This window comes from Gymnoscopelus microlampas (assembly GCF_963454915.1).
Source record: "Gymnoscopelus microlampas genome assembly, chromosome: 10".
NCBI classification, from domain to species: domain Eukaryota; kingdom Metazoa; phylum Chordata; class Actinopteri; order Myctophiformes; family Myctophidae; genus Gymnoscopelus; species Gymnoscopelus microlampas.
In genome coordinates this window covers 11,493,451-11,565,539 of record NC_139947.1, presented here as the reverse complement: position 1 = coordinate 11,565,539, position 72,089 = coordinate 11,493,451, and the positions used below count along the sequence as shown (strand labels likewise).

The 72,089-nt window shown below is 42.7% G+C and overlaps 3 protein-coding genes across 6 annotated transcripts; all 3 read right to left on the bottom strand.

Moving 5' to 3' along the window:
* Positions 1 to 23,569: 23,569 nt before the first annotated feature.
* On the bottom strand, positions 23,570 to 25,074 carry mipb (major intrinsic protein of lens fiber b; the record flags this gene model as incomplete). Its single annotated transcript, XM_084068276.1, has 4 exons — positions 23,570 to 23,755; positions 23,845 to 23,925; positions 24,098 to 24,262; positions 24,715 to 25,074. The coding sequence occupies 4 exons, from the start codon at positions 25,072 to 25,074 to the stop codon at positions 23,570 to 23,572; spliced, it is 792 nt and encodes a 263-aa protein (XP_083924402.1).
* A 7,141-nt stretch (positions 25,075 to 32,215) lies between these two features.
* On the bottom strand, positions 32,216 to 36,292 carry LOC311052997 (aquaporin-4). The gene is made up of 6 exons (XM_084068335.1): positions 36,164 to 36,292; positions 35,395 to 35,586; positions 34,515 to 34,676; positions 33,554 to 33,721; positions 33,089 to 33,169; positions 32,216 to 32,579 (listed from the first exon to the last, which is right to left on the bottom strand). Exons 1-6 carry the CDS (start codon positions 36,176 to 36,178, stop codon positions 32,364 to 32,366), a joined length of 834 nt encoding a protein of 277 aa, XP_083924461.1. The 5' UTR covers positions 36,179 to 36,292; the 3' UTR covers positions 32,216 to 32,363.
* A 5,099-nt stretch (positions 36,293 to 41,391) lies between these two features.
* On the bottom strand, positions 41,392 to 71,430 carry baz2a (bromodomain adjacent to zinc finger domain, 2A). 4 transcript variants are annotated; one of them, XM_084069779.1, is made up of 30 exons: positions 71,272 to 71,430; positions 68,566 to 68,695; positions 66,730 to 67,623; positions 62,856 to 65,252; positions 62,374 to 62,649; positions 61,853 to 62,263; positions 61,668 to 61,728; positions 60,453 to 60,561; positions 60,224 to 60,325; positions 59,468 to 59,690; positions 58,033 to 58,094; positions 57,873 to 57,938; positions 57,328 to 57,747; positions 56,827 to 57,081; positions 56,255 to 56,469; positions 56,066 to 56,140; positions 55,010 to 55,199; positions 54,289 to 54,351; positions 54,054 to 54,198; positions 53,293 to 53,936; positions 52,390 to 52,768; positions 51,116 to 51,271; positions 50,381 to 50,541; positions 49,744 to 49,815; positions 48,628 to 48,914; positions 47,793 to 47,928; positions 46,213 to 46,359; positions 45,728 to 45,987; positions 44,956 to 45,141; positions 41,392 to 43,735 (listed from the first exon to the last, which is right to left on the bottom strand). In XM_084069779.1, the coding sequence occupies exons 2-30, from the start codon at positions 68,693 to 68,695 to the stop codon at positions 43,576 to 43,578; spliced, it is 8,682 nt and encodes a 2,893-aa protein (XP_083925905.1). In that variant the 5' UTR covers positions 71,272 to 71,430; the 3' UTR covers positions 41,392 to 43,575. The 4 variants fall into 4 exon arrangements, with proteins under 4 accessions (XP_083925905.1, XP_083925906.1, XP_083925907.1 ...); XM_084069780.1 differs by having other exon boundaries at positions 44,965 to 45,141; XM_084069781.1 differs by having other exon boundaries at positions 44,998 to 45,141.
* Between the last annotated feature and the right edge of the window lie 659 nt (positions 71,431 to 72,089).

The window sequence follows — 72,089 nt, the reverse complement described above, 5'->3', positions numbered from 1 at the left end:
AGTTCAAAAATTCCACCTTACTGTGGACATGCATGTTTGAGATTTTTTCTTTTGAAATCATTTGTAGTTTTGGAGATATTTAACTTTAAGCGCCCCATTCATTGTCGATGCGGCAATGGACATTTAAAGGCAGGCTTACAACTACATACTTACGCCTAGTAACCTCATTCATACTTTAAAATGTTCGTCTTACTCTGGACATGTTTGCCTGAAAAGGAATCTTTGAAATGTTGCATAGTTTTAGAATTGTACTCCTTTAAAAGTTCAGAGATTTAGAATGGAGGCGGATGGAAGGTTAGGGTTAGGCTATAGGGACCTCAAAAAAACACGTTCACCTAGAAACTCCATTCACAGTTCAAAAATTCCACCTTACTGTGGACATGCATGTTTGAGATTTTTTCTTTTGAAATCATTTGTAGTTTTGGAGATATTTAACTTTAAGCGCCCCATTCATTGTCGATGCGGCAATGGACATTTAAAGGCAGGCTTACAACTACATACTTACGCCTAGTAACCTCATTCATACTTTAAAATGTTCGTCTTACTCTGGACATGTTTGCCTGAAAAGGAATCTTTGAAATGTTGCATAGTTTTAGAATTGTACTCCTTTAAAAGTTCAGAGATTTAGAATGGAGGCGGATGGAAGGTTAGGGTTAGGGTATAGGGACCTCAAAAAAACACGTTCACCTAGAAACTCCATTCACAGTTCAAAAATTCCACCTTACTGTGGACATGCATGCTTGAGATTTTTTCTTTTGAAATCATTTGTAGTTTTGGAGATATTTAACTTTAAGCGCCCCATTCATTGTCGATGCGGCAATGGACATTTAAAGGCAGGCTTACAACTACATACTTACGCCTAGTAACCTCATTCATACTTTAAAATGTTCGTCTTACTCTGGACATGTTTGCCTGAAAAGGAATCTTTGAAATGTTGCATAGTTTTAGAATTGTACTCCTTTAAAAGTTCAGAGATTTAGAATGGAGGCGGATGGAAGGTTAGGGTTAGGCTATAGGGACCTCAAAAAAACACGTTCACCTAGAAACTCCATTCACAGTTCAAAAATTCCACCTTACTGTGGACATGCATGCTTGAGATTTTTTCTTTTGAAATCATTTGTAGTTTTGGAGATATTTAACTTTAAGCGCCCCATTCATTGTCGATGCGGCAATGGACATTTAAAGGCAGGCTTACAACTACATACTTACGCCTAGTAACCTCATTCATACTTTAAAATGTTCATCTTACTCTGGACATGTTTGCCTGAAAAGGAATCTTTGAAATGTTGCATATTTTTAGAATTGTACTCCTTTAAAAGTTCAGAGTTTTTGAATGTTGGCGGATGGAAGGTTTTGGGACCTCAAAAAAACACTTTCACCTAGAAACTCCATTCACAGTTCAAAAATTCCCCCTTCTGTGGACATGCATCCTTGAGATGTTTTACTTTGAAATGATTTGTAGTTTTTGAAATATTTAACTTTAAGCGCCTAATGCATTGTCAATGGCAATGGATATTTAAAGGGAAAAGGGTACAAAGTTTTCAAGGCTAAGTTAACAGAATAAGTCAGAACCTCTGTGGTGCAGTGGTTTAGATACAGGACCTGCAACCAGAAGGTTACCGGTTCAAATCCAACCAGGACAGGTCTCCAACAAATACCTGACTCTTGCACCTTTATCTGATCTTTCACTGAAGAGCGTGTAAGACACCATAGAAAGTATGTACCATGATGGAGCAGTGGTTAAGATTCAGGCATTACACACTGAAGGTCCTGAGTTCAAATCTCGCAAGGACATCTTTCTAACTTTTACCTGGGGCTTTTACCTTTATGTAATCTTTCAGACAAATTCCACGCAAGTCAACAGAACATGTAAGGACCTCTGTGGTGCAGTGGTTTAGATACAGGACTTGCAACCAGAAGATTCCTGGTTCAAATCCAACTGGCACACTTTTTTTTCTTTCCCAAGACTCAAGACGCAAAAGAGTCTTGAGTCGAAACCAATTACTCCCGCGGAGACATCAAATTTCTCTTTTGGGCCATGAGTCCCAAGACTCAAGGCCCAAAAGAGAAATTTGATGTCTCCGCGGGAGTAATTGGTTCGACTCAAGACCCAAAAGAAGGTGAACTGACTGTAATGATTCAAAATGTCATATATAGAATAGAAACCCCATTCAAACTTTAAAATGTTCATCTTACTGTGGACATGTTTGCCTGAAAGGGAATCTTTGAAATGTTTAATAGTTTTAGAATTGTACTCCTTTAAAAGTTCAGAGATTTAGAATGGAGGTCGATGGACGAATTTGGGACCTCAAAAAAACACTTTCACCTAGAAACTCCATTCACAGTTCAAAAATTCCACCTTACTGTGGACATGCATGCTTGAGATTTTTTCTTTTGAAATCATTTGTAGTTTTGGAGATATTTAACTTTAAGCGCCCCATTCATTGTCGATGCGGCAATGGACATTTAAAGGCAGGCTTACAACTACATACTTACGCCTAGTAACCTCATTCATACTTTAAAATGTTCGTCTTACTCTGGACATGTTTGCCTGAAAAGGAATCTTTGAAATGTTGCATAGTTTTAGAATTGTACTCCTTTAAAAGTTCAGAGATTTAGAATGGAGGCGGATGGAAGGTTAGGGTTAGGCTATAGGGACCTCAAAAAAACACGTTCACCTAGAAACTCCATTCACAGTTCAAAAATTCCACCTTACTGTGGACATGCATGCTTGAGATTTTTTCTTTTGAAATCATTTGTAGTTTTGGAGATATTTAACTTTAAGCGCCCCATTCATTGTCGATGCGGCAATGGACATTTAAAGGCAGGCTTACAACTACATACTTACGCCTAGTAACCTCATTCATACTTTAAAATGTTCGTCTTACTCTGGACATGTTTGCCTGAAAAGGAATCTTTGAAATGTTGCATAGTTTTAGAATTGTACTCCTTTAAAAGTTCAGAGATTTAGAATGGAGGCGGATGGAAGGTTAGGGTTAGGCTATAGGGACCTCAAAAAAACACGTTCACCTAGAAACTCCATTCACAGTTCAAAAATTCCACCTTACTGTGGACATGCATGCTTGAGATTTTTTCTTTTGAAATCATTTGTAGTTTTGGAGATATTTAACTTTAAGCGCCCCATTCATTGTCGATGCGGCAATGGACATTTAAAGGCAGGCTTACAACTACATACTTACGCCTAGTAACCTCATTCATACTTTAAAATGTTCGTCTTACTCTGGACATGTTTGCCTGAAAAGGAATCTTTGAAATGTTGCATAGTTTTAGAATTGTACTCTTTTAAAAGTTCAGAGATTTAGAATGGAGGCGGATGGAAGGTTAGGGTTAGGCTATAGGGACCTCAAAAAAACACGTTCACCTAGAAACTCCATTCACAGTTCAAAAATTCCACCTTACTGTGGACATGCATGCTTGAGATTTTTTCTTTTGAAATCATTTGTAGTTTTGGAGATATTTAACTTTAAGCGCCCCATTCATTGTCGATGCGGCAATGGACATTTAAAGGCAGGCTTACAACTACATACTTACGCCTAGTAACCTCATTCATACTTTAAAATGTTCGTCTTACTCTGGACATGTTTGCCTGAAAAGGAATCTTTGAAATGTTGCATAGTTTTAGAATTGTACTCCTTTAAAAGTTCCACCAGGAAACCTGTAACTCTCAGCCAACAGCATAGCTAAACTGGTAGAGCGGCTGTTATTATTCTACAGATATCAGTCAATTTATCCGTTGCCCCAAGTATATACTTACGCCTAGTAACCTCATTCATACTTTAAAATGTTCATCTTACTCTGGACATGTTTGCCTGAAAAGGAATCTTTGAAATGTTGCATAGTTTTAGAATTGTACTCCTTTAAAAGTTCCACCAGGAAACCTGGTTTCATTCATTGTCGATGCGGCAATGGACATTTAAAGGCAGGCTTACAACTACATACTTACGCCTAGTAACCTCATTCATACTTTAAAATGTTCATCTTACTCTGGACATGTTTGCCTGAAAAGGAATCTTTGAAATGTTGCGTATTTTTAGAATTGTACTCCTTTAAAAGTTCAGAGTTTTTGAATGTTGGCGGATGGAAGGTTTTGGGACCTCAAAAAAACACTTTCACCTAGAAACTCCATTCACAGTTCAAAAATTCACCCTTCTGTGGACATGCATCCTTGAGATGTTTTACTTTGAAATGATTTGTAGTTTTTGAAATATTTAACTTTAAGCGCCTAATGCATTGTCAATGGCAATGGATATTTAAAGGGAAAAGGGTACAAAGTTTTCAAGGCTAAGTTAACAAAATAAGTCAGAACCTCTGTGGTGCAGTGGTTTAGATACAGGACCTGCAACCAGAAGGTTACCGGTTCAAATCCAACCAGGACAGGTCTCCAACAAATACCTGACTCTTGCACCTTTATCTGATCTTTCACTGAAGAGCGTGTAAGACACCATAGAAAGTATGTACCATGATGGAGCAGTGGTTAAGATTCAGGCCTTACACACTGAAGGTCCTGAGTTCAAATCTCGCAAAGACATCTTTCTAACTTTTACCTGGGGCTTTTACCTTTATATAATCTTTCAGACAAAGTCCACGCAAGTCAACAGAACATGTAAGGACCTCTGTGGTGCAGTGGTTTAGATACAGGACTTGCAACCAGAAGATTCCTGGTTCAAATCCAACTGGCACACTTTTTTTTCTTTCCCAAGACTCAAGACCCAAAAGAGTCTTGAGTCGAAACCAATAACTCCCGCGGAGACATCAAATTTCTCTTTTGGGCCATGAGTCCCAAGACTCAAGGCCCAAAAGAGAAATTTGATGTCTCCGCGGGAGTAATTGGTTCGACTCAAGACCCAAAAGAAGGTGAACTGACTGTAATGATTCAAAATGTCATATATAGAATAGAAACCCCATTCAAACTTTAAAATGTTCATCTTACTGTGGACATGTTTGCCTGAAAGGGAATCTTTGAAATGTTTAATAGTTTTAGAATTGTACTCCTTTAAAAGTTCAGAGATTTAGAATGGAGGTCGATGGACGAATTCGGGACCTCAAAAAAACACTTTCACCTAGAAACTCCATTCACAGTTCAAAAATTCCACCTTACTGTGGACATGCATGCTTGAGATTTTTTCTTTTGAAATCATTTGTAGTTTTGGAGATATTTAACTTTAAGCGCCCCATTCATTGTCGATGCGGCAATGGACATTTAAAGGCAGGCTTACAACTACATACTTACGCCTAGTAACCTCATTCATACTTTAAAATGTTCATCTTACTCTGGACATGTTTGCCTGAAAAGGAATCTTTGAAATGTTGCATAGTTTTAGAATTGTACTCCTTTAAAAGTTCAGAGATTTAGAATGGAGGCGGATGGAAGGTTAGGGTTAGGGTATAGGGACCTCAAAAAAACACGTTCACCTAGAAACTCCATTCACAGTTCAAAAATTCCACCTTACTGTGGACATGCATGCTTGAGATTTTTTCTTTTGAAATCATTTGTAGTTTTGGAGATATTTAACTTTAAGCGCCCCATTCATTGTCGATGCGGCAATGGACATTTAAAGGCAGGCTTACAACTACATACTTACGCCTAGTAACCTCATTCATACTTTAAAATGTTCGTCTTACTCTGGACATGTTTGCCTGAAAAGGAATCTTTGAAATGTTGCATAGTTTTAGAATTGTACTCTTTTAAAAGTTCAGAGATTTAGAATGGAGGCGGATGGAAGGTTAGGGTTAGGCTATAGGGACCTCAAAAAAACACGTTCACCTAGAAACTCCATTCACAGTTCAAAAATTCCACCTTACTGTGGACATGCATGCTTGAGATTTTTTCTTTTGAAATCATTTGTAGTTTTGGAGATATTTAACTTTAAGCGCCCCATTCATTGTCGATGCGGCAATGGACATTTAAAGGCAGGCTTACAACTACATACTTACGCCTAGTAACCTCATTCATACTTTAAAATGTTCGTCTTACTCTGGACATGTTTGCCTGAAAAGGAATCTTTGAAATGTTGCATAGTTTTAGAATTGTACTCCTTTAAAAGTTCCACCAGGAAACCTGTAACTCTCAGCCAACAGCATAGCTAAACTGGTAGAGCGTCTGTCCGAAGAGACCGAATTGGCCAGATTCGGTTTCAGTTACTAAGGTGGTGACTGGATTTGAACCAGGACACTCCTACAAGTTATTCTACAGATATCAGTCAATTTATCCGTTGCCCCAAGTATATACTTACGCCTAGTAACCTCATTCATACTTTAAAATGTTCATCTTACTCTGGACATGTTTGCCTGAAAAGGAATCTTTGAAATGTTGCATAGTTTTAGAATTGTACTCCTTTAAAAGTTCCACCAGGAAACCTGGTTTCATTCATTGTCGATGCGGCAATGGACATTTAAAGGCAGGCTTACAACTACATACTTACGCCTAGTAACCTCATTCATACTTTAAAATGTTCATCTTACTCTGGACATGTTTGCCTGAAAAGGAATCTTTGAAATGTTGCGTATTTTTAGAATTGTACTCCTTTAAAAGTTCAGAGTTTTTGAATGTTGGCGGATGGAAGGTTTTGGGACCTCAAAAAAACACTTTCACCTAGAAACTCCATTCACAGTTCAAAAATTCACCCTTCTGTGGACATGCATCCTTGAGATGTTTTACTTTGAAATGATTTGTAGTTTTTGAAATATTTAACTTTAAGCGCCTAATGCATTGTCAATGGCAATGGATATTTAAAGGGAAAAGGGTACAAAGTTTTCAAGGCTAAGTTAACAGAATAAGTCAGAACCTCTGTGGTGCAGTGGTTTAGATACAGGACCTGCAACCAGAAGGTTACCGGTTCAAATCCAACCAGGACAGGTCTCCAACAAATACCTGACTCTTGCACCTTTATCTGATCTTTCACTGAAGAGCGTGTAAGACACCATAGAAAGTATGTACCATGATGGAGCAGTGGTTAAGATTCAGGCCTTACACACTGAAGGTCCTGAGTTCAAATCTCGCAAAGACATCTTTCTAACTTTTACCTGGGGCTTTTACCTTTATATAATCTTTCAGACAAAGTCCACGCAAGTCAACAGAACATGTAAGGACCTCTGTGGTGCAGTGGTTTAGATACAGGACTTGCAACCAGAAGATTCCTGGTTCAAATCCAACTGGCACACTTTTTTTTCTTTCCCAAGACTCAAGACCCAAAAGAGTCTTGAGTCGAAACCAATAACTCCCGCGGAGACATCAAATTTCTCTTTTGGGCCATGAGTCCCAAGACTCAAGGCCCAAAAGAGAAATTTGATGTCTCCGCGGGAGTAATTGGTTCGACTCAAGACCCAAAAGAAGGTGAACTGACTGTAATGATTCAAAATGTCATATATAGAATAGAAACCCCATTCAAACTTTAAAATGTTCATCTTACTGTGGACATGTTTGCCTGAAAGGGAATCTTTGAAATGTTTAATAGTTTTAGAATTGTACTCCTTTAAAAGTTCAGAGATTTAGAATGGAGGTCGATGGACGAATTCGGGACCTCAAAAAAACACTTTCACCTAGAAACTCCATTCACAGTTCAAAAATTCCACCTTACTGTGGACATGCATGCTTGAGATTTTTTCTTTTGAAATCATTTGTAGTTTTGGAGATATTTAACTTTAAGCGCCCCATTCATTGTCGATGCGGCAATGGACATTTAAAGGCAGGCTTACAACTACATACTTACGCCTAGTAACCTCATTCATACTTTAAAATGTTCATCTTACTCTGGACATGTTTGCCTGAAAAGGAATCTTTGAAATGTTGCATAGTTTTAGAATTGTACTCCTTTAAAAGTTCAGAGATTTAGAATGGAGGCGGATGGAAGGTTAGGGTTAGGGTATAGGGACCTCAAAAAAACACGTTCACCTAGAAACTCCATTCACAGTTCAAAAATTCCACCTTACTGTGGACATGCATGCTTGAGATTTTTTCTTTTGAAATCATTTGTAGTTTTGGAGATATTTAACTTTAAGCGCCCCATTCATTGTCGATGCGGCAATGGACATTTAAAGGCAGGCTTACAACTACATACTTACGCCTAGTAACCTCATTCATACTTTAAAATGTTCATCTTACTCTGGACATGTTTGCCTGAAAAGGAATCTTTGAAATGTTGCATAGTTTTAGAATTGTACTCCTTTAAAAGTTCAGAGATTTAGAATGGAGGCGGATGGAAGGTTAGGGTTAGGGTATAGGGACCTCAAAAAAACACGTTCACCTAGAAACTCCATTCACAGTTCAAAAATTCCACCTTACTGTGGACATGCATGCTTGAGATTTTTTCTTTTGAAATCATTTGTAGTTTTGGAGATATTTAACTTTAAGCGCCCCATTCATTGTCGATGCGGCAATGGACATTTAAAGGCAGGCTTACAACTACATACTTACGCCTAGTAACCTCATTCATACTTTAAAATGTTCATCTTACTCTGGACATGTTTGCCTGAAAAGGAATCTTTGAAATGTTGCATTGTTTTAGAATTGTACTCCTTTAAAAGTTCAGAGATTTAGAATGGAGGTCGATGGACGAATTTGGGACCTCAAAAAAACACTTTCACCTAGAAACTCCATTCACAGTTCAAAAATTCCACCTTACTGTGGACATGCATGCTTGAGATTTTTTCTTTTGAAATCATTTGTAGTTTTGGAGATATTTAACTTTAAGCGCCCCATTCATTGTCGATGCGGCAATGGACATTTAAAGGCAGGCTTACAACTACATACTTACGCCTAGTAACCTCATTCATACTTTAAAATGTTCATCTTACTCTGGACATGTTTGCCTGAAAAGGAATCTTTGAAATGTTGCATAGTTTTAGAATTGTACTCCTTTAAAAGTAAAAGAGAAATTTGATGTCTCCGCGGGAGTAATTGGTTCGACTCAAGACCCAAAAGAAGGTGAACTGACTGTAATGATTCAAAATGTCATATATAGAATAGAAACCCCATTCAAACTTTAAAATGTTCATCTTACTGTGGACATGTTTGCCTGAAAGGGAATCTTTGAAATGTTTAATAGTTTTAGAATTGTACTCCTTTAAAAGTTCAGAGATTTAGAATGGAGGTCGATGGACGAATTTGGGACCTCAAAAAAACACTTTCACCTAGAAACTCCATTCACAGTTCAAAAATTCCACCTTTCTGTGGACATGCATGCTTGAGATTTTTTCTTTTGAAATCATTTGTAGTTTTGGAGATATTTAACTTTAAGCGCCCCATTCATTGTCGATGCGGCAATGGACATTTAAAGGCAGGCTTACAACTACATACTTACGCCTAGTAACCTCATTCATACTTTAAAATGTTCATCTTACTCTGGACATGTTTGCCTGAAAAGGAATCTTTGAAATGTTGCATAGTTTTAGAATTGTACTCCTTTAAAAGTTCAGAGATTTAGAATGGAGGCGGATGGAAGGTTAGGGTTAGGGTATAGGGACCTCAAAAAAACACGTTCACCTAGAAACTCCATTCACAGTTCAAAAATTCCACCTTACTGTGGACATGCATGCTTGAGATTTTTTCTTTTGAAATCATTTGTAGTTTTGGAGATATTTAACTTTAAGCGCCCCATTCATTGTCGATGCGGCAATGGACATTTAAAGGCAGGCTTACAACTACATACTTACGCCTAGTAACCTCATTCATACTTTAAAATGTTCATCTTACTCTGGACATGTTTGCCTGAAAAGGAATCTTTGAAATGTTGCATAGTTTTAGAATTGTACTCCTTTAAAAGTTCAGAGATTTAGAATGGAGGTCGATGGACGAATTTGGGACCTCAAAAAAACACTTTCACCTAGAAACTCCATTCACAGTTCAAAAATTCCACCTTACTGTGGACATGCATGCTTGAGATTTTTTCTTTTGAAATCATTTGTAGTTTTGGAGATATTTAACTTTAAGCGCCCCATTCATTGTCGATGCGGCAATGGACATTTAAAGGCAGGCTTACAACTACATACTTACGCCTAGTAACCTCATTCATACTTTAAAATGTTCATCTTACTCTGGACATGTTTGCCTGAAAAGGAATCTTTGAAATGTTGCATAGTTTTAGAATTGTACTCCTTTAAAAGTTCAGAGATTTAAAATGGAGGCGGATGGAAGGTTAGGGTTAGGGTATAGGGACCTCAAAAAAACACGTTCACCTAGAAACTCCATTCACAGTTCAAAAATTCCACCTTACTGTGGACATGCATGCTTGAGATTTTTTCTTTTGAAATCATTTGTAGTTTTGGAGATATTTAACTTTAAGCGCCCCATTCATTGTCGATGCGGCAATGGACATTTAAAGGCAGGCTTACAACTACATACTTACGCCTAGTAACCTCATTCATACTTTAAAATGTTCATCTTACTCTGGACATGTTTGCCTGAAAAGGAATCTTTGAAATGTTGCATAGTTTTAGAATTGTACTCCTTTAAAAGTTCAGAGATTTAGAATGGAGGTCGATGGACGAATTTGGGACCTCAAAAAAACACTTTCACCTAGAAACTCCATTCACAGTTCAAAAATTCCACCTTACTGTGGACATGCATGCTTGAGATTTTTTCTTTTGAAATCATTTGTAGTTTTGGAGATATTTAACTTTAAGCGCCCCATTCATTGTCGATGCGGCAATGGACATTTAAAGGCAGGCTTACAACTACATACTTACGCCTAGTAACCTCATTCATACTTTAAAATGTTCATCTTACTCTGGACATGTTTGCCTGAAAAGGAATCTTTGAAATGTTGCATAGTTTTAGAATTGTACTCCTTTAAAAGTTCAGAGATTTAGAATGGAGGCGGATGGAAGGTTAGGGTTAGGGTATAGGGACCTCAAAAAAACACGTTCACCTAGAAACTCCATTCACAGTTCAAAAATTCCACCTTACTGTGGACATGCATGCTTGAGATTTTTTCTTTTGAAATCATTTGTAGTTTTGGAGATATTTAACTTTAAGCGCCCCATTCATTGTCGATGCGGCAATGGACATTTAAAGGCAGGCTTACAACTACATACTTACGCCTAGTAACCTCATTCATACTTTAAAATGTTCATCTTACTCTGGACATGTTTGCCTGAAAAGGAATCTTTGAAATGTTGCATAGTTTTAGAATTGTACTCCTTTAAAAGTTCAGAGATTTAGAATGGAGGCGGATGGAAGGTTAGGGTTAGGGTATAGGGACCTCAAAAAAACACGTTCACCTAGAAACTCCATTCACAGTTCAAAAATTCCACCTTACTGTGGACATGCATGCTTGAGATTTTTTCTTTTGAAATCATTTGTAGTTTTGGAGATATTTAACTTTAAGCGCCCCATTCATTGTCGATGCGGCAATGGACATTTAAAGGCAGGCTTACAACTACATACTTACGCCTAGTAACCTCATTCATACTTTAAAATGTTCATCTTACTCTGGACATGTTTGCCTGAAAAGGAATCTTTGAAATGTTGCATAGTTTTAGAATTGTACTCCTTTAAAAGTTCAGAGATTTAGAATGGAGGTCGATGGACGAATTTGGGACCTCAAAAAAACACTTTCACCTAGAAACTCCATTCACAGTTCAAAAATTCCACCTTACTGTGGACATGCATGCTTGAGATTTTTTCTTTTGAAATCATTTGTAGTTTTGGAGATATTTAACTTTAAGCGCCCCATTCATTGTCGATGCGGCAATGGACATTTAAAGGCAGGCTTACAACTACATACTTACGCCTAGTAACCTCATTCATACTTTAAAATGTTCATCTTACTCTGGACATGTTTGCCTGAAAAGGAATCTTTGAAATGTTGCATAGTTTTAGAATTGTACTCCTTTAAAAGTTCAGAGATTTAGAATGGAGGCGGATGGAAGGTTAGGGTTAGGGTATAGGGACCTCAAAAAAACACGTTCACCTAGAAACTCCATTCACAGTTCAAAAATTCCACCTTACTGTGGACATGCATGCTTGAGATTTTTTCTTTTGAAATCATTTGTAGTTTTGGAGATATTTAACTTTAAGCGCCCCATTCATTGTCGATGCGGCAATGGACATTTAAAGGCAGGCTTACAACTACATACTTACGCCTAGTAACCTCATTCATACTTTAAAATGTTCATCTTACTCTGGACATGTTTGCCTGAAAAGGAATCTTTGAAATGTTGCATAGTTTTAGAATTGTACTCCTTTAAAAGTTCAGAGATTTAGAATGGAGGTCGATGGACGAATTTGGGACCTCAAAAAAACACTTTCACCTAGAAACTCCATTCACAGTTCAAAAATTCCACCTTACTGTGGACATGCATGCTTGAGATTTTTTCTTTTGAAATCATTTGTAGTTTTGGAGATATTTAACTTTAAGCGCCCCATTCATTGTCGATGCGGCAATGGACATTTAAAGGCAGGCTTACAACTACATACTTACGCCTAGTAACCTCATTCATACTTTAAAATGTTCATCTTACTCTGGACATGTTTGCCTGAAAAGGAATCTTTGAAATGTTGCATAGTTTTAGAATTGTACTCCTTTAAAAGTTCAGAGATTTAGAATGGAGGCGGATGGAAGGTTAGGGTTAGGGTATAGGGACCTCAAAAAAACACGTTCACCTAGAAACTCCATTCACAGTTAAAAAATTCCACCTTACTGTGGACATGCATGCTTGAGATTTTTTCTTTTGAAATCATTTGTAGTTTTGGAGATATTTAACTTTAAGCGCCCCATTCATTGTCGATGCGGCAATGGACATTTAAAGGCAGGCTTACAACTACATACTTACGCCTAGTAACCTCATTCATACTTTAAAATGTTCATCTTACTCTGGACATGTTTGCCTGAAAAGGAATCTTTGAAATGTTGCATAGTTTTAGAATTGTACTCCTTTAAAAGTTCAGAGATTTAGAATGGAGGTCGATGGACGAATTTGGGACCTCAAAAAAACACTTTCACCTAGAAACTCCATTCACAGTTCAAAAATTCCACCTTACTGTGGACATGCATGCTTGAGATTTTTTCTTTTGAAATCATTTGTAGTTTTGGAGATATTTAACTTTAAGCGCCCCATTCATTGTCGATGCGGCAATGGACATTTAAAGGCAGGCTTACAACTACATACTTACGCCTAGTAACCTCATTCATACTTTAAAATGTTCATCTTACTCTGGACATGTTTGCCTGAAAAGGAATCTTTGAAATGTTGCATAGTTTTAGAATTGTACTCCTTTAAAAGTTCAGAGATTTAGAATGGAGGCGGATGGAAGGTTAGGGTTAGGGTATAGGGACCTCAAAAAAACACGTTCACCTAGAAACTCCATTCACAGTTCAAAAATTCCACCTTACTGTGGACATGCATGCTTGAGATTTTTTCTTTTGAAATCATTTGTAGTTTTGGAGATATTTAACTTTAAGCGCCCCATTCATTGTCGATGCGGCAATGGACATTTAAAGGCAGGCTTACAACTACATACTTACGCCTAGTAACCTCATTCATACTTTAAAATGTTCATCTTACTCTGGACATGTTTGCCTGAAAAGGAATCTTTGAAATGTTGCATAGTTTTAGAATTGTACTCCTTTAAAAGTTCAGAGATTTAGAATGGAGGTCGATGGACGAATTTGGGACCTCAAAAAAACACTTTCACCTAGAAACTCCATTCACAGTTCAAAAATTCCACCTTACTGTGGACATGCATGCTTGAGATTTTTTCTTTTGAAATCATTTGTAGTTTTGGAGATATTTAACTTTAAGCGCCCCATTCATTGTCGATGCGGCAATGGACATTTAAAGGCAGGCTTACAACTACATACTTACGCCTAGTAACCTCATTCATACTTTAAAATGTTCATCTTACTCTGGACATGTTTGCCTGAAAAGGAATCTTTGAAATGTTGCATAGTTTTAGAATTGTACTCCTTTAAAAGTTCAGAGATTTAGAATGGAGGCGGATGGAAGGTTAGGGTTAGGGTATAGGGACCTCAAAAAAACACGTTCACCTAGAAACTCCATTCACAGTTCAAAAATTCCACCTTACTGTGGACATGCATGCTTGAGATTTTTTCTTTTGAAATCATTTGTAGTTTTGGAGATATTTAACTTTAAGCGCCCCATTCATTGTCGATGCGGCAATGGACATTTAAAGGCAGGCTTACAACTACATACTTACGCCTAGTAACCTCATTCATACTTTAAAATGTTCATCTTACTCTGGACATGTTTGCCTGAAAAGGAATCTTTGAAATGTTGCATAGTTTTAGAATTGTACTCCTTTAAAAGTTCAGAGATTTAGAATGGAGGCGGATGGAAGGTTAGGGTTAGGGTATAGGGACCTCAAAAAAACACGTTCACCTAGAAACTCCATTCACAGTTCAAAAATTCCACCTTACTGTGGACATGCATGCTTGAGATTTTTTCTTTTGAAATCATTTGTAGTTTTGGAGATATTTAACTTTAAGCGCCCCATTCATTGTCGATGCGGCAATGGACATTTAAAGGCAGGCTTACAACTACATACTTACGCCTAGTAACCTCATTCATACTTTAAAATGTTCATCTTACTCTGGACATGTTTGCCTGAAAAGGAATCTTTGAAATGTTGCATAGTTTTAGAATTGTACTCCTTTAAAAGTTCAGAGATTTAGAATGGAGGTCGATGGACGAATTTGGGACCTCAAAAAAACACTTTCACCTAGAAACTCCATTCACAGTTCAAAAATTCCACCTTACTGTGGACATGCATGCTTGAGATTTTTTCTTTTGAAATCATTTGTAGTTTTGGAGATATTTAACTTTAAGCGCCCCATTCATTGTCGATGCGGCAATGGACATTTAAAGGCAGGCTTACAACTACATACTTACGCCTAGTAACCTCATTCATACTTTAAAATGTTCATCTTACTCTGGACATGTTTGCCTGAAAAGGAATCTTTGAAATGTTGCATAGTTTTAGAATTGTACTCCTTTAAAAGTTCAGAGATTTAGAATGGAGGCGGATGGAAGGCTTTGGGACCTCAAAAAAACACTTTCACCTAGAAACTCCATTCACAGTTCAAAAAATCCACCTTACTGTGGACATGCATGCTTGAGATTTTTTCTTTGAAATCATTTGTAGATTGGGAGATATTTTAAGCGCCCCATGCATTGCGGATGCGGCAAAGGGAAACGAGTACAGGCTACTAATCCTACATACTTACTGCTAGTAACCCCATTCATACTTTAGAATGTTCATCTTACTGTGGACATGTTTGCCTGAAAAGGAATCTTTGAAATGTTTTATAGTTTTAGAATTGTACTCCTTTAAAAGTTCAGAGATTTATAATGGAGGTCGATGGAAGAATTTGGGACCTCAAAAAAACACTTTCACCTAGAAACTCCATTCACAGTTAAAAAATTCCACCTTACTGTGGACACGCATGCTTGAGATTTTTTCTTTGAAATCATTTGTAGTTTGGGAGATATTTAACTTTAAGCGCCCCATGCATTGCGGAAGCGGCAAAGGGAAACGAGTACAGGCTACTAATCCTACATACTTACTGCTAGTAACCCCATTCATACTTTAAAATGTTCATCTTACTGTGGACATGTTTACCTGAAAAGGAATCTTTGAAATGTTTAATAGTTTTAGAATTGTACTCCTTTAAAAGTTCAGAGATTTAGAATGGAGGCGGATGGAAGGTTAGGGTTAGGGTTAAGGGACTTCAAAAAAACACTTTCACCTAGAAACTCCATTCATAGTTCAAAAAATCCACCTTACTGTGGACATGCATGCTTGAGATCTTATCTTTGAAATCATTTGTAGTTTGGGAGATGTTCAACTTTAAGCACCCAATTTATTGTCGATGCGGCAATGGACATTTAAAGGGAAACGAGTACAGGCTACTAATCCTACATACTTACTGCTAGTAACCCCATTCATACTTAAAATGTTCATCTTACTGTGGACATCTTTGCCTGAAAAGGAATCTTTGAAATGTTTAATAGTTTCAGACCCAAAAGGGTCTTGAGTCGAACGCAGTAGATCCAAGTAGACATCAAATTTCTCTTTTGGGCCTTAAGTTCTTGGGACTTAAGGCCCAAAAGAGAAATTTGATGTCTACTTGGATCTAATGCGTTCGACTCAAGACTCTTTTGGGTCTTGAGTCTTGGGACTGAAGGCCCAAAAGAGAAATTTGATGTCCCCGCGGGAGTAATTGGTTCGACTCAAGACTCTTTTGGGTCTTGAGTCTTGGGACTCAAGACTCGAATCCTGGAAATCAAATCCTGGAAATGGCACTAAAATATTAGATAAAGGTGCAAGAGTCAGGTAAAAGTTGGAAAAATGTGCAAGCTGGATTTGAACCAGGATCCTTCTGGTTGTAAGCCCTGTATCTTAACCACTGCACCAGAGTGATTCTTACTGACTTTGTTAACTTGCGTGTTCTTCACTGAAAGATTAGATAAAGGTGCAGCAGTCAGGTAAAAGTTTGAAAAATGTCCTTGTTGGATTTGAACCAGCAACCTTCTGGTTATAAGCCCTGTATCTCAATCACTGCACCACTGAAATTCATCCTAATTCTGTACACTTGCATGTTGTTCATTGAAAGGTTAGATAAAGGTGCAAGAGCCACGTAAAAGTTGGAAAATGTTCCTTTCCAGTTTTGAACTCAAAACCTTCTACGTGCAAAGCCTGTATCTTATCCACTGCTCCACCAAGGTTCATGCTTTCTCTGGTCCTGGTTGCATTTGAACCGGGAACCTTCTTGTTGCAAGTCCTGTATCTAATCCACTGCACCACAGTGGTTCTTACTTGCTCTGTTTACTATTTTGGCTTTGAAAATTTCAAAGGACTACAACTTTGAAGTATGGGACGACTGGGATTTGGACATGGAACCTCTGTGCTAAGAGTCCAACCTTTAGACTACCACCCCATCTCTCAGCCACTCCCTTCACATGTCTCTTTGTGGATTTGGCTTTCTTTTTGGCCTTGAAAATTTCAAAGTACTATGAAGTATGGGACGATTGGGATACACAGTATCTCTATAGCAGTGTTTATCAACCCTGGCAAAGGGCCCAATTTTGGGCCGCGAGTACTGCTGAGGTGTGCCGCGCCGTTTGAAGAAAGTGTGAACCCAGCGCCTCGAGAACAATAGCGGTGATCGTCCGTCAATCGATACGGCCATCATCCGTTTCACACACAGCCACGCCCGAGTCCATTCAGTGTAGCGACCATCACCCATAGGAATGCAAATATGTTGTCCTACCTGGTACTGTATAAAAGGGGCACAGGGTACATGCTTTGGCACTCAGTATTATTACTACAAGATGATGAGAGCTCCACCAGCAAAGAAGAGATGCACCCAGGGCCAGAAGACGCTAAATTCTAGGTGTGCCCTGGGATATTTTGGCTATGCCAGGTGTGCCTTGGCACCAAAAAGGTTGATAAACACTGCTCTATAGTCATGTGATCAACACGGATCTGTCCGATTGACTATATTCCATCCTGATTGGTCAAGATTGGCTTCCAAAGTTTGCAGGATTGGTTAGTTTTGACCAAAATGCCTCAAATCATGAACGCAGCATGCGATTTCCGTGAAATCTTCCACGTAGATTCCCACTTGGCCCATGAAGAAATGCCACTTGAAAACTTTCAAATCAGCCTCATGGTGGCGCTATAACAGGCCGATTCACGTTTTTACCTATAACTGCACCAATCTCCGTGAAACTTTGCACGCACACTCCGTAGAAGCCAAGGAAAAACCTTTGCCCTACATTTTTCACATATGCCTGTTAGAGTGCCACCAGGAGGCTGACTTTTGTAAAACATTTGTTTTGGTCTTACTCCTTCAGATTCTGTCCAAAAAAAGAAAAGAAAATACATTTTGCATGCCTATTCCCACTAGGCCAAGGAAGAAATGCCCCCCTTTTCACATTGGCCTGTTATAGCACCACCAGCAGGTCTAATTTAACAAACCCGATTTTTCGAACAAATTGCCTCAAATCATGAATGCAGTGTCCGATTGCTGTGAAAGGCCTAAGAAGAAATGGGACCCTTTTCACATTGGCCTATCAAAGCGCCACCAGGAGGCCATAATAACCTACAGTACCTGACCTGGCGGAGACTTGTTTTGTTTGAACTCTGAGCCAGGTTCACACTCTTGATTAAAACTGCTAGTTTTGGTCTTCTGAAATTGATAAATGACTTTAAGATATGACAATAACGAATATGTGGTTTGATAACACTAAACATCCCTCCGTTTGCTCTCCAACCAACTGTTGCATGTTTTTTTTTTCAACAGATGTTTTTTTAACAATAACCTAAAACTCAAAAAAGTTGTGTGTCATAATGAACCCTGATCATCAGTGAATCTAGTAGATTCAGTCATTCTGTCAGGGGGAGAGGTGTTTGCTGTAGACTTTCAACTTTTCACCTGCCACCTCTCCCTTAAACTTCAAATATTACCTCGAGTTTCTAATTAGTGTGAAAAGCCTGGTGGCGCAAGAGAAAAGGAGAGGCCTTGCAGGTGGAAGATTGGGGGTTTGAATCTTGGTCCTGGTAAATCTCTATCTTTGCTCTTTTTAAGGCGAGGAGCGTGGAATCAGCCCGCCTCCCTCCTCACGCCCTCTTTTAGCTCCGGTAGGAGGGGGAGGAGCATGGGTAAAGCCCACCTCCAGTTGGAGGAGCTTAATACATTTACATAATAAGCAAAGCTATTTGTATTGTATGTCATTGACATTATTAGTATTATAGCTGACTTATTTGTTATTTTTTTGACCACTGTTTTATGTTTTTTTTTATTGAGGCACTTTGACGTTTTGTATTGATTGTTGTTTTGGTTGTTTGAGATATTTTGGATTAGTTGTTTGAGTGGTCTTTTGTATTAGGTGAGCTTTGAACCCTGAACCTTTGGTTTATAAACCGCTGATTCATCTATTGAGCCACGCTGGCATAGAAGATGCAATTGGGAATGTAATACTTAACTCACCTTTCACAATTTAGATGGAAAGTGAAAAATGCTCTTTGAGAGCTTTGAACCCAGAACCCTCGGATTTGAAAGCCCTGAGTTATCATGTAAGCCATGCTAGCATGGAAGAAGCAATCGGGAATGTAATACTTAACTCACCTTTCACAATTTAGATGGAAAGTGAAAAATGCTCTTTGGGAGCTTTGAACCCTGAACCCTTGGATTATAAACCCCTGAGTTATCATTTGAGCCATGCTAGCATGGAAGAAGGAATCGGGAATGTAATAGTTAACTCACCTTTCACAATTTAGATGGAAAGTGAAAAATGCTCCCTGGGAGCTTTGAACCCAGAACCTTTGGATTATACGCCCCTGATTCACCTATTGAGCCACGCAGACATAGGAGACATAATTGGAAATGTAATATTTAACTCACCTTTCACAATTTAGATGGAAAGAGAAAAATGTTCTTTGGGAGTTTTGAACCTAGAATATTCAGATTATGAACCCCTGATTTATCATTTGAGCCATGGTTTGTACTCTTGACTCATGTGCCATGCTAGCATGGAACATGCAATTGAGAATGTAATGATTAACTGAGAATGTAATACTTCACCCACCTTTGAGAATTTAGACGGAGAGTGATTTTTTTCCTTCTGGAGTTTTGGTCCTTAAACGTTCTGTTCCAGTTTCTGCACTGGAAAGACCATCGAGCCAGGTAAAACCAACAGAACAGCCACTGCTGCCACTACAATTGTATTCTGTAACAAAGTAAGAGAGAATTTAGTGCACATTGTAAAGCGTGTTGGATAAAAGAGCTATATAAATGCACCATTTACCATTTATTACATACACACGCACGCATGCATGCACGTATTTTAGAGACACAGACAGAAAGACAGAGACACAGAGAGAAAGTTAATTGGTATTAATTATGCAACCATAGGTATGACTCATTGTTATGATGATGCGGATGGCAAATGGTATGCAGTAGGCTCCACCTGGAGGAACATGAATGGACTGTTGCTGCAGTGAATGCTGTACCACCAGTTTTAAGACAGTTTAATTGACTAACCAGCTATTTGGATGTTCAATTTACGTAAAGAAAGCCATCACATTTTCTAACTGTGAATTTCAGGTATTCAGAACCCAGGGGATTTCCTGATGACTGTGTGAGAGTTTGATCTGAAAGAATGTGTCTACAAAGTGTACAAGAAGGATGACCCCGCTGTACCATACCCAATTTGGGGAATGGTTGGGAAGTGATATAATTACTGTTCTCAGTGTTCTGCTTGTCAGGCTTACATTGCCTGAAATAATAATTTCTTCACCAACCTCTGTTATGAGAACTTCATGTCCAATAAAATGATCATGAAACATATTTGCCTAATCTTTTGTAGATTTTTGTCTGTGCAAAAACAACAAACAGGATGAGGAAATATTAGAGAACATCTTCATACAGTGAGCCACAGTGCTCGCTGCTCCAGCACAGTTTTCCCATGGTTTTAAGTGTTGTTGTGTATGTTAGCCTTCGTAACATGTTTTGGAGTGAAGAGAAGGATGACTTTGGTGTGGTTTAAACCAATGAACTTGGGAACATCTAGACTAGAGAACATCTTAACACAGTGAGCCACTGAGCTTACCCTTACTCCAAAGTGTTCCTGGTGGTTTAAGTGTTGTTCTGGACGTTAGCCTTCAAAAGATACCTCGAAGTCAAGACTAGAACAACTTTGGTGGAGTTGAATTGGACCAATGATCTTGGGAACATCTAGAGAACGTCTGAACGCAGTGAGCCACAGTGCTCACTGTTAACATCACAGTGTGAAAGACCCTTTCAATCTCTCAACTACTAATAGGCTCTATGCACAGCAGCCATATTGGACAGAAATTGGGCCCCTTCCTTGCTTCCTTCACAGGTGTTACCAATGATACTAATGAAGGATCTGTTCCATTTAGTCGTTCTCAAACCTTTTAATTTCAAAGACCCCCATAACTCTGCGAGTGTACAAATGAACCAAATGGACCCGGGTCCATTTGGTTCCATTTGTACACTCTCAAGAGTTACACCCCCCCAAGGAACCACGAGGGTCCCTGGACCACACGTTGAGACCCACTAGTGTTTCTAGTGAGCCAACATGCACAATATCAGCACCCTGACTCTGTTTGACCAGAATGGAACAGAGCCTTCATTAGTATCATTGGTAACACCTGTGAAGGAAGTAGTCCAAATGGCTGCTGTGCATAGAGCCTATTGAAAGATTCAAGGCCTTCACAAGTATAGGCCGGAAAAGTACAGACACTCATGCTCGTCTCTGGCAGTTTGTTTGTAAATTACCTAAACATTTTAGGTAATAAGGAATAAGCCATGCACTTGCGCAATCTTGATGAATGTACGTCTACAATGGCTAAAAAACTTTATCAATATTCGGTATTTCCGTAATCCATACAGTAGTCGAATTCAGTCCATCTCTAGTAGTGTTGAGTGTGTACCTCACAGAAACTATGCCTAAACGTAACCTCAAAACCATGCCCATCCGAGGCGAACGGTAAAGGGCGCTGGAGGCTGTGCTGCTCCTACACAACCAGAACATTTCATCATATTTTGGATCATCATCATTAGGAAGGAGTATATAATGCCTAAATGATGTTACGTTGTACAACGGTGTCATGCACCAAAAACAGCAGATCTTCAAGGTCACAACGTGTCACATCAGAGACGCATTGTGAGCTTGTAAGTCGGCTGTAACAAAGAATAAATTGACCTTAGGATGTTACAGTGGTAGAACTCTAGAGTCTAGACTCCTTGCTGAGAATGTGGTGGTGTTAAGATTTTACCTTACTCCAGGAGAGCCCTTGATACATTTTGACAAGGACAGCTTGTAAAGAAATGTAGTTTGAACATTGACTTTAATTATTGATGTGAGCCCCAGACAGACTGTTTTTTTTCCCGCCACCGTGTGGCTGAAAGTATTTATTGCAGGATATGTCCATACCCGTCTCCATCATCATAATTAAAACACAATAATTAATACAAAGAAACATGGCAATGACACATCTTTCTATCAACTTTTTATGTTTATTATCATTTAAATATAATTGAAACTGCCTTGTGCTCCCAGTAAGGATCAAATAAAAGGAGACTCAATGTAAAGCTTGCACAGCTGGTCTGCAGAGAGCAGACCTGGAGTCTGGGATACAACATTTCCTTTGAATTGCGCTGGTTTCAGAACAAAAAAGCAGATGGTTTATGTAAAAATGAATATTATATAGCAAATACCACAGTGAGGGGAGGAGAAATGATAATGTCTTAAAAATTGATGACAAAAGTCACATAGTCATGGTACGAACAGGAGAGTGGTAATGAAAATAAAACAAAATAAAAAGTAATGTATCTGCGAACTCGATCACACACATTCACATACGGGGACACACACATACACTCACTCACTTGCAAACACATTCTTACATACACGCGCACACACACACACACACACACACACACACACACACACACACACACACACACACACACACACACACACACACACACACACACACACACACACACACACACACACACACACACACACACACACACACACACACACTCACTCACTCACTCACTCACTCACTCACTCACTCACTCACTCACTCACTCACAATCACTCACTCTCACAATCACACTCACATACATACTGTAGAATCATCCAAACACTCTCTCACACACACAAACACACAGATAAAATGTAGTGATTTGAAAAATTAAACCCTGGTAAATTCTAATGGTATCATACATCCACGTCTTGTGTCTGAAGTGCAGAAAACAAAATGAAACTGAAGAAGAAATGGAGAAATGAAACTCAGGTGAATAATGAAAAAAAAGCATGCCCATTTTCACTGGTCTAACTCAACCTTAAACCCCCGTTCTAAAGCAACCAACCCCACCCCTCTACTCCACCCGTTACCCATCCATACCCTGCACCCTATTCATATGCATATATATAACTACATCCCCAACTACACCTCACCCTCACCCACTGATCTTCACCTTTCCACATCCCCCTTCACAAACCTCTCTGGCTATAGATACAGGCTCCACACCTGCATCACGTGATGGGTGTGCGTGTAGCTGTGACAGAGGAGGACCTCGCTAAGAGGGAGAGAGAAAACACGGACAGACGGGCACAGCAGGCAGCTGTCACTGGCTCTGATCGACATTTTTTTTTTTATCAAAAAATAAAAGGGAGGGAGGGAGGGAGGGGGGGATCCCACAATGCAATGTCCAGTGAGGATGAGGAGGAGAGGAATCTCGTTGCACGTTGAGGTTGAAGGTTGTTGTGAACCTGTGTGAAATGTTGTGTCCGTTATGGTATTACAGCGGAATGGGGGGGGGGGGGGTTGTCTTTCGTATATAGATGTTAGTTAATGTGTCTGTATGTGACGTATATCTGGGTTAGTGTTCTGTGTGTTGTTGTCGCGGTGGGGGTGGTGGTGTGTGGGGGGGGAGGGGTTACAGCGTGGGTGGGGTTGGCAGACATGGGGCCTTGTCCCTCGTCCCTCGGCCCCAGCGGGGGTTGGGGTGGGGGTGTTGGGGTTGTGTATGTGGGGGGGGGGGCAGGCTTATAGGGCTTGCGTTTTGAGCTCGATGGGCTCGCCGCGGGTGTCCTGCTGGGTCTCGGTCTCAGGGGGCCGACTGCCCTTCAGTGTGGCGAGGCGCTCGGACAGGCCTCTCATGCGGGGGAACAGCATGAAATCGTACAGCAGAGCGCCCATGGCCCCTCCTATCATGGGCCCCACCCAGTACACCTGCCAAAACACATTAGTGTTGTTAGTGTTCAGTCATTTCGCTTTGAGGAGTACACAACATGCAGGAGGTGGTTTCCGTTGTCACTTACCCAGTGGTTGACGAAGTTTCTGAACAGCACAGCAGGGGCGAAGGATCTAGCAGGGTTCATTCCAGCACCTGTGTAGTACATCTAAAATACAGAGAGTACAGAGGCTGTTTAGTGTGTGTGTGTGTGTGTGTGTGTGTGTGTGTGTGTGTGTGTGTGTGTGTGTGTGTGTGTGTGTGTGTGTGTGTGTGTGTGTGTGTGTGTGTGTGTGTGTGTGTGTGTGTGTCAGTGTCACTATATGGTCCGCATTCCTCACCCCCATGAGATGTCCAATGGTAACAGAGAAGCCGATGGAGAGAGCTGCAGATCCCAGGCGTCCGTTTCTCCTCTCGTCCGTCACAGCAAAGATGCACACCACCAGCTGCATGGTGAGGAACACCTCCACGGTGGTGGCCATGCCCAGGCTGATGCCAGGCTGAAGCTGGAGACACACACGCAAGGAGAAAATGTTAATATTTGGGAAAGGAAGATCAAATGAAACCCTATGAATTGTGCCACATTAAGTCTTCACTTCCCTCTACCCAGAGTTGACTATTATTGTCATTTGCAGACTTAAATGAAAGGCTTGGTTCAAGTCACCCACGGAAATGTGGTATACATCCTATTTTGGGCTGCTACTGACCCAATACCTCAATTTTGTTTATACTGTCCTTAAATTGTACATGATCCGTTATTATAAAATCCTCCTTTTCCCTATTATTAAATTCTGTGAAATACATTTCTGCTGAACTCTTCATCTGTACTCAAATCAATCACATTAACTAGACAGGTCCATTTCTACACTCTTAAAGTCAAACTAACACCCAGGCTTTTGCTGTGCGCCTCAGCACAACTGGCAGGACTTGTGTGTATAGCTCCATGGAGGCTGCTTACCGTGTTCATGGCCATGTTGCCTCTCATGTTGTTGGGCGTGACTCCATAAAGCACGGCAGCCCCGGCGACGGCGCCCAGACACTGGGCGGCCATGTAGAAGACGGCACGGAAAAGAGACATCTGTGAGCCAACTAGGTAGGCGAAGGTGACGGCAGGGTTAATGTGGCCACCGCTGATGTGGCCGATGGACTGGATGAGGGTGGCAGCTGCCAGACCAAAGCAGAGGGCCACATGCAGGACATGGTGAGGCCCGGTGGTCCAGCGCAGTGCGGCGCCCATGCCGAAAAACACGAAGAACATGGTCCCCCAGAACTCTGCGAAGACCGCTCGCCAAAAATTCATGGACCGGAACTCCCACATTGTGACTGACCGGCTTGCTTTCTCCCCAACAGAACAAGAAACGGTTCTAAAAACACAAATGTAATCTGTCAGGGCGAGTCTAGAAAACAGGTAAGCTTCGTCCTGTCCCTTTTTTGCACTTTTTGAATGCAAAATGAAAAAAACAAAACAAAAAAATAAAAAAATGATCTCCCTTTAGTGGTTCAAAGACGGAGGAATCCACCCGATAGAGCTCTACCAAGCCGTGAACTGGGTTGGTTGAAGTCAACTCAGCCTGCCGCCCCTGTCCACCTGTCGCAAAGACATAGGGGTGAGATGCTTGGGGAAGTTGTGTGAGTGAGCGTGGAGATCTCAGGTATATGGGTGGACTGTCAAGATGAGGTGGGCATCAATGCTATAGAGGGGTGTTTGTATAAAGTAGAGACAGGGATAGACAGAGTGTCCGGTGGACCTTTTAGCCTCTCTGACGGAGGAGAGAGGGCCAGACGGGGGCTTTATAACTCCCCCCCAGGGGCCCCAGGTGACGCCATAATCCCTCCCGGGGCGGGGGGCGGCAACGCTCCACATCCCAAATTAAACAAACTTAACCCCTCGGTTTCCCCCTCCGACCCCCTAGACTGAGAGGGGGGGAGTCTATGAGGGGGAGACTGACAGGGAGTCGGTCCATAGGGAGGGAGGAGGGGGGGACGGTGGGAGGTAACAAGATGGTGGAGACGGAGAAAGTGACTGATGAAAGAGAGAGGGATGCTCTCTTTCAGCGGGTGGAAATGAATTAAGAACCAGTGGCCTTAGTGGAGAGTAAGAGGACCTGTGGTGCCGTTTGTCTTTGGCCTGGTTTGTTCTATCTAGTGTCATATCATGACCGTCATCATAACGTGAGAAACAAACAAGTGCTGATGGCGATGGATGAAAAACACATGCATGTACAAAAACACACACGTTTGTACATACAAGCGCACCGTACACGCATGCACGCAGGCGCGCACACACACACACACACACACACACACACACACACACACACACACACACACACACACACACACACACACACACACACACACACACACACACACACACACAGATAATACAGTGATCCACTTTTGGGGCCCCGGACGGAAGAGCCTAATGCTAACATCATTGAACTGACCCATACACTGAAAGGCCTGACCTCGTGAAACCATTGTCTCTGCAGCAAAGCATGTGATCGTTAGCGCAATCGCAAAAGTGATCAAAATGTGGATGGACATATGTAGGGCAGACATATATATATATATACATACGCAGATGGATGTGAATTTTATATGAAGCACTTTATGATATGCGTGACATTACAACAATTCTGCGTGCACTTCATAAGTGACGTGATGACTTTATGAAGGAATCACCACATCTATTGTGTCAGTTTTCATTTGTCATATTCTAGGGTCCATAAATGATTGAACATTTCTGATAACCATATTCAAATGCATAACAGCAAAGGACACAGCTAAAGGATACGAGAGGCCAGGCAACTTGAACGCCATGCAGGTTTGACAAAGGTGCAGAACTCAGGGCCTTCAATAATAATAATAATACTCAATGACCAACAGCAATGTAGTAATGAGTATTCAAAAGTGCAAATTACAAAGTACATTTTATTTTTAATATCAATTCAAATTGAAATTTGTATTGAAATTTAGGCATTTCTCCCGCCAAATTAATTCAAGTTTTGAGAGAATTTCAACAAAATATTCATCACGACGCATTGTAAGCTTGTATATCTGCTATTTTCATTATATTTGAAATAATTAGCCAACGCATAATGTAGACTTCTTTCCATTCCTAAATATAGTAGAATATTTGTCTATATAATATATATATATATTATATAGACAATATAATATAGTAGAGTATTTGAAACGTAGTGTAGTGAAAGTCATCCAAAAACACAAATAAATACCCAAGTAAAGTTCAGTACTCAAGTAAATGTACTTCGTTGCGGCAGATGGGAAAAAATAACAGAAACAAAGATATAACATAAAAGAATGCAGTGCAACGAAGGTCAAAGAAACTGCAGCTGATCACTGAGCAGTGAAGCACACGTCATATCGTCTCTGTTCGGGTGGAAACCTCATATGTCCAAAACAGTTACATGTACTTTTCAGGATTCAAAGCTTTTCGAGCTTGTAGATCTGCTGCTTTTGATGCTTTTGTGTGACGCCGTGGTATGATCAAGTAGGGCGTTGATTTACAAACAAACACAAATATGGAGATAAGAGGTTTCTGCGCGACAGCGACAAATGATTTGGCATGCATGGCAGTATCTGCCCTGTGCTCCCATTCTGACTGAGGCTTCCAGGCACTGCTGGTCCACTCAGAGCAGAACTGATTAGCCAGAGGTTTGCATTGTGTGTGTGTGTGTGTGTGTGTGTGTGTGTGTGTGTGTGTGTGTGTGTGTGTGTGTGTGTGTGTGTGTGTGTGTGTGTGTGTGTGTGTGTGTGTGTGTGTGTGTGTGGGCACTGCAGGAGGGGCCAGAGGCGAGCACACCCAACCAAAGCCCTGAAAATTCTCAGTGAGGGGCCGGGGAAAGTGTGTGTGTGTGTGTGTGTGTGTGTGTGTGTGTGTGTGTGTGTGTGTGTGTGTGTGTGTGTGTGTGTGTAGGGGTTTATTGACCAGTGCAGGAGCATCGCGCTGACCAGTGGAGAACTGGGCAGGCAGGGAGATGAATGGAGAACGCTGAGCTCACCATTTTAACTCCCTTTTATAGATGTTTGACAAAACACACACAATGCAAAATGCTGGCAGCACTGTCATATAGCTATTGTGTGTGTGTGTGTGTGTGTGTGTGTGTGTGTGTGTGTGTGTGTGTGTGTGTGTGTGTGTGTGTGTGTGTGTGTGTGTGTGTGTGTGTGTGTGTGTGTGTGTGTGTGTGTGTGTGTGTGTGCACATGCGCGCGCACACACACAAACGCACATACAAGTATGCATGTGTGTAAATAATTAGTATGGTTTCACTGGGTTCTATGAAAAAAAGAATGAAATGAGTTGTGTAAAATAAATGCATAGGGATATAATATATGAGGATGTATACATTGTGCGTGTGTGTGTGTGTGTGTGTGTGTGTGTGTGTGTGTGTGTGTGTGTGTGTGTGTGTGTGTGTGTGTGTGTGTGTGTGTGTGTGTGTGTGTGTGCGCGCGCGTGCACACACACGTGTTCTGAGTTTAAAATCATAATGCAGTTGTCATATTTAGGAATAATATAGGAGATTTGCGGACAAATGGCTACACAGGCTGCTGGTTTTGCCTCATTTATTATCAAAACATATTTTAGACAAAAAAAACATGACTTTGACCAAAGATATAATAACATGAATTTAGGTTTATAATATTGATAAAACTTTTACAAGCCATTTATACAACACTTAACAGGGTTACAAAGTGCATCACAGAAGGAAAAAACATAACCGTGCAGAACAAAATAATAAATAAAAAAGAAAAACAAATACAAACAGATAAAATACAGTAAAGATATGTATGTAAAATGCCAATCTACAAGATCACAAAGCGCTGCAACGCGATGCATTGTGAGCTTCTATATCTGCTTTTTTCGGCTTCGAAAGAATTAAGAAGAGCCAGGCACACAGCAGGGCACTCAATAAATCCTTTATGTAATTTAGAGCAAAGCCATTTAAAGCTTTAAAAATCACCAATAAAATGTTTTCATCGATACAGAATAAAACTGCCCGCCATTGTAAGTTGGCCAGCACATGCCAGAGTAATGTGATGGGGGAGTCAGTTAAGGGATCTCTGATTGACATAAAGTGCATCACAGTAGTCCAGGTTGGAATTTTTGTTTTTTAACCATGACTAACACTAACTAAAATCAGTGAGAGACAATACTTAATTGACATTTTCTTTAGTTTAAAGAAGCAAGACTGGACAACATTCTTAAAGCAGCACTATGTAACTATTTTTTAAGAGTAAAATGTATTTTTTTCCCCCAATCGTTAGAGTATGCGATTATACAATATAACAATTGGGTGGTTGAATTTTGTCTCCCTGCTCTTCTATCGAGACATTTAGATCATGTCAAAGGTCATAGCTCACCTAGACACAGGATCTGACACAAATTTTGACAAGATTACATTTACATTTATCCCCTGAGCAAGCAGGCAGGCTTTATTAGCTCAATGGTAAAAATGTCAGTGCTTGCGCAGGAAACCGGGTTCAAATGCAGGGTAGAAGAGGAAAGTTACATAGTGCAGCTTTAACCCTTAAAAACCCTTAAAACAGAGCAGAAAACAGGACACCAGGATTTGTGGCAGCCTGCTTAATGGACCAAAGTGAGAGCGAGGAAAACAGCAATATAACACACACACTGCATTCATTGCTATTGGAAATATGTTTTCAATGAGTGTGTATGTTTGAGTTGTTATTATAGAGGTATGAAGCCGTGTTTGAGAGCAGATCCTGTATGAGGCCTTTGAGTGAGATGTACTTGTACGCTGATCGACACTTGAGCTGAGATATGAATATGATGGACTGATAAGAGCTTCATTGAACTGAGAGCAAAGAGTGAGGCGGCCTCTTTAGCATTTCAAAGCATTCAGGAGCACGGCGTGCGACTGAATACTGCACACAAAAGCAAAAGAACATATAAATGCATTTACATGGAAATGATAAAAAGCCACTGAAGGTCCCCCAGGGGTCTATACTTGGGCCCCTTCTTTTTGCCCTCTACAGCAGTGGTTCCCAAACTGGCGGTCGGGATGATTTTGGGGGGTCCCCAGATGATTAGCTTAATGTACAACTTTGTTTTCTCACTCGACAGTCAACAAACCAACATACGGTATAAGTGTATACTGGGTATCTGCACATTTCTAAAGTGTCAATTTAAGGACTTTTAAGACCTTTTTAATACATCTAACATGAAAACAAAAATAAACTGATAATAAGACCATTACTACATCAAAAGTAACCAACAAATTATACAACACAAATGGTCAAACATTGGCTAAATTGTCAAATATTACCTAAGAAAGAAGCAAACATTTTGAAAATAGACGATCTGCAAGCTCACAATGCCTCACATTGCGAGGCGTTGTGAGCTTATAGTGGAGCTGAGTCAAACTGAATTTAATGCCTCAACTCCTACAATTCCAAGTGCTTGTCGGGGTGGGGGTCCCCAGTTCAAATATGATTATTTTGGGGGGTCACAGCCTGAAAAGTTTGAGAACCCTTGGTCTACACCAAATCTTATCACCGAAAGTAGCTTATCTACAAGCTCACACTGCGCCACAATGCAACTCGTGAGTGCTGCGATCCTCCATTTTGTTTGGCGAATGTTCGGCTAATATAGGACATGAATACAATGTGTGGATGCAAAACAAAATCTTTCACACATTTATTTAAAATGGTTAATGATTTACGGATCATGATAAAAGGTATCATTGTAAAGAGGAACATGTGAACTTCTTGTGGGAATGATTTGGGTCCAAATGAACACATTGTTATATTCCTCCCTAAATGCACCATTTACTATACGATACTGTACATGCAGGTTTCACATGCACCTGCACAGTGAACAGGCCGATACATAGGCTAGTAAGGCTACACATAGCCTACAGGACATACCGTACAGTAACCTAAATTCCCTGACAACATTTTTAAGTGACCTTAAATCATGGCTTCAGCTCAACACTAACTGGCCATAGTTAGATCCCTAGCATTGGATTCTTCTCTTAGTGTAATATACAAATAATGATGCTAATAATAATTTATGTGGACTTTTTATTTGATGGCCTTGCTGCCCTGGCATGTGGCCTCAAAATGTGCTCTCAAAACATTTACAACACCAAAAGGCCAAGTGGCCTTGCCCCTAAAATGATTAAATTCCAGGCATACTTATATACCGTATACTCTACTGTATAGGCCCACACACTGAGTACAGCACACTGATGTTGGCCTACAAGGCAACCAAAGGCATATGGCACCCCCGAGCCTTCAAGGCCTGAACCAAACCTACAACCCCTCTTGCTCACTCAGATCAGCTAACACAGGAATGCTACAAGCCTTCCCTAAAACATAATGGACAGTGGACAACGCTCCACACGTCCCAGACTCTTCTCTCTCCTGGCTACCAAACAGTGGACTAAACTCCCCATTGCAGTCAGAACTGCAGACTCACATCCAACTTTCCACCGTAATCTGAAGACTCGCCTCTTCAGACTCCACCTCAGCCCCTAGCAGTGTTGCATTGGTGAATCTATCTCTGGTGGGACGCTCTTTCAAAGACGTCACACGCACGTCGCTTAACATCTACACAACAGGTCACACAATGGACAACCAATATGCATCTATAGGCTCATTCCTATGTTAATTCACCTGGTGTGACATCCGGCAGTCAGCATGCAGCCTTTGTAAACTTTGTTGAGGAACCCATACGCAAAAAAAGGAAAAAACAGCACCCTCTGCTGTTTTCTTCCTTTGAATTTGACTCTGGGGGGGGCCTCCCTATAGAATATGGATAACAGGATGTTGGCCGTTAGGTCCGCCCTCAGCCCTCCACTTCCGGTCCACGTGTCTTTGTTTACATTCCCAACATTCCTAACTATACATGTCGTAACAGGAGCTCCCGAACAGATTCAGCTGCGGAGCTCTGATTGTGTCTTGAGAGATTCGTTGAGGTGTGAACTTAAGGGTTGTTTTTAATTGATGCATGTGCGTGCGCGTGCTCCCGCTCAAAAGACTGGTGGGACGGCGTGTTACCGCGTGCAATGACCAATGGCAACATTGGCCCCTAGCACTTCAATCTCCCTGTACCACTTCTTGCAACCTTTTCTTTCAAATGATGCTAGCAATTGACCAAGACACAGTATGGCTACTATATGCAGACATATCTCGGTCACTAACTTCTCATGTTTTTCACAAATGTTTAAGAATGTGATTTAGATCAAATGCTATTTAGACAGATGCTAGGTAGGTTCATATTCTACGTGGTATCCTAGTTTTCTCTACTTCTTCCGATCTCGCACTTGTAAGTCGCTCTGGATAAAAGAGCGGCTGCTAAATGCCTAAATTGTAATTGTATGCGCGCGCACACACACACACACACACACACACACACACACACACACACACACACACACACACACACACACACACACACACACACACACACACACACACACACACACACACACACACACACACACACACACACACACACACACACACACACACAATTATGTGTGTGTGTGGAGGGGGGTGGGCACCCACAGGCACCCACATGTGCGTGTGTTAACACAAACACACTAACACATGTATGTATTTAGTTGTTCTCCTGTTTGTTAGCCTGCTTGGCTCTCATGGCATTCTGGGTGACCGTGGAGAGTGAGGAGCGCGACACGCTGGCCGTCTCCACGATCTCGATGTCCTTACAGGTCAGACAGGCCACCAGCTTCTGGCGAGACGCCGCCGGTGCAAAGAAGAACTCATGGGAGACTCCAGCCAGAATGGCTCCGATCAACGGGCCAATCCAAAACACCTGCGGTACGGGCGATAATTGTGTAAATATCCATAGACATTCTACCCGGAAATAACACCTATATACGTGTTGTTTACAAACATTCTGATTTTGTGTATAAAGTCCTGTCTTGAAAGTAAAAGTCTTAGTTAGATAGAAGCAGTGGTGTAAAGTAACTAAGTACATTTACTTATTTGAAAACTTTAGTTACTAGTTACTTTGCAGATATAAATTATTACATTATATAACATACATTAACCACTTTAGCCCTATTTTATACCTAGGCTATTTGAAAATAGCCGATCTACAATCACACAACATTGTGAGCTTGTAGATCTTCTATTTTCAAACATTTTAGCACTTTTACTTTTGGTACTTTAAGTACATTTTGATACCAATACTTTTGTACTTTTACTCAAGTAAATCTTGAATTCTGGACTTTTACTTGTAACAGAGTACTTCTACATTGCAGTATTAATACTTTGGTCATTTGGAAAACACAGACGTTGATGGATGTCAGAGGGTCTTACCCAGTGGTTTTCCCAGAAGCCAACGATGATTGCTGGACCCAGAGCACGTGCAGGATTCATACATCCCCCAGAGAATCTCGCCTGGACAACGATAATAATGCAACCATTCAACATTTATGGGCCAATTTCAGAGCCATCAATGATCAAGGATTTTATGAGATGGGGTGTGGGTGCCTACATGGTAAATGGTGTAATTACATAGCGCCTTTGTCCAAAGCGCTTTGTAGTGTGCATTACATTCACCCATTCACACACAGATGGCAGAGGAAACCACACAAGGCACCAACCAGCTCATCAACGAGCAGTTACGGGTTCAGTGTCTTGCTCAAGGACACTTGCTCGACACGAAGCCAAAGAGGGGGCGGGGATCGAAACCTTCTGTTTCCAAAATGGCCGCTCTACCTCCCGAGCTTGACCCCTCATTGTCTCTAAACCAATGGACGGTTGAATTAGTGCTTCTCTTACCGCCATCAGAACTCCAGTGGTGTGGGCGAATCCAATGGCCAGGCTCCCCGAGTCTGATGTGATCTCCCTCCGTCTCTGGTCTTCCACCGCGTACACAGTGAACACCAGCTGGAAGGTGCACAACACCTCCATCCCCAGAGCCTGGGCTGCGTTCACCTCCAGAGGCACCTGCAGGCCAGGGAGGATTCTTCAACTCTCCTCAAAAATGTAACAAACATATATTCTTAATAACACACCGTCACCTTCTTAAATTAATGGCCTATGTCCTTTTTATTTAATACGTTTTTCAGAAAACTGAAAAAACGGAACCAAAACAAACTATATCATATTTCTTAATCATTTCACCCAAAACGTTTATAACATTATATGACTATTGACATACAAATAGCACTGTCAGTTATGTAAACATAAGAGGATTAAATGACTTAGGCCAATTTGTATTTTGACTTGAGCCAAATTTAAACCTGACTTAGGCCAAATTATTTGTGCAGTAACTGCCTTACTCCAGACTTAGGCAAGACAATGTGACTTGGGCCCCAAAATATTTGCCCAAGTCACATGGTCACACTCTTGACATAGGCCATTATACTATACTGGGGTGGGAACACCATGATCTTTTCTCCAAGGATAGGCGATTTTCATGACAGTGTCATGAAGAGCTGATTTAGGCAAAAATATAATTTTCCTCAAAAAATGACCTAGGCCGTTATTGTAACTCATTAAAACCGGGAAAGCATACGCGTCATTTTAGATTTTTGCGTTGGCTATTAAAAAATAGCAGATATACAAGCTCACAGTGCGTCACACATGCCACCACGATCTTGTACATCTGCTATTTTTGAACATTTTTGGAAAAATCTCGAAAGTGTGAGAACAACTGATTTAGAAGGCATTTGGCGGATTCGGCCTCAGGTCTTAATGGGTCAAGAAAGGTGACGACACGGAAGTTTGAAGATCAAACCTTGTTGACAAAGTACTCTGCAGAGGATTTGAGTGGCAGGGCCAGGTAGAGGGCCCCGGCTCCCAGACAGGCTCCCAGACACTGCGCGCTGACATAGGCCACGCCCCTCAGCACGTCTATTCTCCGCGTGGCCATCATGGTCAGAGTGACAGCGGGGTTCACCTGGACACAGGGGAAACAAACACATTGTCGCTGTTGGGTGGAAACCTTGTACTGTATGCAGTGGTCTATTTTATACCTAGGCTATTTGAAAATAGCCGATCTACAAGCTCACAACGCGTCGCATTGCGACGCGTTGTGAGCTTGTAGAGCTGCTATTTTCAAACATTTTAGTCATTTTACTTTTGGTACTTTAAGTACATTTTGATACCAATACTTTTGTACTTTTACTGAAGTAAATGTTGAATTCCGGACTTTTACTTGTACTTACTTGAGTACTTCTACATTGCAGTATTGATACTTTTACTTAAGTAAAACATTTGAGCACTTTTTCCACCACTGCTTGTATGTCCAAGACAATAAGTTTCAGGAAAAGGAATAAAGAACATGTGTTCCAATGGATCCAATATAGTCGTTATGTTGTCACAATACTTTTCGTTGGTTAAATATTTATAAAACCCCACAGAACTTTCAATTTTTAACATGTTTACAACTCTACTTTGGCGCAACACTCTCTTTTGTACAACAAAGTAGCAAGCGTATTTTTTTATTTTTTTTATTAAACTATAAAAAGTTTAAATATGGATATACAAGGTTTCTGCCCGACAGCAACGATATACAGCATGTACTCCAAAATTCAAATTCAAACAGCCACACAACTCACAGACCAACACAGTCCTAAAATACGTCACAGAAAACTGGTGTGATGAAGACGACTCACCTGAGTCCCGCTGATCTCTCCAAAACAGTGGCACAGTGCGACTATGACCACCCCTGCTGCCAGGGCCGGGTACAGGGGTCCCACAGGGGCCTCTTCGGGGCCTGGCACAGAGGCCCCTAAAACGGTGCTCACTAACAGCAGGGTGCCCAGCAGTTCTGCAAGCATGGCGCGCCAGAACTGCCGACTACGGAGCTCCTCAGAGGGAAGGGGACGGTGACACAGAAAGCCCATGTTTATCTTACTAGTCGTCATTTACCGTTTGGATGAATTATAGCTTCCATATCAGCACATCATTCTCATCACAGCTATTCTATTAGCATACTGGAATTTGTGTTTTACTTATAGCTGATAAAGTACAGTCCAAATAAAGTCCCTGTTTTATCTAGTGAGTAGAAATAAAGCAACTAATTACGCTTTCAACTGACCCTCAAGGTTATGTCACAATTGTTTTTAAATGCAAAAATGTAGTACGTGCCAAGAGCAATGCAAAAGACTTTTTTCCTCAAGACACATTATTAACCCTTAAAATATGACGTCGTCTTGCTAGAGAAAAAAACGACTGACAATAACTAAAAATGTTATGAATGCTATCTCTTATTGTTTACATTAACGTTCTTAATGTTAATGTTCTTTCTAAGAACATGTCAACACCAGTTAAGTTCCGGATAGGTCAAATACTAACATACCCTTTGAAGTGCATTCAGCATTCATGAGGAGAAAATCACACAAAATACTCTATGGTAAATGCAAAGTTGTAAACTAAGCTTACCTCATGCAGTGCCATTTCAAACAAGTGATGTTGTTTCTTCTGTCTGTCAATCTGTCTAGAATCCAGATGGCTCCGTCTTTACTTCCCTTCGTGTGTGTGTGTGGTCAGGATTTAAAGGTCTGGGGGTCTCTATGCTGCACGGCTCATCACCTGTTCTGAAGGAGTGTCTGCAGTGTCCTTCAATGACAAACAGTCTCTTCTCTCTCTCTCTCTCTCACTCTCTCACTGTACTCATCATTCTGTACCAAACCAAGCAAGGCAAGTTGATGTATTATCCTGCACAAATAGCTTTCTTAACCACTTAATCTACTATATACTATTATACTATTATTTTGTATTATACTTTTTTCATAGACCTCTATACATGGCCTTATAACAGGATCAATTGTTGGACAGATGACAGCCAAGGTTTTAGGACAAAGGTTATCTTTATTCCCTTGTGACCAGTGACCACACACTGCTTGCCATGCCTTGAGGTAATAATGTGGTAGTCTGGTAGATAGCCACAAGGAAACAAAGCATGAAAAGGCAGATAACAGACCTGTCATGATAGAGCTCTGTCTCTCCCTGAATGTTTGTGGGGATGACTGATTTAGCCTGCGTGCCTCGATCAACCCCGATGCACAACAGGTGTGTAGTCACACCTATAGCTCGGAGTCTCTGTCATGATCTGCCTTTTGATGTCGTTTTGTTTCCTTGTGGCCATATCTACCACATTATCACACCAAAAGCAGTGTGTGGTCTCATTGGGATTAAAGATCACGTTAGTCCTGAAACCTTGGCTGTCATCCGTCCAACAATTGAACCTGTCCAACAATTGAACCCTCCTTTTTGCCCTCTACACCAAATCTCTTTGCCGAAAATAGCCGATCTACAATCTTACAGTGCACCGTTGTGAGCTTGTAGATAGGCTATTTTCAGAAAGAAATACAAATACAAGTTTTGAAACGTTTTTAGGAATAGGGTTTAAGTGGTTAATGGCAAGGTTCCCCCCCCTTGTTTTGTCCCTCTGCCAGTCCTCTCTAATTTGGAGTCCTAAGCACCTGTTGCCTCACACACTTCCTGAGCCTAATTTTCATATGAATTAGGAGAGGGAAGCGACCATTACTGAGGGGGGAGGGGGCGGGAGGCACCAGAACAACAAGACGGATTATCAGCAAACCTAAATAATAGTAATTCTCTACCGAAATTATCTCTCTAATCACAGAAGTTATGAGATCAACATAGACTAATATACCAATTTATAACAGATCAAACAATATCATCTGACATGATACTACTGAGATGAGATAGATTGTCGTAGATCGCTATGGCAGTAAAGCAGTGATGACAGAGGTTAAAGGTCAAAGGTGATTACTCTGGAGTGGCTACCTAATGCTTAAAATTGTGACTTGAAATAAACAGTGTCATGATTGTATCATCTGGACACGATCGAAATCTCCATCCTGCCCGTTTATCGAAATATAAAATCTCATCATCCCCCCCCGACTACTTGTGATGATCACCATGGGGACAGCAGCCACTTTCATGATGCTGTTGCCATAGCAGCTATTGTGCCGCTGCATCTGTCGATGCTTTCCACATCCTCTTTGATGCCAAACAAACATTACTCTTCATGAAAACGACGACGGTCAGTTGGGAATTCCTCTGTTTAACCCATTAAGACCTGAAGCCGATTCTACAAATTGTCTTCTAAATCTCAACAGTATTCTGAAAAACCTATGTTTCTATATCAGTGGTGCTCAAACTTTTTCATGTCAAGGACCCCCAAAATTATATGTATTTGGCCGCAGACCCCCATCTCAAAATATTGTGTTCCAGGGAACCCCAGAAGCAAGGATATAGTATATCGCCCTGGGGGACGCCAGTCAACTAAGTATAAACGTAGTGGTTAAAAGGTGTGATGCGATGAACGACAATAGAATAAAGCTAATGCTGTGTAATGCAATGATAATATAGAACAGTTTTCATTTGCCTTGGAAATGGGTGATGCTGAGATGGATGTACACTGCAGCCTGTAGGTCAGCTGTTCTCAAACGTTTTCATGTCAAGGACCCCCAAAAGTATAGTATGGATGTATGTATGTATTTGGCCGCGGACCTCCATCTCAAATTATATTGTTCCAGGAACCCCCAGAAGCAAAGATTTGAGTTACAAATGTTTGCTTTAAATATATATATATTCAAAGGTTTGCAAAAATGTTCACAATTTTTCAAAAAATGCAGATCTACAAGCTCATAGCGTGGCACTCGGTGCCGCGCTATGAGCTTGGATACATCTACTATTTTTCAATAGCCCAAGTATAAAAGGTTAAAGTGGTTACAATTATTGTGATGCTATATTAACACATTTTGCTAGGGACCCCCTGGAACCCCCCCCCCAAGGATCCCCGGACCTCACTTTGAGAACCAATGCCGTAGGGGATGCAGAAAGGTTTGGGGGGACAGGTAAGGTAGGGGACAATGTCCAAACGAGGGTCTCCTGACCTTCTTGGCGTCAGGGGCCCTCATCAGTGTAGCAGACTAGGGTCCAGAATGAACTGGTTGGGCGGAGTGTTAGCGCGCCCCATTATGGTGTGGATTACCCCCATCCACAGGCTCCGTTATCCCCGCTTTTGTGGAGCTAAGCCCCCCCTGTTGTGGGGCAGGATGGTTGGGGGGGCACAGAGTGGAACCCGCTGGCGTGGGGAGTTTTCAGCCCCCTCCACACAGAATGCTGACACTGACACAATATAGCCACACACACACACACACACACACACACACACACACACACACACACACACACACACACACACACACACACACACACACACACACACACACACACACACACACACACTCTCTCTCCTTCTCACCGAGTGCCACTAAAACTCCTCACAAAGTGCCAGCTAAGGGATTTGAGAGAGAGAGAGAGAGAGAGAGAGAGAGAGAGAGAGAGAGAGAGAGAGAGAGAGAGAGAGAGAGAGAGAGAGAGAGAGAGAGAGAGAGAGAGAGAGAGAATTCATCTGTGGAAGTAAAAGAAGGCATTGCTATGCAGATTTGTTGATCATTAACATACAGTGGTGGTGTAAAGTATTTAAGTACATTTACTCAAGTACTGTACTTAAGTACAGTTTTGAGGTTTTTTTTTTTACTTTACTGGAGCATTTCCAAATTTCTATACTTTTCCTTCTACTCCACTACATCTCGGAGGCAAATATCATACTTTCGGTACGTTAAGTGCATTTTGGTACCAATACTTTTGCACTTTTAATCAAGTACATTTTGACTTCCGGACTTTGCCTTGTAACAGAGTATTTCTATATTGCAGCATTGTGATACTTTTACTTAAGTAAAACATTTGAATACTTTTCCCACCACTGACATACAGTATAGTAATACAGTAAGTAACTGTCCCCTACACACTGCAGCCGTTTTAGAGTGTCTACTGTAAAGAGTGACTTTGAGTCCATGTCAGCGTGGAGCAGCTGGTTGTGATAGCACGGCCTTCCCAGGAGCATGTGCTTCAGACAGGAGTGACAAGGCACTGGGTCAGGGCTCTTGTGAGACACTTTGTGCTGTGTTGTCAACTTACCTCGTGTCGTACATCTAAGACAGTGGTTCTAAAACTGTGGGCCGGGACCCCAAGGGGGGTCCCCACATGATCTTTTTTTTTTTTATGTCCCCATATGACAGTGAAGTGACAATTGAACAGCTTTTTAACCCATTAAGACCTGAGCAGATTCTTAAAAATGTTTTCTAAATCCTAACATTTTTTTTTTCAAGATTTAAAAAAAATAGCAGATCTACAAGCTCATAGCGCGGCACTCGGTGCCGCGATATGAGCTTGTATATCTGCTATTTTTGAATAGCCAAAGAAATCTAAAGTGACACAGATGCATTCCAGGTCTTAATGGGTTTAATGCCTAAAAAAAACAACAGGTCAAACATTGGCCAAATTGTCAAATAATATAAGAAAGAGGCAAATATTTTGAAAATAGCCGATCTACAAGCTCACTTGCTCACACGCTTTTGAGCTTGTAGATCTGCTATTTTCACAATATTTATCTGTGGAACCGAGTCAAACTAAATGTAATGCCTCAACTCAATTCCAAGTGCTTATCAGGGTGGGGGGTCCCCTGGTAAAATATGATTATTTTGGGGGGGTCCCCAGTTCAAATATAATTATTTTGGGGTATCACGGCCTGAAAAGGTTGAGAACCACAGATCTAAGAGGCAGGAGGTAAACTGCTGCGTTCATGTCCACTCAATTTGCAGTCGTGGAATAATTATCACGCTCGGGACCTCGAGTACTGGACTCTCACACCCAAGCAACAGGACAACCACATTGTTTGCATACATTACCATGTCTGAGGAGCCGAACAAAAATAAACCTGTGGACAAGACATAATAAAGACCACCACCTTGAAATCTTTCACATCTTCCGAATCCGAACACTGGACATTATGTTAAGTCAACTTCACAATAGTTGTGTATGGTAAATCCACACACACACACACACACACACACACACACACACACGCAACATTAAAAACGAGCTATTCTGTCCTATTAAATAGGGGGGAAATAGGGGATTAGTTTATGTTACATAAACACAATTAAACTATATTAAAAACAAACTTCACATATTACTTTTCAACTAAGTTTAACAAAAGGTCTGACATTTCGATCCATGTTGGATCTTTGCCAAGTCAATAAAAATAAAAAAAAGACCTGTTCAGTCCTGCCATACACTCACTGCCTGCTACATGATGTCACTCGTTTTTATTTAAAAGAAGTCTAAACCACAGCTCGATGTGCAGGTTTAATCCTAAACCACAAGAACCTTGGTGTCCCTATTCTGGGCATGTCATAATAGGCACACATTCATCAGCGAATGTGTGCATTGTGAACTTTTTCATTGTATTGGGGGGAGAGCAGACCAAGTACACATTTTTTTTCTAAGTATTGAGGGTTTACGTGGTTAACTGTCAGAAAATACACATCCATTAACATGAATCCAACACAATGCTACACAAGTCTATGAAGCCATCTATGAAAAGGTTTTAATCAGCAACACAATTTATACAACATATATGGGGGTGGTCCCTGCTTCATCTCTCTCTCAGCTAAGGGTCCTTGGCTAGAAAAACGTTGAAGATCCCTGGTTTAAGAGGTTTAACTATGTATGCAGTGATACATCACACTGTAAAACGGGTAGGAAAAAGGGGCCGTGGACAATGGATCCTCTCTACTAGATGTGGTTTTTATTCAACTCACAGTACATTCTACAGATGCTCACATGTTAACATCACCTTGATACAACATAGTCTTGTAATACCTCCTCTTAAAAATGATAAATTGGTCCTAAAAATATATATAGAAAGGAACAAATTTAAAGTCACAAAAACTGTACATTGTTAAAAATTTCACTTAACACCACATTTGGTTTTTATTTTAATGTATTTTTCTTTTCTTTTTTTTTGAAAAACAGAGCTGTCCCTTCAGTGTAACAAGGAACATCAAAGTGTATTTCCTACCAACCGATTTGCTTTTCAGTGTAAGAAACTAGCTTAAATAAAAATCCAGGTTGCGGAGTCATCCTGTCGCCTTCATTGACACACCAACTGTCCCGTACAACGTGTACATTGGCCCTTGTACAGATGGAAAACAAAAAAGCTAAAAACACACAAAAAAAGAGGAATGTAAAACGGAATGAAACGGGCAGAATTTTGAGTTGTGGACTTCAGTCTAAAGGGCCATTTGCAATGTCTGGCCTTCAATCTGGTACATCATACAGGACTATCATCTTCCACGTGACCGCCTTTCAGTGCTTTCCGCCCCATCAGACCCGTTACAAACTGGAAATATTCATATGTAGAAGTAGTTTCATTACTGGACCTATTCGTATTTTGTTTTAAGTCAACTGAAAGCAGCATCTTGATGCTCCTTTTATCAGCAGTTAATTTGTCAGGAAATGTTTGCCTCATTTTACTTTAGTACACATTATAGTGTAAATAGCAAAAGTACAGTGAGAGCTCTGCAGATTAAAACAAATGACTAAGAGATAAAATGGTGCTCACATTGTTTCAGTCCAATCAATGTGGCCCGCGACGCACGTCCACCGATCGTACGCTGAAGCTAAAAACTACCGGCTTTGTTTGCTCATGTGATCCAACAAAGGGTACAGCCGAGTACAAAAAACCCCAGACTGGTTTTATAGACAAAACACGAAATCCTCCAGTTATAGCAGTGGTTCTCAACCTTTCCTGGATCAGGGCCCACTTGAAAACCTTTAAGTTCTTATTTATTGGTATCACTTTTTAATATTAAATCTTAGCCAATTATGTGGAGGCCAACCAGTGGGCCTCCCACAGGTCCACTGGTTGAGAACCAGTGAGTTATAGAAACCAGTGTCCTTCACACAGCAGCAGAGGAAAGGTGTGTGTGGGAGGGAGGGGGATCATGTGACCGTGTGTGTGTGTGTGTGTGTGTGTGTGTGTGTGTGTGTGTGTGTGTGTGTGTGTGTGTGTGTGTGCGTGCGTGTGCGAATGTGTAAGAGTTTAAGTGGAGGTTATACAATGCCTACTTGTGACAATCCAAGAAGAAAACACGCTCATTTTTTTTCCGTTTAAACTGGCCTTTTTCATAAATCGTCTAGAACATCTTCTATTAGGTAGGTCTGTACACATTCACTACAAGCTATTGCTATTAAATAATCCCAGCTATGGTAATCTTTATATATATATAGAATATATAATAAAAAATATATTGGAGCAAAAAATTACTTCTAGGCATAAGACCACGTTACATTACATCTCCAATGAACAGGTAAGAGAAAGGGGCCCAAGCCTTAAAGAGGTTTCTTCTCCACTTGTGTTGGTGGAGGGGGGTCCAGAAAACAGTCCTCTGACCCGACAGTCAGTCTTGAGACCCCGGTACCCCCTCACGGCGGGACCCTGCTTATGATATGATGCTCTGTGACAGGAGGAGGATTCCTTACAGGTGAGAGAATGAAGTGAAGAGGGGAAAAGACTGGAGGTTATCCCTCCCTCTCCACTAGTCGAGGGAATGTGGGGAAGAAGAAAAAAGTTCAAGCCAACAACGTGTTCGGGGCCTTAAAAAAAGCTGAGGCCAACAGTGGAAACGATAAACAGACAAATAATCAAATCTATACATATATACCTATACATGTTAAGAATACAGGGTGGCTGGACGCGTCTTCCAGACAGTCTTAGTAGTAACGGGGAAGAGGAGCCGACACCAGTCTGAGGAAGCCCCACCCCGACCGGGGGGGGAGGAGCGCTCCTGGGCTCCTATAGTCCGATTCATACTTCGTCCACCGAGAATAGCAGACCGCGACGCGTTCCGAGCTTGTAGGTCCGCTATTCTCGGCCGCTCTCGGCCAGCGCGACAAGCATAAATTAGGGCCTATTTGTCCTTGTTCTCGTAGAACTCCGCCCAGCGGCTTTGGAAGAAACGCCTCATGTTGTGACCGGCCATCCCCACCTCAGACGTGTCCTCGTTAAAGAGCTCGCAGTTGTTGAACACCAGCTGGGCGTCGGCCGCAAACTCCTCACAGCTGCAGTATCTGTGGAGAGAATGACACCTCCATTCAAACCACTTTTATTTTGTTTACTCATTATGCCAGTTAAATTCTTCCCCCACACACACACTTCACTGTGCCGTTGTATCCTTCTGGCTCACCTGCCAGTGAGGAGCCCCCACCGGGAGGACGTAGAGCCTCCGTCCTACTCCTCCTGCCCAACACTCCCCGCTGACAGGTGCCGCCCCAGCACGTAGGAGTACGTGCAGTGACACATGTCTCCCCCCCCCCCCCCCCCCGGCTTACCTCCCCTGAACACAGGCCAATTGTATTCATATAGACGCTCAACAAAGCCGTATAACCGCGGTGGATTCAAACCCCTCGACTCCGGTGGTGGGCAGGTACTTTCAGGTATGCTCACCCCAGAATAGGGACACTAGGGTGTCCCTATTCTGGGGACACCCTATTCTAATTCTATTAATTAAGCATTATTATACTCAAGGTGCTTTACCGTCATTATTGGCATGACAGTGATGCGGTCAGGAACAAGGCTCTTGAGGAGAGTTGCATAATCATCACTGCAGTGCTAATAATGATTGTAAAACACACCCTCGAGTGTAATATTATAAACATGCAAAAGGTTAACAAAATACAACATACAATCACAATAGATTTTTACTGTGGGGCAATTCGCTCTCACAATAACAAACTTTTTGTGAGTGTTATCTCGGTTTCCCTGGAAATCCATGGGCCTGAATGACACAATAGCCAGTGGCCCAGTACCCGTTTACTCAGCCGGCCCAGACCCATTGACTTGGCTCTGGGCTAAGCCAGAGCCAAGTCAATTCCCAAAGTGAGTCAATACCACATATATTGACTCAGACAACTTGTAACAAACAAAATATGTTTTTTATTGACACATTTTGCCACTACAGTATACGTCTGTGAACTTCACATGCATTTATGAACTAGTAGCGCTAGCCTAGCACTGTGTCACAGAGACACACTGTCACCAGCACAGCTGAAGAGGAATTCAGAGTGGGAGGAACTTCTAGTACACAGTCAAACCCACTGAGGATTTGTCAAGGCTGAACAGTTGGCTATTCTAATCAGTGGCAGAGTGATAGCTATATATTCATTAGGCCGTGCTCAAATCTTTTATTTGAGAATGGCTAGGTGTGCCGTCATGCTCATTTGAGCACGGCTGGAGAGCCTATTCCGACCAATCCGATTGCTTGGTCGGAACAACCTGTTGTATAACCTACAGTAATGACCTTTGAGAGAACACGGGGGCGAGGTGGTCGTACCCTCCCTGCAGCAGCCTCTCTCTCATGGTGAGGAAGTCCATGGGGTTCTTGACGATCTTGCGGTACCCTGGCACCAGCCGCGGGTTGACGGGTTCCAGGAAGGGCCAGGCGTCTGCGTGAGCCTCCATCTCCATCAGGATGATCCTAGAAAACGCATAAAAAAAACACCACACCATCAGTCGATCACAGCCTGCACGTTGCAACAAACGTTGGCTCACAAAAAAACATCTATCACAGGAGCAGCCGGAGAAATATTTGCTGTAGAGACGGTTTCAAATTACGTCAATAATGACTTGTTTCCTGGATAATAACTCGTTTCCTGGATACCAAAAGCCTTGTTTTGTTGGTCAGCTTAGCTAGCTAGCTATAATGTAATGTTTTATGGGAAGAGTAAACAAAAAAACGTGGAGAGAAGTGAGCTTCAGTCTCCTTGACCTAATAATGCTAGGCTAGTTGATCATAGTTAATGTATTCAGCCTACAAGACAATATTAACCACTTAAACCCTATATACACGTCGTTGACTGGTATCCCACAAGGCTCTATACTTGGCCCTGTACTCCTTGGCTTCTACAGCTCTTAACAGATCAGCGTAAACGGTAGGAACGCTGGCACTGGATGTACCCCGTTTTAAAAAACCTCTGGCACTTCATGCGTTAACAACACGAGTGCTCAGATGAAACGGTCTAAAAAAGGCAGAGCGTCATTCCAAATACATCAACAGCACTCACTCGCAGTAGGTGAGGTCGGGCTGGTTGCGGGTGGTCATGCGGCGCCGTTTGGCCGGCGAGTGCCCCGTCCCCGAGCCTCCGGCGCCTTCCCCGGAATAGCGGGAGGACGAGGAGGACGGCGGCGGGGCGTCTTTGTGCCTGGTGGCCATGCCGGCGGTGCGGCGGGGCGTTGCGTCTTCCTCGGAGCTTTCGTCCTCGTATCTCCTCTTCTTCACCCGGTTCCTCTTTTTGGAGGAGCTGTGTGGCGAATCACCTTCCTCCTTTAAAACGAGCAAAATGACAGGTTAGAGACGGAGGTCAAACAGATTGGGAGGATTGGAAGAAATTGCAACAGAGGGGAAATTTCCAGGGAGAAAGCGAGGTCTGAAAAGGACTTATTGCTAAATGCCACTAATCTTAGCCTGCATGCTGTGATTGGAGATTGCCGCTTAAAGCTGGCTGTCTATTGTGGGTGGATAACATTATTTTTTTTAAAGTGTCCTGACCTTGACAACGCATGTGGGACAGAACCAGTCCCCCTCGGGCACCTGGGTGACCTTGGGCTTCAGGCAGTACATGTGGCAGCCGCGGTCGCAACCGTCGCACAGCAACAGGTACTCATCATTGTCTCCCTTCCTGCACACCTGACAGGTCTGGAGATGCAGAGAAACCACACGGTGCTGATGGTTAGAACCTGTCCCCAAACCTCAGTCATACTACTAGTGGTGTGCTGCATTACCAATAGAGCTGACCCTCGAAGCTTTTTTTTTTGGGCTGACGAAGGGATCAAAAATCGATTTTAATTTGACCGTTTGATTACATATTCATATAGAACGGGGTCATTCCTATGTTCCCCGCTTACCTATGGATTATGGATTGTGCTTATGTTTAGCTGTAAATTTCTCAAGATGAAATTCAAAACTTATTGATTTTAGCCTTGTGCGGTTTTAACTGTGGCTGCAGATAGCGTTAGCCAGCCTAGCTTTTAGCCACCGGCCAGTCTACTAGTCTGGAAGAGAAGAGGGGCGCAGATCTACAAGCTCTCAACATGTTGTGCTGCAACGCCTTGTGGGTTTGTATGTCGGATATTTTGATAATAAAAAAACATTTAAATAACACAAATAGTTTTTTTTTTCACGTTTCAATCCTGTGCCATTGAACGAAGCTTCAAACTGTTTGGGTCAGCTCTAGTTACAAAGTGTCATAGATCACTGGTTCTCAAAGTGGGGTCTGGGGACCTCTAGTGGTACTTGAGAGGGTTCCAGGAGGTTCCCAGCAAAAAGGAGAACAGTTGAAACACTTAAAAAAGGAGCACTTCAATTATATGAAGCACAGATTGAAAATGGGCGATCCTCACTATTGCTCATTATAAGACAGTCACCCTTTCTGTCAACACACACTGCATCTCAGGGTGTGACAGTTCAGAACCCTGCCTACCAGTGACATCACCGAAGGGAATTCCAAGCTAATGGAAAGTTAGCATGATGAAACAGAAGCCATTGTTCTTGCATCAATACAAAGGGAAAAAAAGAAAAAAACATGGTTTGAAATCTTGTTTGAAATGACCAAACCTGCCTACTGATGTCATTGTTAGGCAGATTTCTGAACTGTCCACAGCCAACTCTGAGACGCAAATGAGACAGAAATGCCCTGGCACAAAATATTTTCAAATGTTCATTTGGGGGTCTATGACATGATCATGTTTGAGAAAGAAATGCCTTTGTTACTAACAGCGATGGGAGATATTGGAAGAAAACTCTAGATTTTGCATATATTCTCACTTGAAAGTATGTCATTAATTAAAATAGCTTTTTTGACTGCAACTTTGTTCTAGACTACTTCTTTGGCAGTGTACAGTTTCATCTTCTATATTTGCAGTACAAATTACCAGCCACAGTCAGCATTCACCAGTATTTTTTGTCAGGTGGCTAGACTTAATTTCCCCACCCTGGTTATTAGTCTCCGGTTAAAAACACAACTGTGGCAGCATTACGTTTCGGTAAGGAACAAGGAAACCACACTGACTCAAACAGAATATTATCAGTGACAATGAAGAGCAAAACAGCCCATATGAAAAGCCTCTTACCACTTTGACAACAGATCTCTCCCAGGCGATGGCCTTCTCAAGCTGCAGTAGACACAGACACAGCTGGGGGGCGCTGCGGCACCGGTCCAGAGCCTGCCTCCACGTTCGCAGCCGAGGGGTGATCTCACTTTCAAGACTGGGATAAGAAGAAATATAAAAACAGGGTATGATGTAAAACATATATATATATATATATATATATGTTACAGTATAATTGGAAAACCAGTCAGATTGAAAAAGGAGTGCTCGTTTTCTTCGAGTTCACCTCCCGCGCTCAAAAAAAGAAAAGCTGTCTCAGAAGTACCGAGAATAAAGGGGGGGGGGGGGGCAATGATTTACGATTCTGTCCCTATCGGTAGGCCTGTCAAAATTATTACATAATCGTCTAATCACAATTATTTGAGATAATGGCAATTATTTTTGCATAATCGCCATAATTGTTTCTGTGTTGAAACATTTTCACACATTTTCAAATATATTTTTTAAAAAAAGCAGAAATAGCTGATCTACAAGCTTACAACGCGTCACTTTTTTTTTGTTTTTACATGTATACAATTATTAAATATGTCAATCATTTCTTTTATTTGTCAGTTATTCAGTTATTTGTCATATCTGCCCTGTGCAATTTTTGATTTACAAAGCCTAAAAGGCATTATAATGTTCCAATGTGCAATGCCAAAAAACACAATTAAATCGTTAATCGCAATTATTTGAGTGACAATTAATAGTCAACTTAAATTTGTAATCGTGACAGCCCTACCTATCGGGACATAACTAGTTTTTGCTAAGTGCTACATCAATGAAGGAATGAATTTAGCAGAGTGTCTCCAGTCACCTCATAGCATCCATAGGCTGCAGCTCCTCTCCGGGTGTCGGGGTGAGGGGAGCGAGACGCATGATCTCGGCGGCGTTCCAGAGGGGCTCCTTCAGGTAGCGCCTCTCGATGTTGCGCTCCAGGTTGGCCAGCCGCAGCACGGCCAGGTCCAGAGGGTGGGTGGCGATGCGGGGCAGGTCGGACCACTCCTTCTTGGTGCGCACGATCCAGTCGTCGCGCGGGTCAGCGTCGTGCTCGTAGTACTGCAGGTCGTCGCGCGTGGAGTCCGGCTCTGGGACCGTGTACGGCTGAGACGAAACGGGAAAAGAAAGAAAGTAGAGGGAGACGTTAAAAACACAGGAAATCAGCCGGCATTTCTTTTTTATTGTGAAAATTTGTGCAAATCTTTGAATATATATTTAAAAAATTAAGCGAACATTTTTAACTCATTGAGTGCCCAAATTATTATCTATTTCTGGCCATTACAATTTTTATTTTTTCAAAGTAAAAAAAAAGTGCTTAGGAAGCGAGATACAGCCTTTTTAAGTTATAAGTTAAACAAGGAGTGGATGGACCTGCAAATCTTCAGATGATGACATCTTGCCCCTCCTTTCTTTTCTTTTCTTTTTTTCTATTTTTCTCAAAAACACGTGAAACACGTTATGGCACTCAACACCATAGCGCTAAAACACGTGAAACGATGGCACTCAATGAGTTAAGTTAAATCTTTGCTTCTGGAGGTCCTTGGCACAACATTTTTTTGAGATGGGGGTCCGGGCCAAATACATATTATGGGGGTCCTCATGGTGTGCCCTCATTTCCCAATACAGAGGCAAATTCTATGCTCTAACAAAATTGTTTTAACCCCTTTCAACCTTCAGTTTTTGGGCACATCATTATAGGGGTAAAAATTAAGGAACAATTGTAGATTGGCTAATTTTGCTATGAATACAGATGTGTCTTTACTTGCCCAGCAGTATGCCTTAGGAAAATAAAGTGTGAAAATCACTGCAGCAGATGATTAGGTTTAGGAAGTGAGAGTAAGGTTTAGCAAGTGAGAATGCCTTCTTTAAAAGAATGAGTGCGTATTTAATTAGAATTGCAAAGAAGGTTTTATAATATAGAAGGTGACCTTACCTGAAATTCTACCACTGGTGTCTCTGTGTTAGGTTCACCTTCACTCTTCACAGTCTGAGGACTCGGAGCGACCTTGAAAAAAAAGAAAAACACATCATTTTATGTGTTTAGCCATGTCTCAACATTTTCCCTTAGTAGGATCAACAGTAGGATCACAGGGCACCTCTGCCATCTTCTGGACATTTGCTGCAACTGCAACCTTTGTTTAATGACATGCCAACAAATCCCCAGCTTATAACCACCTTCAAAGCCTGCATCCCACTTAGTCCATGGTTCCTTTCCTAACCTCTCCAACTAAAACTACTTAGACCCAACAACGTCTGTGTCGGGCAGAACCAACACTTTAAATCGTCTGTCGGGTGGAAACCTCATATGTCCAAAACTGTTAACTTTAATTCATTCAAATAAAAAATTAGCAAAAGTAGCAACCTTTACCTACTTTTGATACTTATGTGCGACGCTGTAGTATGATCAAGTAGGGCACTAATTTACGATAAAACACAAACAGTTAGAATATGGAGATAAGAGGTTTATGCCTGACAGCGACGAAATGTAACTGTAATAATTCAGTTCAGTTAATGTTTGGTTATAGTCCATAGTTATAGGCCATAGTTGAAGCTTGGTAGAGCTCTCTCACCTTGAGGTGGAGGTCGGCTGCGATGACCCGCTGTTCCAGATCCTCCACCCACTCCAGGGCGCTGATGTCCGTCTCCAGGGACCTCTCCTGCACCTGCCAGGGCTGCTGCAGAGCCTCCATCAGGGCATCGCCCTCCTCCATCTTCACCTGGAAGATGGAGTCTACAGGGACAGAATGGCAGGGGACAGAGACGCAAAGAGAAGATGGTGAGGGAGTGGGTAGGGCTGTCACCATCAGGACTTTAGGATTTTAGTTGACGATTAATTGTCATACAAATTGACTGTGATTGATGATTTAATTTAGTTTTTTTGGGGGGATTGAGCATTCAAATGTATAAATAAAAATGACATTTCTGTTTGGCTTTTAGGCTGTGTAAACTAACAGGGCAAATTCAGTATGATAAATAATAATTGTATACTTGTATACTTGTATACTAAAATAGTAGAAATAGCAGATCTCCGCACTCACACACACACACAAAAATAGCCGATCTACAAGCTCACAAGCTTGTAGATCTGCTATTTTTGGCTAAAGTTCTCCTCAGAAAAGGGATACTAGGGTTCAAGTGGTTAATGTAAAAAAAAAAATCATATCACACAAAGATTTTGGGGACCCCCTGTAGTAACTCTGAGGACCCCCTAAGGGGTCCTGGACCCCCTGTTGAAGACCCCTGTAGTAGAGTATAGTCTAGTATAGTAGAGTAGTAACCGTATCACCGGCGGCGGCTCCACTCACCGTGGGGGGGTTTTCTACACATGTCAGCCAGGCTCTCCATGTGTTTGGCCAGGTGCTTGTGGAGCACCCTCTCCCTGACTCCTCTGGGATGCAGGGCCTGCAGGGTGGCGTACAGCTCCTCTGGGTCCTTGATCCACCACCAGCCACGAACCATGGCTGCAAATAACAAGCATCATGCCATGTCATGTCACACACACACGCCAGGACAATCACAGGCTTCACGCGGCCAAATTGAAGGTTGCATCGACCGCGGCGGCCACAAAATACAGACTAGAACGGCCGTTAAGTACACGCCACGCCAGCCAAAACACACTTGCTGACAGCAGGTCGAGCTAATAGACGCCGTCTTTTAACCACAGATGTGTACCATGGTTATTATAGTATTCGCTTATTTCCAGTTTCCAGTTTAGTTTCGATTCGTTTTCAAAGCTGATTTGAAAGTTTAATTTAGATTTTATTTTTGAAAGGTTTGGTTTTAGTTCATGGATTAGTCAAGGGCAAGACTGAATAAGCAAAATATATGCTATTCCTGCTACTTAGGATTTTTGACAAAGACTAAAACTAAGGACATTTTTTCCATGATTTAAACGAGTAGTTCACCCAAAAAATGACTTATTTTCAATCAGATCTTTATTTTTATCGCATTCCTAAGCCAATAATTTGATGACCCGCAGGGTCTACGTAGATCACCCAAAAAATTGTAGGAGACTCTTTGAGTCTCCTACCATTTTTTAGTCCTTTCAGTCAGTTTTGTAAACACACAAAACAGTGTATTTTTTGTAGCCTGGGTGCCAGCCTGCTTCACTGCGTTCGGCGGACTTTTTTTCTCTCTCCGCTTCTCAGTCTGGAATGCCTCCTATCTCCAGGAGGCGGGACACAGCAGCCAAGGTTCCAAACCTACCGTGGCTTCTGATTGGTCTGTGGTGCGGGGCGGGACAAAAAAAACGGTGTGATCGTTTTGATTCGTCATTCGTTTGAACAACATCCAATCAGCAACGACGTTGCCGAACGTAACATATGTAGTTCCTGTGTACTTCCTGTGTAGTTCTGAAAGACGAGTCAATCGGGTGCATTCCAGACTGAGAAGCGCAGAGAGAAAAAAAAATCCGCCGAACGTAGCGAAGCAGGCTGGCACCCAGGCTATATTTTTTGTGTATTTCTTTTTTTTTTAAGCCTCGTTTTTTTTTCTTCTGTTAACTTAAACATTTTCCATTTCTAAATTTCAGTTATTTCATTAGTTTTAGTTAACAATCACAACCCTGAGGCTCACTTACATGCTGGGATGGGTTTGACCACCATCTGTGTGAAGTACTGCTGCTCCAGTTCCTGGAACACCGTGTTGGGCGGACGGCCTCGCCGCTTGGCCGCGGCGGCGGCCCGCGCCCCTCTCCGGGCGGGGCTGCTGCCTCTGCTGCCCCTCCTCCGCCTGCGGCCCGGCCTGGTCGGGGTGCGAGGAGCAGCTGTGGGGCGGGCAGGAGCAGCGGCGGCGGCGGGAGGAGGAGCAGGAGGCGGTGGAGCAGAAGCAGCGGAGAGAAGAGCGGCGGAGAAAGATGAAGGAAGAGTAGCAGGGGCCTGGTACGCGGTGGGGAGACCCTGCGGTGATGCTGAGGTCACCAGGTCAGCAGGATACAGACCAGGAAGGGCGGGGTCGGCCTAGAAGTTGGAGGTATAAGACACTGAGTATTAATGCAATAACACAACACTAGCCATGCGTTTACATGCATGCCAATAGGCTCAGTGCTATATGAAGGTGTCACATGTACTCCCGGTTCAAATCTGCTGCCGAGCCAATCAAACGAGTATGCCACCTTCTGGAAACCAGGACTACATTTATGCAGAGAGTCTATGTACGCCAAGTAAGGCAATTCTCTGGTTATTGAAAATGTTCATGTAAACACTGATATCAGGTTTCCAAACTTGGGGTCTTACCCCGATTACCTAAGAAATTCGGTGAATATAGGCAGTATAGTCTATTTACATGTGAAAAAATGTGTTTATTATGTAAACTGGGGTTATTGCCGTTATCGCAATACTGCTATGCTTAAAATACAACATATTAAGTCCAGTCATTACTGGACTACTTAGTACTAGTATGCATGTATACACACTCACTGTAATTATAGTGCGTAACTAATATAATGTGTAGGGTCTTTTTAGACTGATGCCACGTTGCATACCTTGAGGAGTGGAGCGACGAGGGCAGGCAGAGTGCTTGGCATCTGGGGGAGGAGTTTCGGGGGGGTACCGCTGGGCGAGGTAGGGGCTTGAGGCGCCGTCAGAGAGTTGGGGTCACACGGCTCTTTGGGGAGCAGGTTGAACCACTGTCCCCGTTTCTCGGCCATCTCCTTCACACTGTCCTCTGGCTGATTACCCTCCGGAGCGCCTCCCGGTGCCGAACACGTGCCGTTAGTGACCATAGCTTCCTGCTGCGAGTGGCTGAGCCAGTTCTGGAAGGCAGCTTGCGTGAGATCCTGATTGGCCGGCGAGCCCGGCCCTTCTTCGGACCCCGGAGACCTGACGCTGCTGCGGCGTCGGCGGCGGATCCTGGCCGTGCGGAGGTGAAGCTCCACTTCCGGTTTGATCTTGCGAGGCCGCCCGCGGCCTCTTTGCTGGCTCATGAGAGAGGCGGTGCCGGGGAGGGGGTCCTCCTCCTCCTGGGAGGAGGCGTGGGACGTCGTCTTGGTAAGGGGAGCAGGGGGAGAAGAGGAAGGAGAGGTGGGGAGGGCAGGGGGAGGTGGGGAGGCTGCGGGTATCTCCTCCACTTTGGGCTCTTTCTTGAGGAAGGTAATCGGTACCTCAGCTACAAGAATGTCTCCTGAAGCTGCAGGATGGAGAAACAGAGGTTTACCACGAATAACTACGGGCAAGCCAGAGATTTACCAAGCTGAGAAATCAGAGTTGAAAAATTACTTTCCAAATGAATAAGAAAAAAGCGTACTTAAGATCTCGTCTGGCCCTTCCACTAGAACCGCTCCGAGGTGAGGTAGAGCCAAGTATCGACGCCGGAAACGGTCCTGGCCCAGAGCTATGGACCTCATGGAATGGGACGACTGTAGCAGCTTCTTACGGAACAAAGCTTGGCGCTGTGGATTGGCGGAGGGAATGACTATCATTACAAAACGCTTTCATAACAACAACAACAAAGCACCAAGTCTGTGTTGAGCGAGCCTTACCTTGGTTAGCTTATCTATCTGCCTTTCAAGTTCTGGGATGCTGGCATTGGCTGGACTTTCACTCTGCGATAAAGAAGATACAATGTAAGCAGGCTACAATAACTAAGCTATTGTGTACACAATAACACCACTGTCCCTTCCAGTGTGTGTTACCTTTCTTTACGTTTGTAACGGTTTCAATGGGAAACAACAAATGATTCGGTTAGTTCACAAAATAGCTTCTAAACCCTTTTACACAGCAGACATTTTGACGGGTATACTCAACTGAAGGTCAAATCCTGACTTTTCTTTTTTTTTTACAGATTAGCAACAGTCGCATTACAATATATTTTATGCAGTTTTTACATTTCTTATTTTTATTATCTAGTATTTTATACAATTTTATGTACCAATGCCTGTTCTTTGTCGTTTTGTTTCATTTGTCTGAGACCAAGGACCACAATGAAAATAAACTCTGACTTTATTGTGTTTTCTTTTAATCCATGACATTCTTTCTGAGAAGCATGTCTATGTCAAGTGTTATCTTTTAACCTATCGTCAAATAAATCAGATCAAATATTTGTGGGTGCATTTAGGCATTAGCGTGTGTGCCAACACGGACAACATACTAGTCTGTCAAAATGTCTGGCTGTGGAAAAGGGTCCTTTACAGAATTGTTGCGTTGCGCAGAGCACGAAAACAATCGGAACATCAAAAAGGTCTCCATTAAGAAGACACGTACGTCACTGAGTTTGGGTTCGAGTTTGGGTTCTTCTTTGATGCGTGAACGCCGGCTGCTTCTCTCCAGCAGCAGACCACTCTCCTCCAAACTGAGGTTCTCTTCTTCAGCCACTCTGGCACTCCGTCTCCTCTCTTCGAAACAGAGCTCTTCCTCAGAGCGACCAGTACGACGCGCTAGTGCTGCCTTCAACCTGGCAGGGACGAAAAAACCACCACACCCACAAATAAGGAATAATATATATATATTTTTAAAAGCGAACATTTATTACTCAAATCGTTGCTTCTGGGGGGTCCTGGAACAAAATATTTTCAAAATAAGTGAGATAAAAAAATTAAAAAGCGAAATACTTTATATATTTTTTTCACTTAAATAATTTTTGGGGGTCATTGACATGAAAAAGTTTGGGAACCACTGATATAGCGACATATGTTTTTTTTTTTTTAATTTAAACGGTTAGGACATTTGTAGAATACATATTCATAGATTTGCACAAATTTTCTAAAATAGCAGATCTACAAGCTCATAGCGTGGCACTCGGTGCCACGCTATGAGCTTGTATATCTGCTATTTTTGAACAGCCCAAATAAATCTAGAATGACAGAGATGCGTTCCCGGATTGAGTGGGTTAAAGCAAAATAAAACCTCACAACTAAGATCTTTTTTTATGGCCAAGTCCTAATGTGCGATTTGTGAAACAGTGTGAAAGGACCCTACCCACACTAGCGCTCTGTTTCCTAAGCTATTAACACAATATGTACAATTGTGATGTTTTAGTTATATTGTTCCTGCTGTTCTACTTACAGCCAATCACGTGGAAAAATCACAGACTGAGGCTTTAACTTTGATTTTATGGAAGATGCTTCTGAACATATTGCTAGTTTGACCACTTCAAATGTTCTAATCTTAAAATAATAAGCGAAAATAGCCAATCTACAAGCTCTCAATGCGACGCAGTGAGAAGCATTGAGAGCTTGTAGATCGGCTATTTTCGCTGTGCAACATGTTTCCATAGAAGACATGCTGGCTTTCATGGAATCCAAATGACTGAAATCTTACTTGCGCAGCTTGCCCTCAATGATCCACTTGTTTTTCCTGTAGGTGGCCATGTTTTCCAGCGTGTTGTCGATATCACTGGAATATACAAAGGAACAGAGTGATATACCAGCCTTGTGGCAGTAACAATGGTGAAATGTAAACATTTTAATGGAATAATAATAAAAGGAATCTTTTATTTCTTGTTCTAACCTGGTCACAACGTTGCTGCCATTCAGCTCTTCCACCAGGAAACCCAAGATGGCCGCTTTGGCGTCCGGTGGCAGGGCGTGGAACGTTTTGGTCCTCAGTGTGTTGCACACCTCAATGTCGAAACCTCGAGACTCCAGGAAGATCCGGAGGCCCTCTGAGACGGTGCTGCGGGTCAGGTCCAGGTCCGCCAGCTTCTCACCAAGGATCTTAACAGACTGAGAGGGGGAAAGCGGAAAAAACATAAGCGACAAGGTTCTTTGGAACAGTTTGGATTCGCGGCTTGGCCTTGACCAGTGATTTAAATGCCAGCTGTAAAACTTACCAGCTGTAAAACTTACCAGCTGTAAAACTACAGTGCCCACCAACTCTACCGAAGTGCCCTTGAGCACAGCACTCAAAAATAAAATGCACCAGGGGTTGTGAAAATGCATTTGTAGGGGACTGTGTGTGTGTATCTAGGTGAGATAATCATAAGTTCTTCATTTCTGCTGTTAAATGGCAATTAAGTGATCCTTCTTGTAGTTTACACAGAACAGAGAGCATAATGTTTAAAGTGTATTCATTGCACACACCTGGTAATAGGATGGCAGGCCCGGATCATGCAATGCGGCCTCCACTAGCTTCAGCAGCAAATCCTGGAGCTCCCCTTGGCTGCTGCCCAGGCCGAGGAGGCCCTCCTGGAGGACGGCGAGGCTGGGCACATCCTTAGGAACGTTGAGGCCGATCACTTTGCCATAGCCATTAAGGAACTCAACCACAGTCAAGCAGTGTGCGAAGGCCGTGCCCGACAGAACCACACCGGGAATACGAGACAGCTCAGGGAGAAGCTGGGGGGAGAGGTGGGGTTGGAATAAGGTTCAAATATCTTAAACATTTCTGATAAACTACTTTTTGAGTATTTTTGAGTATGACCAAATGTTATCCTATCTGATCAACGAAGAGGTTACATATATATAATTATACATCAGGGTGCAAGCTTTCGATGTGTACATAGTTAATCCTCTGCTATGAGCTCAGATTACATCATAGAGCAGAACAAATCAAACACGATTGCAGCTAAAACATACACACACCTTGTGGTCGGTGAGACACATGTCCTCTGCGGGCTTCTTCAGCTCCTCCAAGATGATCTGCTGTCTCTTCCTCTCCTCCAGACGTCTCTGGGCCTGAACCCTGCGCTCCGCCGCCTTCTTAGCCGCCAGGGCAGCCGTGACGGCGGCCGCGGCCTCCGCCTGTGCCTTGGCCAGGGCCTTGGCTTTGCTCCGAGCCCCCAGCACCCTCTTGCCCTGGGCGATCCTCTCCTCGTCCGTCTGCTGCACGGGGGGAGGAACCTCCTCGGCCTTTGCCCTCCTCCTGCGGCCGGGCTTCTTTGGCGGCTCCGGAGCGGAGGGCTCCGGTGGCGGCTGCTGCTGCGGGGCCTGGGTGGTGATGGGCTGAGCAGCTGGCTCTGCCTTCACCTCCTCCTGGTCCTTGGACTCCTGCTCCTTCTCCAGCTGAAACCAGAGGGAGTGATTTTAGTTTCTTATGGCGAGGTTCTACTCGAAGCCCTGTTGGGTTTTGTAAATAGATTTTTTGAACATGAAGTGAAGAAACAACTGTTGAAGAGTTATCTATATACCTTGGCTTTCTTCTTCTCGTCTTTGAGCTTCTTATTCTTGTTATCTTCTTTCCTTTTCATTCTTGCCTAAATGAATGTTGCAAAAAATGTAATATTTGAGTATTTATAGTATTTCAACAGTGCATCATTTTATTGTTATGGTTGTTTCATCTTAACTAACCTTTCTCTTCATTTTCTTCTTGATTTTTGCAAGTTTCTCCTTATCTTCCTCCGTAAGCGCTTCTATAGATGAGAAAAGAAAAGAAGAAACATGCATGCTAACCATTAGCCACAATACAGCAACGCTTCGAAAACAATCGAAACCTGCATGATATGGATTAATTACAAATGACATCATTCACACTTAAAGGGGAAATCCACCCATTTTCAATATTTAACTATGTCATTAATATAGCATAAAGGAGTTGTGTGGAAATAAGAAAAAAGTTCCCCCCTTTTCTTTTTGCCTTGAACTGGAGGATTGATTGTGAGTTTAACATTGCAAATTACAACGTGATGACTCATCATGTTGTAATTTGCAATGTTAAACCCACAATCAATCCTCCAGTTCAAGGCAACACAGAAAGGGGGGAACTTTTTTCTTATTTCCACACAACTCCTTTATGCTATATTAATGACATAGTTAAATATTGAAAATGGGTGGATTTCCCCTTTAATATGCATTTGGAGGTCATGTTTTTAATTTCTTGCCCCATCTATTTGTCTTTTATAGTTTTGTTTTATTTACTATCTGTAGATTGTATATCATGTGTTTATAGGCCCGTACGATTACCGTACTTGCCCCTCCGGTACACTTGTGTTCTGTATTTAATGTAAAATGTTGGTATTCTTTCATTGTGTAAATTAATCAAATCTCCACATGTGATTAATATAAACACAAAGGAATAATATAATAGTGATTAGGGCGATAACTATCAATTATTTTATTTTTAAAATATTTTTTATATCAACTAATACGAAAAACGTATCGATTAAACACTTCAGCCCTATTTTATACTATACTAAATCTTTGCACAAAAGATTTCTTAATAATCACAAATACTGACAATAGCTCACAAGGTATATAGTAGGGGTGTGCCGATATATCGTCCCGCGATATATCGCGATACGTTTTCGCGACGATATGTATCGTTTTGGAAAAACAAATATCGTTTTTGAAAAAAAAAAAAAAAAAAACATTTTTTTTTTTTTTTTTTTACAATCATAATAATCAGGCATGCAAACGGCCCCGAAGTGAAAAGAGTGACAACATGTTTTTTTTTCGGTGTCATACTATTTGGATTCAAAACGGCTATTGTAGCTGAAAAGCTACAAGTTTGCATGTCTGAATAATGCAAAAACAGAATTATTTGTTTGCATTTTCTTTTTTTCTCCTCCATATATTTTCATAATAAAAAAAGTGCGTATCGTATCGTATCGAAATCGTATCGAAGTTGTGAGCCAAATATCGTATCGTATCGTTTCGTGAAATTAGTGTATCGGCACACCCCTAGTATATAGGCTATATGACGAATATGGCGGCGACGTTGAAGTAGCGTCAATGTGGCGTCTATATCTATGGGCCCAACAGGCTAACCTCCACTACATACACTCACCCTTGGCCTCCAGTCTCTTCAACAGTTTGGCGTCGACCTTGCTGAGCAGGTCAACCATCTTGGGTTTGGGAGGCCTGCCGGGGCGTCGGCTCTGCCCCCCCCTCGGGCCTCGAACCCTGCCCGGCTTTTCCTTGTCTGGGTTTGGAGGTCGACCGCGGCGACCGGTGATGGCCATTATCATGGAAGGAACCTCCTCGTTAGCCAGAAGCACCCAAGTCGGGCCCTGTTCAAAACATAAAACATCAGCCTCTTCTTCACACATGATGTACATCGTTTCCTCAATGTGAACAATTCAGGCTTCCAGATTTTTCATTAACAAAATTCTATATAACGAAATTCTCCCGTGATCCACCCCACACTAACATGTCCACCACATTAACCCATTAAGACCTGAGGCCAATTAAATGCCTTCTAAGTCAGTAGTTCTTTCAAGATGTTTCAGAAATGTTCAAAATAGCAGATGCTATTTTATAATAGCCAACGGCTAAAATCTAAAATGACACGGATGCTTTCCCAGTTTTAATGGGTTAAGACCATAGATGGATGAGGGGTAGTCATGGTCAAACCCAGCCTGTGGGGACGCAAGCTGGTCGAACTGACGTGGATGAACCATCCCCGACTAATGTACATTTACATAACTTATCCAGGCCTGGGAAAATGATATCTAGGAAGTTCCTAGACTTTTCCCAGGAGAGAGGGAACCCCCAAAATTATGCACTGAAATTAAACAAACAGCCATCGGCTAAAGACACAGACCTCTGGACTCTCCCTCTCCTCGTAGAAGTCCCCTACAGCCATGCGAGGGCTGAAGCTGAAGTGTTCTCTGGTGACAACGCCGTCCTGGTGCCTCTTCAGATACTGAGGAAAGTGACGAGTAGCAGAAAAGGGAGAGAGGGGGAACAATGTTGTGTTTAACAAACAACTGCTACTCGTTTTCACAGAGGCAATCAGTGAAGAGTTCTCTGTGGTGACTTTAGAAATTCACCTTGATGATTTCAGGAAACTGCTTCATCCTCCTCCCACAGGGGGTGTAGTACCAGGTCTCACCCTTCATTCGGTCCTCCATCTTCTTCACACGGATCTCTCTCCTCCAGCTATGGAGAGAGTTCACAGATAGAAGTCACAGAGTCAATGATAAGCCACTGAAACACAGTGATCCACCTACAGTTAACCACTTAAACCCTATATACTTAGGCCCCACAGGGCTCTATACTTGGTCTGCTCCTTTCATCCCCCCCTCTTCACCAAATCTCTTATGAGAAAATAGCCGATCTACAAGCTCACAATGAGTTGCAACGCGCCACTTTGTGACCTTGTAGATCGGAAACTTTTGCCCAATGTTCACCCCAGAATAGGGTGCTAGGGTTCATGTGGTTAACACATCGCGTGCCAGTCGCGTAGATCTACGCCAAACGATTTAAAGCCGCAGTGTGCCAGTCGCGTAGATCTACGCGACTCGCATTTCCCATGTTAAATCGAAAAAGTGCACATTCCGGAATTTTTTTCGACCCATTTCCGGTTCCGGGGCCGACCGGAAACGGAATAAAACTGGTTCCGGTTTTTTCGCTCGCATCCGTTTCCTGTCTGGGCGTCAGCTTAGAATCGATTTATCTCCCTTGTGGGTTTCCTCACCGCATTGTCCTGTCTAACGTTCTCGTCTGTAACTTCAAAATGGCGGCACGGATCGGCTCGGATTTTTTTGTTGTTGTTTTTCACGGATCCCGTGTTTGTGTCGAACCAAATGAACGCGGATTTTAAACGGATTTAGCGGGGGCTATGACGACATGAAAAAAACAAAAAAACAACAAAAAGAGCTTGGCACTGGTAGGTACATTATGAGATTAACCTCTGGCGTCCAATGTGTTAAAGGACAGGGAGGGGTTTTGAACTTTTTTCTTCTTCTATTAATCCCTATGGGGAAATGTGTTCTCTGTATTTGACCCATTTTAACTATAAGAGCAGTGGGCAGCCACCTAGGAACAGTTAAGGGTTCAGTATCTTGCTCAAAGACACAAAGCCAGGAAGAGCCGGGGATCAAACCGGGGACATTATGGTTACTCCCCAGACAACTCCATCCCCTGAGCGAGCCACTGCCGCATTACTAGAAGAACTTTGAACGTGTACAGCTAATTCACAGCAACTGAAACAGGCAGGCAGAAGCTATTGAGACCAGGACTGAATAAACGAAAGGCATCATTACCCATGAAGTAGTGGGAAATGGACCTGTTCCTCTGTTGCAACCCTCCTTTTGTTACCTTCACCTGAAATACAAACCACCACAATATAAGCCTTTCAGTATTTGTATTCTTTTTGCTATGTTATTTACCACATCAATGCCACTTTTTGAGATGGGTAAAAAAAAATCATAAAATAAACAAACGTCACCTGTTTCATCTGCGTCATCTGCATCGTGGTCATTATCAACGTCATTGGCTGTGGTTTCAACCTCCAGTTTAGGCATTTTTGCTTCATTTCCGTCCTGGCCTTGTTGTTTCTTGATCTTTCTGGGCTTCTTGGGCTTGATCTCAACCTCCGTGCTGGATGCTGTAGCACGAGCCAAAACCGCTTCAATGATGGCTCTGATCGGGTCGTCCTCTTCAGTAGGAGGCCCCGCCGTCCCACAGACCTCGGCCGTTTCTTTGACATCCACTTTCAGGGACTTCTTCCTCTTTCTCCCGGCTCCTTTCGGCTTGGCTCCCTCCTCCGCTTTCATTTTCTCTTCCTCCTCGGGACTCTTTATCTTCGCCACCTTTGGAGTTCTGACTCTGGGCTTTCGTGGTGCCTTCTCAGTAGTTACTAGCAAAAGAAATGTGCAACTTTCAGATAAAACTTGCCTAAACATTTTGCATAATACTTTTGATATGAAGTCATTTTGGTGCATTTGACACACTCAAAACATTGAATACCTGGAGTAGAGGCCGCCTTTGGAGTTCTGGGTTTCCGGGGCTTTCCTGGAGTTTTCACCTTCCTACCAGTGTCCGAAATGGCTGCGGCTACGGCAGCTAAACATGGTGGTTGGTGCTCATCGAGGCTCACCGCAGGGACACTAGAGGTTACATTGCTGTCATCTTTCATCTTCAAAATGGGGGGAGCCACTCCCTCATTAGCAGTGTTCTTGCTGTTGATAGGTCCAGCAGAATCTGGTATATCTTCACCTTTTGGCTCCCATTCCATTTCAGTTCCTATTCACAATGCAATGAAATTTGGTTGTTGATGTGTAATAACTAAGTAAGTATCTTATCTTCATCTTTTAATCTGAGTAATGTCTAAGGAGAAATTCCTAATAAAGTAAAATACAATTTTACATTATTCAAGGAGAAATATGGAATATTCTAAATATCGCAATGAATACTTACTATGGATTTTCAAAGCCATAATGAAAACATACCTTGATGAAATGGCTGCAGAGGCCCATCCGTGTGTGAAATGGATGCATCGCTCTGAGACGTGTCGAGGTGGGATTCCTCCATCTGAGAGGTGTTGTTCATGGAAGAGTCCAGCAACGACTCCCTGGCGCTTAGGCGACTGTCCATCGTCTCTTCCGCCCGGGACGTGTCCTCGGCCTGGGACGTGTCCTCCGCCTGGGTCTCGTCCATCGTGTCGTCGTCCACAGAGTCTTCCGCACTAGAGCTGCTGTCCCTAGTGAGGTCACACACATTAGAGGGCTCTTCTTCTGTAATGAGGTCACACACTTTGGAAGGCTCTTCTGCAGTGATGTCGCACAAATTGGAAGGCTCTTCTGCAGTGCGGTCACATACACTAGAAGGCTCTTCTTCTGTGTGGGACACATCATCGTCGTCGTCAAGCTGAGAAGTGTCTTCTTCTCCCACGCTGGAGCCGTCGTCCACTTCCGAGTCATTTTCTATGTGAGAACTGTTCTCAAAGCGAGAAGAGTCTTCCAGGCATGATCTGTCGTCAATCAAGTGGGTGGTGTCCACCACGCTAGAGCTGTCATCGGTTTTAGAGGTGGTGTCAAGTCTTGAGTCTTTGCCGTCAAACTCGGATGTGTCGTTAATATGCGACAAGTCAGTGAAGGAGTCCTCACTCATGCTATCATCTTCTGCCCTGGTGCTATGGAGCAGTGAGGAGTCCGTGTGTAGAGTCTGTGCCACTGTGGAGTCCTCTGCCCCACAGGACTCATCTGAGCTGTCCTGCTCCAGAGATTCATTTGATGGTTTGTCGTCCATCTCTTCATCGTCATAAGCGGCGGTTGCTACAGGCTCCTCTGCAGACTGCGAACTCCCTGGGGAACTAGTAAAAGAATGCCGCGAGTCCGTCTCAGGTTCCTGAGTCAGAGTCTCAGTAGCTTCCACATTTGGTGGGCTCTTATCTGTACCCGCTTCAGGCTGAGGGAGACGTTCCTCTGATTCTCCAACGGCAGTCACAGCAGTTTTTTTCTGGTCCATCGTTCTATGATGATCTGGCTCTGGACACCATCGTTTTAGGGCTTGAGGAGGAGCGGTGCTTAGAGGGGCAGGATCGGACAAGGCAGGGCATTTATCCGCTGGGGAGGTGGTCTCTGGTTCAGAGGGCATGGTCACCAAGGCAGGGGGGGCAGGCAAAGGTGCAGTCCTCGGGGCTTGAGTGGTTAAAGGTGGCGTTGCAGATGAGGCCAGAGGCCCTCGAAGGGCGGTAAGGGAGGGAGTGTTCACCTCTGATGCCGAGGACATCGCAGGCGCAGGACAAGCAGAAGGGACAGAGACCGACGGGGGAGGAGTAGGTGCCGTCTGAGGTCGGGGCGACTGGGTCACCATTTCAAAAGGTGTACTGCCTGTTGAAAGAGGAGTATGTACGGATGTGGGGAGTGAGGATACTAAAGAACAAGGACCAGGTGGTGCCGAGGTCGGTGGTCTGCAGGAGGACGACATTAGCGACGGCGTCACGGTACCTGATGAGGAACTTGCAGTCACTGACGTTTCGCACACTAACAACGGAGGTGGTGCAGACCTATCACGTGCACTCCCAGATGCATCTGGGAGGGAAGACATCAGAGGAGGAAGCGGCCTGGAGCCTTGGACCATCTGCTGAAGAGCGGAGATGGGTGCAGAAAGCGAGTACGAGGGGGTGGGTGTGGCGGTGAGCCCCGTGTGGGGTGGAGAGGCTACGGGGGGTAACGTTGTATTAACCGGATGAGGAGGAGGTACGCTGACCGAATGAAGAGGAGACATGGCAGGTGGCCTGGATGTGTTTTCCAACAGGTGCGGAGGAGTGGATAACCTTGAAGGGGACGCCGACATGTTGGAGGAAGGGGATCCCACCGGCAGATGCGTGGACCCAGCAGGGGAGAGCTGAGCTGCAGGGGGAGGCCTCAGGCCGTGGATCATTAGAGGTGGTGAGGAAAGTCTGGGGGGAGCAGCGAGAGAAGACGACAAACTGGGAGGCGTGGAGATCCGTGGTGGAGTAGACACAATGGCAGGGGAGGAAACAACTGGGGGTCCTGGGGCAGAAATGTGAGGCGCAGAGATCACTGGAGCTGTGGGAGTGCGGGGAGGGGTTGGTGCCTTCACAAGAGGAGACGGTGAAACGGCTGCAGAAGACACAGAGAGATGAGAAGACATGGAATGGGGAGCTTGTAGACTCATCGCTGGCTCCCTCACTGGGGTAGCCATTTCTGGGTGCGGGGCTGTTGGTTGTTCAGCATGCTGACGGTAGTCACTCGTAGGCCCCATATGAGGTACGGGGGGTTTAGCTTGGTAATTGTCACTTGTAGGTATCCGCTGGGCCACAGGCGTCCTTTCCATTCCATTATAGTTATCCACATCCTTGAATGCTTCACTCATACGCCCTAAGACAGAAAATAGATAAACAATTATTACTAAACAGATCCTTAAAAGTAGCACGACATTTTTTTGCAATGCATTTCAGTTAGCAGTGAGATGTAACAAGGCATTTGATAGTCTCACGGTAGGAACTCGAGCACCACTTGTCTCAATTTGTTCTGAAATTGATTTCTGTAAAAAGTGCAACGCTAGCAGACACAGATAACAGCAGACGATCTGAGCCAATCACTTGAGCCAAGCTGTGTAGTAGGAACAGCACAACCTGGTGGTTAAACCATGGTGCTGCTACACCAGGTTGTGCCTGGTACAAACTAAATTTGTTATAATAATAATAATAATACATCAGACTTACATAGCGCTTTTCTTAGTACCCAAAGTCGCTTATTGTTAAAAAATAAGCAGCCACAATGACAGTGGCACTATGTTGGATAAATAAATATCCCAAAATGTATTCATTTTAAATCAAAGGGACAACTGAGGTCATATAGTGAGGAGTCCAAGGGATTCTTACTTGGGCGCTTTATGCTTATTGGATACATTGTGACAAAAAATATGTTTTTGTACTGTAGTTACACAACATGACTTGTATATCATAGCTTTCCTCTAACATTGTTTTAAAAACACGAGGAACTAACTATGATAGGGTTGTCCACTGAAAGTACAGTATGTTATATCTCTTAATACAGGGTGACTACATTTTTTCAGCAAGTTAATTTAAATATATTTTATATTTCAAACAAAACATAAGACTTTTACCGTTGAAATAAGCATGACAAATCAGAGAGAAGCCTGATCTTAGTTAAAAGTTAAAACCATGTTAACACTATTTTAACACTATCAGTAGTAAAAACAAGTAGTCTTAACTTTTGACAAAGAGGAAGACTGCAGTAGATCTGAACCACACCCCATTGGTGTGACAGTTCGATTTATATCAGGAAATACAAGAAACCTAGCGTGTCATAGCGGAGAGGGCAACCACTTGTCACAAAGACACAAGTCATATGTCCTCAAACTATTTCTCAACAAAAAAAAATAATAAGCCACTATCAGTCTGAAAGTTCATGCGAATCTTGTGGAGCCTTTGAGCATATTCTGAATCTTAATTAAATATCACTGTCTACCCAGTAACATTACACAAGAGCTCAGAAGTAGCACATTATTGGAAAATTCAGACTGCTGCTGCGTTTTTTTCCTTCTCCACAACGTTCTAATGCTTAATGTATGCTCCATCATGATGGTGTTGTACGAAAAATAGCAGATCTACAAGCTCGCGTGTTGCTAATGCGACTCGTTGAGAGCTTGTAGATCGGCTACTGTCACCACACGACACCGTCATACAACGAAGTATAAAATAGATTTGTCTCATTGCGAAACTTTGTGCTGAACTAGGCTTAAAAGATTTAAGATTTAAGATTACAGACACTGTGCTAAATGCATCAATCACAAAATTCTATAAAGTGCTTCCGTAAGAGCGATGATCACCTTGCATGACAGAAGACATTCCCACATTGCCAGCATGGGGGCTTCTCTCCCTGCTCGGGTGTCCTTGCGGTGAACCACTGTCCTGCACGGATGACGGGGACATCATCGACACCGATGACATCCCCATGGGCAGAGGGCTGCTGGTGCCCCCTCTCCCAAGACTGTGGTGCTGTGGGCTCCCGCGAGGCGGAGTGAAATTCTGGGAGACCGGGGACATCATCTGCCCCTGGCCCTGGGACTGAGGCTGGGGCGGCGGTGGCTGCGGTTGGGGAGACGGTAGAGGAGGGTGCTGGGCCTGGTGCTGGTAGTAGGGCATCCCGTTGGGCATCATGCCATAATGCTGAGGTTGCTGGTGCTGCTGGTGGTGATGATGTGGGTGGTGGTGGGAGTGGATGTGCTGCTGGGACTGTTGGTGTGGGGCCGGCTGTAGGGACTGCTGCTGGTGATGCTGTGAGGTGCCGATCCCAGGGTGCACTTGGCTCTGGTAGGCCCCGTACATACCGTGGGAAGAGTAGCCCATCTGCTGGGGGCTGGGGTTACTCCTGTTCCAGTACTGCCCTGAAGTCAACGACATGCTTGGGGGGCCTGCTACGGGAGACTGGTGGGAGCTTCCCATACCCCCGTTGAGTTGGTACTGTCCGTGACCCTGGTAGTGGTGCTGTGACTGAGGCTGCATCATCCCCGGGGCAGACTGCTTGGGGTGCATTCCGTGCCCAGGAGAGGGGCCCATGGCTGGGCTATACTGAGGCTGTCCTCCCCAAAGGTAGTCATAGCCCATGCTGCTCTGGTGGTGGTTGCTCATGTGAGGGTAAGGAGCCGTTGGCGGGTGGGGACCCGGCACACCGGACCCAAGTACAGTAGTGACGCCATTCACATTCATTTCGCCGTTCATATCTGTCGGAGAGAAAAGCCATTAGTCCAGCGAATGTATTTGTGATTTACAGTCATGTGTTAAATAAAAAACATTATATTAACAAATAGCATGACACTATTTCTTGCTGGCATTTTTGCAGCAATAGCCATTCAACATAATTGCTTTCCGTAAGCATCAGCGCGCCTCCACTAGGCAAGGGTCTGCCTTTCCCAGCAAATATGCAAATTTCATACAAGCAAAATAATTGATGTATGCCGATCACACAGTTGAATTAAGGAGGTTAGGAGGAGGGCATGTCACAATCATCATATCCTGTGAAACATGGGGATATAGCATGCATGCACAATGTAACTGGAGCTGCTATGGTGGAAGGTGATTGGCAGATCAACAGAGGCTTGAACTGCGTAAGTGCTATATCTCCATTCGTCACAGGCCGTGACACCTCCTCTTTCCAGCCTTCTTAATGTAATGAGGAAGGGAAGAGCCACCAGATAACCAGCTGCCATGAGCTATTCTTGAGCGTATTTCTTTCGCAAATATACACCAACTCCAGTTTATCGTCTAAAACATTAAATTCACTTTTGACCAAGTTTGACCATTCTGGTAGGTTTAGGGGCGTAGCAGTCGATACTGCACGCTTCATTTCTAAACAAACTCTGGGATCTGTGTTATGGAAAACTTCATGTGTCGACCAATTACAACAGGTGTCACAAAAAACATCTTCAGGATTAACACGTCAGACCATAGACAAGTATGGTCTGAAGAAAACATAATGGCATCAATATCTACAGTATGTACAGTAAACAAATGTCGATATGGAAGAGTGTTGAACTCTTAACGCACTCCAATTGGACAATACTCCATTCAGCAATATACCAACCACATATAAGCAAGACAAGGTGAACTTCTATGTTTTAACCCCACTTTTTTCAGCATGTTCTCTGCTGGCTGACCATACTCACTTTTCCCTTGCTGTGGGAAACTCATGGAGGACCCGTTAGTATAGAGAGAATCCCCTGAGGTCAGTTTCAGTCCTGAGTTTGCAGACGCTGAAGCATGGCTGCCATAGTTGAAATGGTTATTCGCCTCCATCTGCACCATGAACAACAAAAGCATATACATTTATTCTCCGTGGCACAAATTATTGAGCCTCATAAACACATACTCAGTTATTCAAACAAATAAAAGACTTACAAAACAAAATGATTAAACAACTAAATAAAATCAACTAAACGGCAAGTCAACTGACAACTGATGATTGTTTACTTGACTATATGGTCTTAAAACAGGGTGACAGCAAGATTCATCAAGCTAAATCAAAGACATTTTAAGACCAATTTAATGCCGGTTTTATATTTAATGCCACAAGAATACAAGTCTGTGGGACCTGGTGGATAGTGCAACAAGAACCTTGCTTAGAAAGCCTGTGAGACATAATTTAAGACTTCAATAATAATACTTTTTTTAAAGCTCGCAAAATGTCAATAGAACACAATTTTAAAACATTTATTGGGACCTGCCAGGCGGTCTACAAAGTTATTTATAGAACACCGCATTTCTTAAAGTTTTTTTTTTTTTTAATGTTACATAATAAGCACCGTCCCCCCCCCCCCCCCCCCCCCTCCTTCCACACAACACAAGACCTATCTCGTGTGTACATGTATGGCTTTGGCAAAAAATAATAATAATGGCTGCTTATCATAATAACAGCATCATCCCCAACAATAAACCGTCAAAATGTCGCAACTGTCTGGGGCTAAAACAGCAAGATGCCCGGGCCACTGCATAATGCACAATGATACATACACACTCATCATTAAAAAAAAAAGCACCATTTATTACTCCGTCAGTACGACGACAAGAACTGATCTACAAACATGAGAACGCAGAACGCGTTCTCACTCGGCTTGTAGATCAGTTCTTGTCGGCGAGGGACGCCGTCGAGCCGATGGGAGTGTAAATAAATTAAAGCTTTTTTTAATGATAAACCAAACGAGCAGACAGACAAGACGGGCCCAGTAACAGCCAAGAGGAAAATATACCTACTACTTACTTAACAATTAAAACAAAAAAGGTTATACAACGTTAAAGAACGACTTAAAACCAACGTAATTTCTTGTGTTTTAATATATTACACACACCCAAAAGAAAAAGGGTTAGGCACTCGGCTAAGCCATTTTTTTTAAATTTCATTTTCATTTTCACAGAAACCCCAAATAAAAGGCCTTCTTGTTCTTCTGGTTAACGTTAGAGCTAACATTAGCCAGCGTGCTCTGCTGCTCTCTCTCTCTACCATTAAAGCTCTGACTGACTGAGAGACAGTCTGGGTCTGGGACCAATTCACGTGGCAACTTTGCACATCCGGTCAAGGGCGGATACGGGGACGGCCCGTGTGCGCAGATGGACGCTAAACCGGATACGGTAGGCGGGCTCTAGACCGGATGTGACCTCTGAGGCGTAAATAGAAACCCAGGCTTTCCGCAGGTACTGCGGGGAAAAGCCTGTGTGTGACGCGAGGGGTTTAGCTCTGCTCCGCTGCCTTTTAGGTTCTCTCGGCTTTCTCATCCAGACTAACAACAATTCACACATTCACAAGTCTTTTAAGTTGTTTCACTTCTGCTTCTACGAGTTGAAAAGTGAACATGGTTCGATTCCCCCGTTCACCCACTGTTTGTTTCTATCAGGGGACGGGATCATGATCAAAACATCGAGCCCGAATCACAACAACAGGCGTTGTCTCCAAGGTTATTTAGCTCCAATCAACAAACATGATGAGAACACAGACAGACACACACACACAAACACACACACACAAAGCTAAAAAGCCAGCCTGGTAGCATTTTAGCTTAAAGTAACAGTTCCATCAGTTAGCCGTGTGGCTAACAGAGCTAGCCAACAGACCCAGTCCCATCAGTTAGCTGTGTGGCTAACAGGGCTAGCCAACAGACCCAGTCTCATTAGTTAGCTGTGAGGCTAACAGACACAGTCCCATCAGTTAGCTGTGTGGCTAACAGAACCAGTCCCATCAGTTAGCTGTGTGGCTAACAGAACCAGTCCAATCAGTTAGCTGTGTGGCTAACAGAACCAGTCCCATCAGTTAGCTGTGTGGCTAACAGAACCAGTCCCATTAGTTAGCTGTGTGGCTAACAGAACCAGTCCCATCAGTTAGCTGTGTGGCTAACAGAACCAGTCCCATCAGTTAGCTGTGAGGCTAACAGACCCAGTCCCATCAATTAGCTGTGTGGCTAACAGAACCAGTCCCATTAGTTAGCTGTGAGGCTAACAGACCCAGTCTCATCAATTAGCTGTGTGGCTAACAGAGCTAGCTAACAAGAGAACCCTAGGTTGCAGGTACTAGAGGAACCACCAACCACGCTTGTTTGAAACTGAGATGCACACACTCACTTATACACACACATCACACACACCAGAGATCCGTGGCTGGAAATCTTGGGGGTAACAGACTTGATTAGTAACTTAATTAGGATCTCTTAATTGCGAGTCTAATTAAGTCGCAGTCATCATCAACACGCCTTTTGTTCACGCGCTAGCTAACAGCCCAGATGAAGTTACATTGTTGTTTACGGTGCAGAGCATCCTCCTCCTCCACCACTATCACACGCTCCACTCAAAGTTTGTCTGGAATCGGAATTAAAAAGCGGTCTAACCTTTCGGATCTCGGATTCCAAGGACGCAGTTGGCTTTAGACCTCCGACAGAGCCGCTTTGTGACAGGAGATGGCCCGGCGATGAATAGTAAACAACTATTATCGCTAACCTTTGGGTTTTAAATTAGCAAACATGGCTGGTGCGTGCTCCTCCGTCCAGTACAACCATGATGATCATCACAGAGCACTAGAGAGCCGCGTCAAGTTACTCAACAAGAGTCAACACACACACATCCGCTCATAGTTGATATACTGGACTTCACAATAAAAGTATATGAACATATACGTTCAGTCTTTAATACCAGTGGTTCTCAAACTTTTTCATGTCAAGGACCCCACGACACTTATTAGCCCGCGGAGTCGCGGACCCCCATTTCCAAAGATATGCCAGGGACCCCCATAAGAGAAGATTTTTGTACGGCTCTAGCAGTGATTCTCAACCATTTTAATTTCAAGGATCACCAGTTTGACATGCATAGGCTACAGACCCCCATTTAATGGCATTTCTATCACTTGGACCCCAATTTAAATAGTAAAATCTATGGCAATTTAACTCTCAGAGTTACAGACCCATAAGGGTCCATTTGGTGCCTAATCTATCATTTAGCTGGGGACCCCCTGGAACTCCCTCAAGGACCCCTGGGGGTCCCCGGACCCCACTTTGAGAACCAATGTTTTATACAGTCTATGTTTCAGACCCGAGGCCGATTCTACAAATGCCTTCTAATTTTCTGAACCAGTGGTTCTCAAACTTTTTCATGTCAAGGACCCCCAAAATGCTATGTATATGGCTGCGGACCCCCCCCCCCCCCCCATCTC

Coding starts and splice junctions, on each gene's coding strand:
- baz2a (XM_084069779.1), bottom strand. CDS start 68,695: ATGGAGGCGAATAACCATTTCAACTATGGCAGCCATGCTTCAGCGTCT. Junction 60,562..61,667: donor CATTTCCCACTACTTCATGG/GTAATGATGCCT, acceptor CTCTCTCCATAG/CTGGAGGAGAGAGATCCGTG. Junction 57,939..58,032: donor AGAAGAAAATGAAGAGAAAG/GTTAGTTAAGAT, acceptor ACATTCATTTAG/GCAAGAATGAAAAGGAAAGA.
- LOC311052997 (XM_084068335.1), bottom strand. Junction 33,170..33,553: donor CCACTGGAGTTCTGATGGCG/GTAAGAGAAGCA, acceptor ATCGTTGTCCAG/GCGAGATTCTCTGGGGGATG. Junction 32,580..33,088: donor GCTTCTGGGAAAACCACTGG/GTAAGACCCTCT, acceptor CCCGTACCGCAG/GTGTTTTGGATTGGCCCGTT.